Genomic DNA, 60,948 nt, shown 5'->3' on the forward strand with positions numbered 1-60,948 from the left:
AGCTGAGCTCCTCAGATCCTGCATTGCTGAGCTGCAGCCCAGTGACCCAGTCCATATTGTCACAATGACAGCAGCACCAAGTTCAAGAGCCCCATATCCTTTCCCTGTGTCCTGCACACACAAAAGTCACAAGCCCCTAAGGTCTTTCTACTGAGGTTTTTGATGTTTGGCTACTGCCCATGCCTAAAATACCTTCCTTGGTACATGGCTGTACATCTCCATGCTTATCTCACTACTGCACTTGGATTAGGAATCACAATCTCTTCAATTTAATCCCCATGAACCATGCATCCACTGCCTGGCAGAGCTAGCACAGATAACTGCTGCCCTGAGGGCAGGAGAAAATTTAGGCTGATTAAATTTCAAATCAGTAGCAGTTTTGCTTAGTGAAGAATGGGGAGGAATCATCCACATTTTCTAGAGATTGTAACAACAATTTTACTATTGTCAGTGCTTACAAAGAACAAGTCCACTGCCTGTTCTGAAAAGGATGGCTCAGATGTTAAATGTCCAAAGTGGGTGCTGAGCTTTGAATACCGGGTTTGCATTGAAATGCCTTTCAAGGGTGAAAATTAGATTTCTGTCACCCCTTCTCAGCATTTCTGTCTAGGAGGATTCTCCTCCTCAGCCCACTGTCTAGCAGGAATGCTGTTGGGAGGTGTTTCAGAGTCCCAGTGCACTGCAGCAGAGCCCATCTATGTAAAGCCAGCCAGATCTTGCATCCAGAGGATGGGGAAGATAGCAGCAAAAAACCATGTGGGAGCTCCCAACAGAATGCCTAAGGGCCAGCTGCCCTCACCCTGACACCAAGACAGGGCAAGAGGATAATCCTCTGTGCTTCATGAGGCTGCAAGGTGTATTTTCACCTGCTGGGCAGAAATAGCAGCCCCAGGTGTTTGCACAGCAGTGATGCTCTGGAGGAGAGGGCTCATGCTGCTGGGTCAGCTGCTCACCTCTGACCTGTCCTCTCAGCCAGTGAGCTGCCTGGTGGCTCTCAGACGCTGATCTAAAAGAAGGCAGATGAACCCCAAACTATTTCATGCTGCAGCACTCCCAGGCGCTGCCATCACAGCAGAGGCTCTGCAGCAATGTCAGTCTGTGTGGGAGGGAACAGGGGGCTGCTTTAACTCGATGTTAATGCTGTTGCTTAAGCATAATCCAGCTGAAGGTCTTTTCAGTACAGCAGAGTTCAGGGGAGGACTAGCTGAGTGTGCTGGTTCAGAGGGCACTAATGCAATTGTGTGATTAATTCAGGTCTGTGCTCAGTGGAGACGGGCAGCAGGCACAGCCACTCCTGCAGTGCTCCCTGTGTCTCACCAGGGCCACTGCTGGCCTCTGAGAGCCTCCAGAGCAGGCAGGAGCCACTGCCCAAGGGGAAACAGGGAATGCTGTGGTGACACTCACGTTTGAAAGACAGTCATGTGGAACAAACGAGGCAATTTCTTAATAAATATTTATTTCAAGGAAATGTATTTGGCTTAATCCTTTTCCCACTGATGCTAATAAAAGTAATGCATTGACAAAAGGCACTGCAGCATTTGTAACGGATTTTGACATCTGTGGATGAAAGGTTCTAAATAATAGCTAAGGATTATGTATTCCTCAGTGAGAACATGAGTTAGCCTGCTGGATAAATTAATAAACACATTGTTATGTAAGTATGGTAAAATGCTGCTGATGCTTCATGATTAAACTTGACATGCTGACAAAAGGAAGCTGAGGATTTGGTTCATTTTACTTTATTTTATTTTAAATTTTTAAAAAATATGAATTTTCAAGATATTGATACTTGTAAGGCTTGTTTGAAAAATCTTCAAGTAATTTCAGTTAAAAGGCATTAAATTTCCAAATGGGCACAACTATATTCAGCTCTGTTTCACAGGCAGAGAAATTGAGGCATGCAGGAGATCACTGAGACCTAAATGTCATGGGATCTGTGAGCTGCAGGCTGCGCCCCTGGTCATTACAAGGTACAGAAAGTGATATTTCATTGTTTTAATCATGCAAAAATCTCAAAATTATCTCACAAAAAGAAAGGGACCTACCTGGTGTAAAAATGTCAGAAAGCAGATATTCTTCAGGTTTTGATGTTTAATAATGGCCAAGATTTTCCATGCACTCATCGTGGTGTATCTTATATTTTACCCTAGGTATCACCATGAATGCTGCAAGCATGGGAGATCCCAGGGGGCTTTTTGGCTGTGTGGGTGGGACACAGGTCCCTGGCTCAGGGGGTTTCACCATTGATCCCAGCCAGCTGTGTTTGCCCTTGGACACACTGTGCAGCCTTGCTGGTATGTGCTAAAGCCTGTGCTTGCACTCCAGCCCCAGCACTGCAGCTCTGCTTGGTGCTGCTGTGATTAAGTCAAAGACCTTTCTTTCTCTCTTCTTTCACTGAGATCCCCGACCTGATCACAAGCATTTGTACACTGGTCCTCACACTGGCACTTGAGAATCATTTAAATACCCCATGTGATCCCCAAACTGAAATATGTAGCCCCTAAAAATGATAAATGGTGATAACACATTCACCAGCATTAGACTGATACATAAGAGATTGGTGTTTGCTACTGAATGCTGGAGAGTCTAGTATTGAGTAATTATGGTTTTTTTGCATTTGTAAATATTATTATATATTTATAAAAAATTAAAATTAGAAATTTTCATGGAAGTGGTTCTTTTACTGGGTGCAGCCTACACCATTTCAGCAAAGGAAGCCCATAGCAATGAGTAAGTGAAATTAGTTATCACCAACTTCCAGAGCTTTTATCTGAGCCTGTATTGTATTTTCTGCACTTTCAGCAACTCCAGAATTATTCTCCTGGACTTGGGGAAAGTAAAGATTAAAAGATCAGTTTTCAGTGAGTGATAGTTCCCTTCAGAGCTGAAGAGGATTTGGAGTTTGTGTTTTGTCTTTTTTTTCCTTCATTTTTCCTTCAGATTTAATGATCTGTAACTGAAAGAGTTTAGCACTCTCCCTTCTGTTCTGTCCTGCTCTTCAAACACTACTTTTGGTGTCCATGTGCAGTGAGCTGTCAGCCTTTTCAAAGGGTTTTTTTGTAATAGCTTTATACAATGTGAATGCACTTTTGTCTACAAGGTCACCTTGCAGAAGGTGACAAAAAACCAGTCACATTAGAAAAGAAAGTCCTTGGGAAATAAGGTCTGTCTAGGACTGGTGCTCAGGGATCTGCTTGTTCCCTGTCTTTCCGAACTGTTTTATCCACTTAGATGACTCATGAGGACAAGGGCTGTCTCATACCTGGCACAGGGAGTGCCAGTCTCAGCTGAGTCAGGGGCTCCTCCATACTGGAGGCAATAACGTGCTGTTGGAGCCTGCTGGCTATGAAACAGCTCTGAGATCAATCAGGTTGATAACTAATCTTCCTTTTCCTCTCTTCCATACAGATAATGCAGATTCTGCCTTCCATTGCTCCTCTGGTATTAGTAGGAAGATTTATTTAATACCACAGGAAATTAAGCCAAAGATGAGACTGAAACTCATTTCAACATAGTGAAGACTTTGATACTTCTGCAAGTCTCTTATACTTAAGGCTTAAGGCACAAAGAAAGGGAGATGTCAGTGTCATGGTCTGGCACTTCCAGTTCACACTGCACTTGCTTGGAGGTAAGGAAGTAAAAAACCGAGGGTAGAAGAAAACTGGGCATTTCTGTATTGTCTCTTTACAGGAGAGAGGGATGCCTTCCAAATGAATCTTGTCATCTCACCGTTGCAATCAGTGTTGTCAAGTGTGGAAAGAGCATCTGGCGCAGCTGGAGATGCCTCCTGGAGGTCACAGCCTGTGGGCAGCTGCAGGCAGCTGCCTGGCTTTGTATTGGCATTTAAATAGGTACTGCCTTTGGTGTGGGGTGTTTCTCTCTGGGCCCAAAATCAGCCAAGAGCAGTGATTCCCTTCTCATTGTACAGCAGCTACTGTGCACCTTGCTTCCCTGTGTCATACCCTCTTTATTCCTTTCCAAAATGACTGCAGACAGGAAGCAATTCCTTAAGAAAGACTGTCAGTAGGATAATCTCTGTGCTACTGACCTTCTCCCAGTCTTAGGAGACCTCTCAAGCCTCCTGCTCGGCCCTGCCAAGCACAACATCTGCCTGTGTGAGACCAGTCTCTTCTCCACCCAGCCCGTGATGCTCCCCTGCCATTATCACCGCTCTCCGTTCCCCACCTCCGGGTCCTCCCGTCTCCCACCCCCCGTTCCCCTGGAACCCCCGTCTGGGCTGGCCCCTTTCCCGCTCGGTTCCCGTCTCCCACCCCCCGTTCCCCTGGAACCCCCGTCTGGGCTGGCCGCTTTCCCGCTCCGTTCCCGGTGCCGGGCTCGGCCCGGCGGCTCCGCGGCCTCCGGAGCGCGGAGCGTGCCCGGGCCCCGGCTCCGCTCCACGTGTCAGCACAGCCACGGCCGCCCGTAAACTTTTGACCCTTGCTTAGCCCTGTGCCATCCCCGGCAGAGCCCAGGGCACGGGTACACGCCTGGCTTTAGTTACCGGAGACTGCCAGGGAACCGTGTTGCAGCTCTGATTACACTTGCATGGAAGAAAAATACTCTTAAGGCAACAGCTGCTATTTTCTATTTTCTATTTTCTTTTTCTTATTTTCCCTAGGCTGTTTCTCTCTCTCTCGCTCTTTTTTTTTTTTTATTATTATTATTATTATCATTTTTTAATTTGTCATTCGGCTGCTACTGAGGAGCCAGGTGTGAAAGGCTGTATACACCCCTCGAGTAATACAGCATGGTGCTTCCTGAGCTGTGTAAGATGTCCCTGTTGTGGGTAAAGGCAAGGAAGAGCACAGAAACAGAGAAAGGTGGTTGCAATCCTTTTAGAGGAGAGGATAAAAGGCAGAAGCAGCATGTCCACACATCTAACCTCGAGGTTTAATGACAGAAATTATGTCTTCCCTGAATCCAGCAAAAGAAAAAATCCTTCCCAGTCGAAAGCTGCACAGAACACTGTCCATTGCTTTGGTCCTATGACTAAATAGATAATAGATAAAAATTACTTTCTGATGACTTCCAGTGCAACGTTCAGTGCTTCAGTCGGTGCTTTGCTTTTCCTATTTCCAGCACTGCTGTTGTGCTGTAAACAATTTATAAGCTTCCAAGCCTTGCTTAGAAAATATTTTCTAAGCGTTATCCTTTCACACAATATATTTGTAACACAATAATTTTCTTAACAGCTCCTGTCGTATTATTACATCAACCTCAGTAAGTGACTCCTTTGAACAGCTTCTCACACCAATTTGAATAATCTCATGAATTTTGGCTGTGCTCCTGTATCCTCCTCTCCTTGTTCCTTTTCCCTGTTAAACCAGAGCATTAATGGGGAGGCTGAAGCCCAGGTAAGGAGTCTGTCTGCTTCAAAGTCTTTGACAGAGGATAGTGAGATACCCCTCCTGCACACAGCAGTTTGAATACGAGCCTCCCAGTAACAGAAACCTCTTTTAGCTGCTTCTTTCTTGGACTCTGGCACTGCTTCCCTTAAAAGCTGCAGCTCCGTAGCTATTGTGAGTGCTGCCAAGCAAAAGTCAAACATCCCTAGTGTGTGGATCATCCCATGGAGATGCAAACATCCCTAGTGTGTGGAGATACAAATAGCCCTTCTTGAGGGAGGCTAAACCATGAAGTGGCACCCATGCCTCTCCTCACCTGGATTTAAAGCCTAGGGGGCCACCAGTCGCTCCTGTGCTTGTGCCAGGAACAGCAGGCCACAGTTCCCTCCAACCCAATGGGATCCTGGTGCTCCCCAGGGGCTGCCACTTACCGTCAGCGAGAGAACAAGCTCAGATTTCATTGGAAACCAAATCTACAGGATGTTTCTTGCTGTTACAGAAGACAGAAATCTCCAGATTACCCAGAATATCACCGATCCAAACAGCTTTCTATTTACAGTTGCTTGTTTTTGGAGGCGAGGCTGACTCAGGACTTTGTGTGCTTGACTTGGCAAAGCCCACCAGCTTGCATCAGGCTCAGCCTCTGAATATTTGCCTGCTTCTCTTCAGACATGTATCCCTGCAATGCAGATTATAGAGAGGACACACTGTTACTTATTTCTTCTCTCCTGGAAAAATATTTTCCTTTAGTATAGTTGAATGGCATCTAAATAAACATTTAATGAGTTTTTGTGTCATTCTGAAACACAGGTTGATTCTGCAGAAAGAGCAGCACACAGCATTCAGTGTTTGAATTGTCTATTTTACTCCATCCGGACTCCATAGCCTTGAAGCAAATGTGCCACATGACAGCAAAAACTCACTGTGGAGAAATAAGACTAATTCTAGTTACTGGGTTGAACAAATGGTGTTTACAAAGTAATTGTTTGATTCTTTTAATTTCTTGTTATATCCTGTTCCATGTAAACTTGATATCCTATTTTTTAACAGCACAGGTGCCACAACTTTAATGACTGTGACACAGTATCTCATTACCCTGAAAAAAAAATAAACAAAAAAGTTTGAAGCTTATTGTCAGCTTTCATGAGAGAACTTGCAGATGGAGCAGGAAAGCACAGTCAGGTTCAGGAACCTGATGAGGAATACAGAGAAATGTTAAATAAATTATTACTTATGCATTATTAAAAATAAGTCACACTTCTATAGCTCCTCTCAGATAATGAACTCAAATCCATTTATTATTCATTTCACAACTCCATGTAGGTGAAGAAACTATGCCATGTTGGCTTTATGAGCAAAGAGCTGAGACTTTGAAATGTGATGTGTTCAAAAATGATGTAATACCTGGGAATTTTCCCCAGAGGACATTCCAACAGGTAAGTGAGGTAGGCAGGCTGGGTTGGTTTTCCAAGTTTTAGCTTCTGTAGCTGGGACCATGTGTCTGTCTGTCTGTCCTGGAGTTGGTTGGAGTCTGGTCCAGTGGGGTCTTCAGATTTACTCAGTGGGGTACTGACCCAGCACCTCTAATGCCATAGGACTCCATGGGCTGTTGAACTCATCATCCTGAAACATGGAGCTGCCAAAAAGACATTTCCCAGTGCAATGCTGTGACTGGATGCTGAGGATTCCCGCCACTGTTGTTGAAACCTGAAAAATCATAGTGCTGCACAGCAGGGGCAAAAAAATGCCATAACAGAAATGCTGATTTAACTCATGGATGGGGGAGCTGCAGCTGCTGAGACTGGAAGCTGTTATGCCGTGTGCTGATGGGAAGCAGAAGGATGGACTTGTCTGATCTGCTAACACGTGTCGAGGAAAGCATTCTGCTGCTTCTGAATCCAATGGAAAATTAAAATCCTACCCCAAATGATTTTCTGACATGGTATATTCCCAGAAAAAGCAATGACATTTACTGGCACACTGACAATAGCATGAGCGTTGCACATAACACAACCAAGTGTTCTATCAGAGCTGAAGTCAACTGTGCAGCCCAGATTACTTCCACTTTTGTAGGCTGCACTGCAGAGTGCTGTGGGAAGCAGTATTTTGGGAAGCATAATGAGAAGATAATCTGAGCCCCGTGAATGCAGGAGAACGTGACTTGCCCTCCTTTCCCCTGCGCTGCTTGGGTTTGCAAATGGCAGACATTTCCTCTTCCCAGCTTCCAGCCTTGTTTTATTTCTCATGGGCAATTGAATCAAGTTGCACTGTACCTGTGGTATCCTATGACTGTGCTCCTTATTGGGCAGTGGCAATCCTTCTGTGAAAAAACACATCTCAACCTTTGCTTGTATCACTGCCCTGGCCCACATGAAGGTATTCTGTACCTTCTGCATCTGCTAACTGCACCACACAGGGAGCAGCAGTGAGATCCTCAAGGCAGAGAATGCTATTTTTGGTTCTGCACTTTAACTGGGAGCTTTTCTTCCTTCTCCCAAAATTGTGTTTATTATCAGATCACGTTTCAAAGAGGCAATGAATTTCTGCATTTAAACACTTCCCCAAAAAGTAGTGGGCTTTCTTGATAAAGAGGCATGTAGGAGAACCTGTTCTATTTTAAATCCCCCTGTCAAATTATGTTGCTTCCTTCTCATGTTGCTGCTATTTAAGCTGTTCCAGAGCTTGTTCTGCCTGTATTCAGCAGGAGGTGCATGGAAATTGTCTCCAGCATTGGTCTGTGAGGGGCCAGGGAGTGTCAGGGAGAAGATGATCATGATGAATGCCCACCTTCTCCTGGGGCCAGCAGGCTTCCCCCAGGAGCTGAGATCCAGATGGTGACAACAGGTGATTTGCTATTCATATAGCACTAGAAAAGCTGTCAGGACTCCAGCTGCTGATGGATGACACTCCAGTACTCACAAGGGGTTTTCTGACCATAAGTTATAGCTGCATGAAATAAACAGTTCCCTTTCTCAAACCACTATCCTTTTCACAGGAAATATTTTGTTAGCTCTTGTTCTGCAGCCTTCTATTGACTTGAGGGTTATATATGCTGCAAAACCTGCCCATAAAATGGATTATATGAATCACAAAACCATCAAGGTTAGAAGATACCTTCAAGATATAATCTCACAATAACCTTGTAGTCCCCCTCAGGTTACCTGCCTCTCCTTCCAGAGGTGATACACTCTCTTTATCTCTCTGAGCTGCAGCCAAAGTTCTCTGAAGATTTAATGAATATTCTGATATTTTTCATAATCTGGTGAACAGCCAACTTTTTTCTCTGTGTGTTTGTGGAAGAGCATGAAGAGAAGTCTGTGCCAAGTAATGGCCATATGAATAATTTCTTTGACACAAAACTATTTTGTTTCTTTACAAAGTCTTGTATCTCTATGAAAGCAGAAGTTACCCAGGGAGCACATTTTCCCTCTGGGGCAGTATGCTCTTTTCCTATATTTGTTTCACAATCTTATTTACTTTATCAGGCATTTATAATCACTTAGAAGTTTTCTGATTCCACCAGCAACTATTTTGCCATCCTTCATTACATATTTTCAGAGTGAACAATAGCCTATATTTTCTGTATTTTGTAATAAAGATATTACAATAAAACATTTATGTTTTTTGAATAAATAGAATGGATGTAAGATCTGCACAACAGAATGAGGTATGGATTCGGGATTTGATAGTAGTTTGAGCAAGTGAAACATGACATTAAGATTAGAAGGGAAATATTTGCTGAAAGTAAGAAAAGGTTACCTCAACTTTTTGGAATTACGAAATGGTATTCAAAAGAGGTATTTTTATACCCACCAGGGAGCCATACAGGGTTTATGCAGATTTGACATTTTCCTTTTTCTTCTCTATTTGTATCTGAAGCCCAGGGTGAACAACCTCCTTTGTGTTTGCTCTTGTTAAATATCTTTGTCTGGGCAGCTGTTGATTCAGGCCCTGTGAATAAATAAAATGAAGAGGACCTCTTGCATGATTCAAAAAGAAATGCTATTTTCTGAAACCCGACTTGCTATTTGCACTGTTAGCATTATCTTATTAGGCAAATAAATGGCCTCATTTCCCTCCTCAGGAGCACATTAGTTTTGCACTTCCAGAAGCTGCAGCAAGTGAACTTTGCTGACATTAATGGGAGGTGACGGCAGGCGAGGGAAGATGTTGCCTTTGTCCAAGAGGAGGAGAAGCTCTGAGAGCTCAGTGTGCCTGCAGCACTCCAGCTCCATGCACAGATTTTGTTCTCAGTGCTTGTGAGTGTTACTGAGGGAAATCAAAGACAAAATCCTGTAAGAATTCTGTCCTGTCACCCCCCTGCACACTGCCTCTCACCATTGCTTAGGGAGGACTGTTCATGGGAAAACATCAGTGGTCACTGGGTGGAAGCATTGAAAAATGGGGTCAGCTGACAGAAAACGCATTCATTTATAATAATCATTTATTATAATAATTCATTTATTATAATAGCAGCAACAATTCCATTAGCCTTATTTTACATGTATGGAAATGGAGACATAGAAAAGCACAACATGCTGAAGCTGGGAGCCCTAGCTGGGCCTCAGATACCCATCCTCCCCTTTCTAGGTCTCTATTCTAATGACTAGACCAAATTCTGTGATCCCAACATGTGATTGTTCCCCAATATTCTTTATCAAATATGACTAAAACTTGTTAGGGGAGCCTCACAGAGCTCTGCAAGGTTCAGGAATCCCCACTGACCCTCAGCAGTACTTCTCCAGCCACCCCTGGAGAAGCGTCAGGCAGTTTGGATGAGCCTTCCTCCCCTGGCAGCTCAGTGGCTGTGATTGCATCACTCAGCTCACAGGAGCCCTGCTTCACATCCCATTAGCACGTTCAAAGGCTACTGCACTGAACTCCACCCTGTACCCATGTTTTAGCTCCTGTTCCTTTTGGACAGTCCAACGCTAGGGAGGAGGGTGACAAAAAGGATACAATCACAGAGACAATATGCCACAATGTAAGGAGGCATGAGAGCTGTCAACCAGAAAGTGGAATGGCGTGGAAGAAACCCTGTGTAATTCTTACATACCAATAATATGGAAATTATTGCCCCATGGCTGTAACTCTGAACTACAGCATGAAGCCCCAGTGTCTTGTGCAGGCTGTGGGGGTTCCTGGCTGGGCAGCTGCTCTGCTGCAGAGAACCTGCACTGTGGAGGAGATGGGGCTGGACGGTGCCCAGATAGCAGGTCTCATGCTTAGCAGGGGTGATTTGACAGGGCTGCTGTGAACTCAGGGAAGATTGCTCTAAGCAGTCTCTATCATTATACATTTTAGAAACTGCAGACATTTTCAGTGTTCTGGAGTTGCCAGTGTGTTAGAACAGGAGGCAGCTGAGACACATAGAAGTTAATGCTCCTCATGTTTACAGCTGTGGTCTTCTCAACCTCCAGAATACAGAAAAAGGGCATCAGATTAAATACAGGTTATCAGGCTGAAAAAAGACGAAATTCCCCTTAATCAGCATGATCAATTAAATGAAATTTAATTTGCTTTTCAAATGTATCCACAGGACAAACCCAAAGCCTCCAGATGACAAGCCCAGACAAAATGGATTGTTCTCATTTCTCTTCAAGTAAATGGCAAATCTGAACAACTTCCAGAGTTATTGGTAGCTGTGTTGCAAAGCTGGCCTTGGCATGGTGACAGCTTGAGTGGATGGAGGTGAAGCCTGTCTGAGAAGTGCATTTCTTTGGGAAGAGCCAGGCTTTCAGTAGCTGGAAGAGGAAGAGAATATTTTGGGGTAATATTGACCAAATTGCCTGAAAACAGAACATGAAGTCACAGAGAGTGCAAGTGCAGCAAGGCAGGATGAACACATCCCGAGAGAAAAAATGAAACTAGGTCATAAAATCTGAGAAAAGAGGAGAAACCTCACTTATCATTCATTAGTAATTCCCAGGTTACCTGGCATCTCAGATTGTGTCTGGTTCAAGGATGGATTTCACAGAGACCAGAATGGTTCCCATTTTCAGGTCAGTTTTAAAGAAAACTAAAATTAGTATTAAATTAGTTTTAAAGAAAACTCAAATGCAAGTATTACTGCAGAAACTGAAGGAATTTCTTACACTAGTTGCCACATAGCTGGGCTGTAACTCCCAGGAGAGGGGGACAGCTCTCTCCTTTCCTCAGTGGCAGCAGTGTGCCAGCCAAGGGAAGTGGCAGCCTCCAAGCCTTTCGGAGATATTCCCAATGTTGGGGCACCCACATCGCTTAACAACTTTATTTCAAGCGTAAGACCAGTCTTGAAACAAGGTCCTGGGCTGTCTGCTGAGGTTTATATCATGTGTACCTTTAGCTGCTTAAGGCTGAATCAAAATCTGCCTTGAAGATTATCCATGTAGGAGAGCAGATCTGACTGCAGCTGGGAGCACCACAGGGTGGTTGACTTCTTGCCTGGTGAGACGCACTCAGCCTGAGAGTGCTTGTGTTTCTCAGCAGCTATGAGGGGCTATTATAGCTATAGTTTCTCTGCTGGAAGCAGTTTTGTCATCTAAGTACAGATGAAAACATTGGTACAAACTCCTGAAATCAGGATTGATGAAAGAAAATTGTTCTACTATTCAGGTATAATCAAGTGATGGGAAGCACACCACTGACAACTGCTATGGGTATGCATGGAGAAAAAAGCATGAAAGAAGCCCTCATCTTTCTTGTATTTAGCTTCTTTGCGACTTTGTTATATTCACCACATCTGATGATATGAACTCCTGAAGGGACAGCAAAATGTTACGACCATGCCTAGCACGGACCTGCAAATATCCATGGTCATGAAGACAAGGATGGCACAGCTCCCAGGAGCATGGCACTCTGAGGAGCCATTAAAGACAAATAGACCTGTGGTACACCACAAACTATTTGAAGCCTGTCAAACTACCTGCCGTGCTTCTCTGAACCTGAACTAAAGTGGGACTTCCAGAGGAGAAAGGAGAATTTATTTATAGTTTGTACATCTTAGAATCCCACACAACAAGAGTGTTTGTTTTTCCTCAGGGTGCTGGAACAGACCTGCATGGGTAAAGTTTGTCTGTTTGCACATTGTTATAAATGATATTGAGTTGGAACAGAACCTAATCTTGACAAAGCTGGCTATGCTGCTATGGGATAAACTCCAAAAGGCCCAAAGGTGCCTTTTAGTATTACATGAAAATATTGTTTTCAATCTAAGTAACACTTTCCCAGCTTCCTCTTACTCTTTCTCATTTGAGAGATTTGTGCCTGAATTACCATGTTTTCCCAGAAATGACAGATATTTAGCCTGAAGGGATTTTGCTTACAGCTTCTGTTACTTTACAATGTGTCATTGGCTTATGTTGCAGCACAGTAGTGCTCACCAAGATAACATGATACGAAGTTACAGGTGATGATGTGACATGAGCCATAGGCTACCCCAAGGAACAACTCTCTTTTCCCTTCAGAATCACTTGTCTTTACTTGGACTTTTTTCCAAGAATTTTAAGTTTTTATCTAACTGGAAAGGTGTTTATTCTGGTAGTGATTTTTTTTTTCATTTTAAAGGCATTGGATCATCTGAAGCTTCAGCTTAATTAGAGTCACTTTCTGAGATGGCTGAGTATGTCTGATTTTTTCCCTTAAGAGGCTGTTGTATTCTGGTAGACTGTATGAGACTTGTCACATACGTAATGCCAGTGGTTTGAAAAATTGTGAATTTCGCTTGTAATTGCTTAAAAGTTCAAGTTTGATAAATACATACACATTGGCAAAAAAAAGATTATAAAGACTGTCAGGGGTGTGGCTGAAAAGTGTAAAGAATATCAGTCATTTATAAGTAGCCACATTTTATTTGCTATTATATTAATTATTTTTGCTAATAGACACATACCCCTGCAAAACAGGATCTCCCATTCCACCTACCCTTCCAAGTGTCCTGTTAGACTGGGGTCTAAGGTACTCTTGGAGAATTACTTCCTTCCCTGTCTACAGTAACTCCCTTACTTAAAGACACAGGCTATTTGTGGATGTCTTCCACATATGCAATAATGACAGCCATGTCTGTACTGCCGAGATTTTTGATAAATGTGGTTGTCTGCTTATTAACCAACCTTCCCAGGATTTATATCGAATTTCAAATCTCACATTCATTCAGGTAGCTACCATTGAATACCTTAATAAATCAAGGCTTAGTAGACAGCACATTAAGCCTATCCATCAGACATTGCAGGACTGCAGGCAGAAGTCAGGGGCTATCAATTTTTTTCTACTGTACCTCCCCCATCAGTATCTCTGGAAGAACTAACAATTGCATTCTTGAAAACTAGGAAAGGTATGTGCATCTGTTTTGATCTACCAATTAAAAAGACAGTCAGTGACCATACACTTTACAACACTGTGCTTTTATCTGAACCCTGAACTGTTGGTTTATGGCAATTCACAGGAATAAAAATAGTCCAGGGCTGCTTTTAAATTGGCTTTTGAGTGGTTTCTCACATACCATTAGTCCAGTCTCTTGATGGATGACCCTTGGTTACCATGATCTAATTTATTGCTGGAAAGGATAATTAGTCAATATATTTAATACCTTTAAAGGTGCTTGGTATTATAAAAGTATGTAGACTTAAAAAAATATGGAATTGATAGTAGTATAAAATTATACCAAAGCTGAAATGAAGAATCTTGGCAATTACTTTATGGTTATGTAAACTGAATAAGCTGAAAATGAGATGAAACTGTTGGGGTGGTCTACTTGCTGGAACCAAGCTTCCTGGCTCTTAATGACTTTGCCCTTTCCATAGTGCTGAGCAAGGTTTGCATCCTGCTGCTTCTTCTTGTGTCTCATTTCTAATGGCTTCAAGACTAATCTTTGTCACACTATAATTGGTTTCACTGGAAATACCTGTCAAAAAGCAAGCAGGATATGGGCGAAACTCCCACGTTTTTATGGGTTTATATATTCTTATACGCAATTAACAAAATGCACTATGTGTTGGGAAGATTTTTTTGCAATGAACTCATTGGCTTGATTTTTTTACATATTTTATTCAGATTTAGTATCTAAATAGGAAATCTTATTCAACTAAATATTTATGACCTTTTAGTAAACAAAACACAAGGAGAAGGCTGTGCACTAAGCAATTGCTGTAAGTAATCAACAGAATGAAAGTACATATAGTACCTGTATAGCTCCTTCAGTTACTCAGCGTAATTCAGGGGACGTGTACTTGATAATTTTGCAATAAAAATTGCTTTCGTGGCATATCTTCCAGATTTAACCTGTTTACAGATGCTTCTGAGTATATGCAGTTTCTGAGCACTGATTAACTCTAAAAACTCTGCTATTCAGGAAAACTAGTAACACCACCTTACCAGCACAGGAATTCAAATGCTACTGGAGAGTCACTGGAGATAGAAGTTTGTAAATGACTTGAATATCAAATTTTCTTAGCTTTTGCCTTATTCATCTTCTAAGGCACAAAGAGAAACTTAATTTTGTTCTCATTTGCAGAGAAAGGGGCATTTTGCATTCTACACTCACCACATGCTCTCTTGTCCCCCATGATGGTGGGATAGCAGTTCAGTACTAATCTGTGACCCACGCTGAGCACCCACTGATTGAGGGTGTGTTAAGCCTGGAAAGACATGAATGAGTTTGAAAGCATCCATCAGAAAGAAGACAAACATGTGGTAGGTAGTGAGAGATACTAAATACAAAATCTTTCACAAAACTTGATGCTGCTCCAGCAGGTAATAGCTACTCAAGTACAAAATAAGTTTATTAGAAGAAGCTCCTGGCTTAAAAACCTTGGCTTGTCATACCAGAGATAAGACTGAATGACCCAAAAAAATCTCTCCTTCTAGTCTTCAAAGACAGCAAGCAATCAAAGAAAAAAACCCAGCAGCATGAGCAGTAACAAAATTGGATAATTGTCCAGTCATACACTGACGAACTGGCACCTAATGGCAAACTGTCTCTGTACAACTTCTGAAGCTGCTTTTTGCAGCCAAAATCATCCACACCCCTTAAATGTGAATTGTCATTCATTTCAGCCACAGTTTTGTGGCTATAACAGCTGTGGCTATAACATCCAGCAGAAGAATCAAACTCCTTTAATAACCCAACCCTACATTATCACCTTTTAATTGGATTCATCCATTAGAAAGACCCAAGCAAGAAGGATGGTCATGAAGGATAAAACTGATGGCAACAGCCATAAACTGTACAGGGACACAGAAACTTCAAGATCTCCCACACATCTGCTTTGAGCTTTCCTCCAGGCAGCTTTGCTGTGGAACCATTAGCACTGCAGATTAAAAAATTGTGGGTTTTTAAAACTGTATTCTATTCTCTACTCTGAAGAGGCTTTGTAAATGCCGGTCAGAGATGGAGCTGTACTAGAGGTTGGAGAAAAAATGTTTTCTGTGTTCCAGAAGAGCTGTTTGCACTGCCAGGGTCACTGTGCTCACAGCGCGCTGCTGCCGCTGCCGCCCCCAGTGACCGCGGGCGCTTTGCCCCAGGCTGCGGGGCCGGCGTTGGCTGCGGCTCACTCCCAATTAACCACAATGAAACCCAAGGTTCTTCCAGCACCAACGGCCTGCCGATTCATCTGCTGTTGCACTGTGCTGTGCGCTCATCACCACGTTTGATTTCATTGGTACCGTGCTAATTGTGAAAAATATACTGTCAGACCCTTGCTTTGGGGCAAAAAGATCAACAAAGCAAATTGCTGCTGCCTTTTAGGGCAATCAAAATACACCACCGAAGATCAATTTGGAATGGCTTGCAGAAGCTGCAGAGTAGGGAGTTTAAAAGGTTTTAATCCTTGTTTAGACCTTTGTATATTTTTTGGGGGGGCGGGGGAGAAGGTGAAGTTTTTTAACATCTGATTTGCACAAGCCTATTGTGTGAAGGATTCCTTAACACACATAATCCTTTTCCCTTTGGATCTTCATGCATTTCCCAATAAGAACAATGAATTTGGATCCATGTTGTAAGGGGCACTGTTTGCTAGAAGAGAGTTACTCAGATCATCAACCTGAGCAGTGAACACAGTAAGTGACATCTTATAAGCACCTATGTGGAACTATCAAGCAGCCACAATGGATTAAAAACTGCAGTCACATTCCTCATTTCTGTTCCAGCTCATATAGAAATAGGCTTATTTACTAAGCAGTTTGAAAATTACTTCAAGTTGATAATATGACATTCAAAAATTCTCAACAGTTGTGTTTAAACTGCTCAGACAATTTTTTTTTCTGGTACCTCTCTAAGTTTAGTAATGAAAGCTGGAAAGACATAAATACCACAGATCAAAGGATGGAACTTTTCTCTAAATTCTTGCATTTTGGCAGCCAGCAAAAACTAATGAGAATTACTGGTAACTAAGATCCCCTTTTAAATAGATTGCGATGAATTTCCCATAATATAAAATGAAAATGGACAAAATAAAATTCCATAAAAGATGCTGCATCTATTCAGCCAATAATGCTTTTGCACTTCACACCATGTGACAGCAATTAATGAGTGTTTCTGCCACCTACAGAATGCTCTGTGGGGGAACCTGTGGGCACACTTCTCTAAGCTCCCCAGCATCCACCTTCACCAGCTACAACTGTCAAAGAAGAGGGTGGAGAAATAACAAATACTGAAAAAAAGAGACTCATAAGATTCATAAACATGTTTAGGGTTGCCCCTTAAGCTAAGACATTCACCTAATACATCAGAGAAACACAAAAAGATTTCAAAGGTCTGTTTCAGGGTGTCCCATTTCAGATTGCTTTAACATCCCACATTTCTTAAAGGTCTTTTAAAAAGGTCAGGTTTGGAATTCATGCAAATTTATTCCTTTTAGCTAAAACACAAAGTATGACAGAAAGTCCTCATTTATTTTTAGTAGTAGTGTTCCTATAGTTAGATTGATCCAAATATTTATTTAGCAATAGTGCTTATGTGGTAGCACATGTAATCACCCCATCAAAGCCTTGTTCTCAACTATTAGTTCTTAATTCTGCAAGCTTCTGAATGCCCTTCTCCCTCACTGAGACCCAGAATAAATCTACCTCCTGGGTAGAGAGGAACACATGAATTTATGTGATTTTGTACCAGTTCTGTGGAGTCTCTCAAAATGTTATGAATATCAACTCAGATTTTCATGGCAATAAGAATGTAATTTAACTTACATACACAAATGAGACAAACCATACAAACTGAATTTATTTAACTCATACAGTACAAGGAATATAAGAAATTTTGCTTTACATATGTATTTAAAATTCTTTTTAAGTATTTTAATTTTAAAACCTCACATTCATTTAGAAAGTATACTATCAAAAGCCAACTTGAAAACCAGTTAGGAAGTATTTTTATTCTGTTTCTTCAGAGATTGTCACATGGGAATGTTTAAAACCAACTTTTTTTCTGCATAAAAGTCAGAAAAAAAACCCTTTTCTGTAATCTCTTGTGTACATAGCTGCAAAGTTTTCTAGCTGCATTTGAATAAGTGTTATCTTTTAAGATGATAAGAAATTGAAACTCAATCTTTTCTTGCTACTCAAAGTAACACAAGCTTTGCCACAGGAATGCATAAAGTATAGTTCATCTACTTTGAGCTGGTGCTCTCAAAATGTATATGGGACATTTGCTCTGGCTAGCTTCTTACATAATAAAAAATTTGCTTATCAGAGCATAGCAAAGTGCTCCTTTAACTGTTTCATGAGCTGCTGTGTATCAACATGGCCTGGAAATGCTTCTTCAGACTTCTGAGCCGCTGTGTAACTTCTCTGAAGATCTCCAACCTGTAAAAAACACACAAGCTGATTTTGAAAATCCAAGCACCGCAGTGTTTGTACCCTTTGCATCCTGTGCAGTACATTTCTGGTGCTCACAAATTTTAAGCACAGCTGGTCGAAAGAGCAAACAGTCAGAGTAAGGACATTTGGAGGCTTACATCAAGGGATAAGAAAGACAGAAATGTCATTTTAATGGATGATTCAAGACATCAACTTAACATAGCCCATTTCACCCAACTTCTTGGAGAATGGACAAGGTACACACCATGCCCAGTGCTTGAAGTATGGAAGAAATAAAAAATAGAAGTTTTGCTTTTAAACTCCATAGAAGTGCTATTGTATAAACAAGCACAACACAACCCATCAGGCCTTTGTAAAAAAAAACAACTGTGATTTCCTGCTTCCTCACAGAGATGCACAACAATTTTGGAGAACTAAAGGTGCTCCTCTGTTGCTCTTAGAAGAAATTGTTTGCTACTTAGAGAACTTCAATTTTCCTAAATAGGCATAACTTTTTGGAAGGATTAAAAGGAAAGGATCTCAGAAACTGGGTTCAGCAAAAAAGAACCCAAACAATTGGGACAACATCTACTAAAAGTGATTACTCCTAAAGGGGAAAGGAAGAGCTATGGACAGCCAGGAGCCTTTTTTGCTTGTGCATCGCTCAACACAGAGCTTCAGCGTGGCAAGAATTCTCTGAAGGAGAAAAAGCCAAAGTCCTGCCCAGAGAAGTCATGTTCTGTAAACCATGGCCTTACATTGAATTTAAGGATTCCATTAACCCGCTGCACCAACACCTGGCTGATGTGGCTGGCTGTCTTCTCCCACAACCTGTGAGAGTTCTTTGTGCAAAATCTGTGTAACAAGACATCTGCAGACTAGGATTTACTCCCCAAACAGTAAGTAAGAAATGCAATTATTCAACACCCTCTTGTGTTTCACAATGAAGAGGATACATTTACAAATTAATGGGTTATTCCCTTCTTGATGTGAGTACTTCAGCATCTGTAGGAGTGGAGCTGCCCACACAACACAGATTCATAACAGAATCATGAAGGTGTAGGCACAAGCAAAGAAGCAATTTTTTTCTTGTGAAGAAACAAGAAAAAATTTGTACAAGTTGCTCTTATTAACAGGAATGCTGGACACTGTTAATACAGTGTCTTAGATACTCTGTATGAAATAGATTACTAACATAAAAAATCAGAGGTTGTAAAGCTGAATAACAGATTTTCCTTTTGAGATCAGTAAGATACTATTAGTAAAGGATATTCTTTCTATCGTTACTAGTAAATCATATGATATTATTACACTTCACATTCTGAAAAAGCTTCTGACTGCAAAGACTGTAGATGGAATTGTTAATCTTCCAGGCATTTGGACAATTATAAAGTTACTTCATAGCCAGTTGGCCTCATTTTTTTCTCAAAAGAAAACACTGGTATTAAAATGAAAATGTAATTTAGCATTTTCCTTCAGTTTATGCACTCTGTATTCTTTTGTCTTATCTATCTGGAATTCTTAGTAATAACAGTAAAAAAACAGCTGCCTCACCAAGGCTCAGTTTTTAGATTATAAGAACAGAATAATGCATTACCTTCTCTGAGAGTATGGCAACATTGAAATGGGGCTCATACATGTGAGGTGCTAATGATGAAGCAGTCTGCAGCAAAGCTCTTGCCTATACAGAGAAATGAAAAAAATAATATAGTGACATCTGGGAGAGAGAGTAACAAGAATCTAATGCAATATTCATAATCCTTCAAAGAAATCATCCTATGTTTACTAAGTCATTACTAAGAAAGCCATTTTCAAAATGGTTACATCAATAGTGTAGGCATAACAGAATCAAATAACATTGAAATGAATAAAGACTTTTGGTTAAGTCAGGAAAAAAAATTATTGGGACATACTGTATTAAGCAATTCAATTTTAAACCCTGAGGACAATACATCACATAAATGAAATAAAACTCAAAAAGAACACCCCACTGTATTTATCTGTTGTCTCTGACAGCTCTGTCTTAAGCATCCCTGAAACCATAAATTTTATCATATAAATGACAACTTTCACACTCAAACATTTAAATAAAATTAGGGTTTTTTTCCTCACTAGCAAAATAGAGGCATTAAAAGGTAAAACAAACTAAGTTCTCAGAGAACTATATACTCTGATACTCTAAGTATCAGAGTGTATAGCTTCATGCTGTAAATCCAATGCAGAATTGAGGTCCACTTGTAAAAGATTTTACTAAAAAAATGCAGAACTTAATGGGGAAAATTCCAAAACCTTTAAAAATAAAAGTTTCTATACTATAAACTGTGTAAGTAACTATAAACTGTGGTGAGACCGAGCTAGGAACTTATTAAAACTTCCTACATCTGAAAAATCTGAGTACATGCAACAGTACTTATGAAAGATCATTGTGAAATAAAATCCAAAATAAGCAAAATATCATCCCTTTTTATTCTTCTGTGCATATTTTTATTGCTAAAATTATCTCAATTTTTAATTATACATGTGATACAAGAAAAGACCTGAAAATTTTAAGCTAAAAACTAAAGTAGGCAGGAAGATATTCTAATGGAAAGGCTCTGCAGTGCTAGTTATGAGCAACCAGAACTTCCACAATTGAGGGTATGCTCCACTAGGGAATCAAATGTCTAAAAATTTAGTGATTATGAAACTGAAACTAAACCCAAAGTTTATCTGTCACTGGAAACATCCAGTTCTAGGTTGATTTCAGTGTTTCCATGGTAATTGCTAGGTTATCTGAAAAAAGTTAACTTCTGTCTAAGACAATCTGCTCTTAAAAAAGGTATTTATAATTTATTTTAGCTCTATGATGTATACATGAATCCATCAAATTAGCTTGTTCTCATGAGGTCTAAAACAAGCCCACATTAGTTCTGTCCAAAACTGCCCAAACAACACATTTCCCTGCATGTATATAAAAATGGTTACATTTATTCCACCATGCATGTCAATTATATATCTAAGCACAATACACTCAGTATACTCACATTGGGCAAGATGAACCACCAAGATTATTGATGCAAAGGTGGTTATCAAGAACGTGTTGCTTTCTGACAAAATTCTAATGTGATCTCCTTGCTAAAAAAGGCCCAACTTTCAAGAGAAAATCTCATTGGTCTTTTCTGCCACCCAACAAAAGTATGTTATCTACATTTATAAACTGAATATACAGTCAAAGTTGTCTTTTAAGTGAAGATTTCAAAGTCATGTGGTTTGCTTTGGGTATCAATTAAAAACAAACAAACAAACATCTCAACAACTGCAAAGTTATTGGAAACCCGGCTTGTTTTGATGATTCATTTGGATATGCCAAAGGATAAGCAATTTAATGGGAGATGGCATGACAATACACCAAAACATGTATAATAGTCATCCATGTTCTCTGCCTGTAACAGTAAGTTAGACATTCACATGATGCCTCCACCTCAGAGAAACGACATGTTTGTTAAATACAAAATGCCTAAATGAGCATTCTCCCTAGGCTGGGATCCAGCACTGACCTGTTCAGTGTGACCTTTTCTCATTTCCAGCACAGCCAGGTTGTTGTAAGCTTCTGCGTAGTCGTTATTGTTGACTAAGGTCAGCTTGAAACACTGGTAAGCCAAATTCAGGTCTCCTATGCCCTAAAAGAAAGACTGTGTTTTCATTTGTGAAAAGATTGGAAACCACATGCATCTGTTTTTGTTTTTGGAGTATCTTTTCACCCATAGTGGAATGCAAATTACAATAAAAACATGCTGACCAGAAGCATATGTGCTTTCTTCCCAGATCCTCTCGTTTTTTCCTTATTCTTTCTCTAGACAGAATCATTTCTCTCCAGCAGAAACTTCCATGCTTCAAGAGATAGTCACTTCATCTAATTTAACTTTTGGATTATTAAAGTGGCATCTAAAGACTATGCTATCTGCTACTGTCTTAGCAGGGTAAGAAAAACTGAGATGTCTCCAGGGGAAGTCATCTTGCTTCTCTGTCTCTACACATATTTAAGTTAAGGAAGATTCACTCTTGAATGATGGAGCAGCTGACTAATACTACTGTAGTGTTAAGACTGACACTGACACAGCATCAGGTTAAACATCAAAAGTGACAAATGCTGAAAAATACAGGCACATCAGTTCAAATTTCAATCTTTAAGGCAGTATAAATTACTGTGTTTATCCTAGCTGCAGTTGTGTGTCTGACTCAAATCATTATCAGGAAATGAAAACAACTCATGTTAGAAAACTCATGTCAAAAACTTCATTCAGCAAACTTATTCTGGGCATGTAGCTAAAGAAAAATCCAACACAACTTCTTGCAGAACATCTGCAAAAATGGGCAAGACTGTAAGAAAATTTGTGTAGAAATGTAACAAAGTTTATCATACAACTACACAATATTTCTATAGCTGCCTTTAAGACAGAGGAAAATACCTTCTCAACAATGACCTACTTAGTGCTTTAGTATTGGCTACTTGGGGCTGAATGTGTATTTTTATGACAAAAGAATCAGTCTAATTCTCCATGTAAAACAAATAACAGTTCCTAGAAAAATATCTTGAATTTTTTTTTTTGTCAGATTAGCTTATTTTGCAGCCAAGGCCTTCAAGGAATGTTGTAATTTTTTTAGAAAGATGGGAAGGTTAAAGGTAGCGGGGAGTGAGCATCTTTAAGCAGGAGAAAGCCACATTCTGTAAAGTACAGAGTTTTTTCTCATGCTGCTTCTTCCCCACTGAAGTGCAAATAAACATTCCATCTGTACTGGACTTTATCCTGTACATTATCAAGTTTTGTATTTCCAAGAAGGGAAATTACTTCTTCTTAGTTATTTTTTTACATTTTTAATAAATTTTACTTATTCAGAAAGATGGTTATTATTTTTCATACCACAGCCACGTGTCCCAAGTTGTACCACACATCTGCTGTCTCCTCTTCATTTTCAGCCAAAAACAGTGCCCGTTCAAATGAAGATAGTGTCATATCATATTGCTGGGCATAGAAGCAACACAGGCCCAGATTGTTAAAGAGCTGGCAGTTATAAACACCCATCTGCAGGAGCCGTCTAGATTGAAAGAAAACATTTGTTTTATATTTTTTTAACTAATTTCAAAGAGTTCTACTCTAAAAGACAAAATTATCTCCTCCTTTCTCCTTATTCTGAGAGGGTATAAAAACCAAGTGTTACAATCCTACGCTTGTTAGTTTCGTGAAGGACACTGCAAGGTATTTTTTATTAGAATCACAACCGTGCACAAGTCTGCATAAATTAGTAACTTCTGTCTTCTTGACTGGGTGACATGATCTGACTTTACTGTAAGACAGATGTAGCAGACTTTCTGTTTCCTCTTTCCAATCCCTCAACATCAATCAAGCTGTAGTTTGCTGCAGTTACTTTATATAATTCTTAAGACTTCAATTTTTTGCTTCACTCCCATCCTTCAGTACTGCTCTATTAGTAATAGTATATTTAGAGGTGAATGTATATTAATCTTACACATCAAGCATAACTCAGATTTTGATTCACATTGATATTGTTTAATGTGTCTTTTAAAATGGAGATGTATTATAAAAATTCTGTTTATTCATATTTAAAGCACCAAGGAGCTCAAGTCCAACAGAAATGTGATGATAGTGCTCTTGCTGACTTAATCTGCTCTTAGGGAGGGAACATCAGGCTCCTTTGCACTCTGACTGTATTGAAATAAAAATCAAGCAGCAGTGTTAACACTATCTTTTCACTGCTTTCAGTAAAACACACAGGAAGCCCAGCATTCCAAGTCAGGGATTTTGTGGTCACAACACCTGGTCACTTCAGGTGGAGTAAGGGCTACAGAGGAAGTCCTTGTGCCTTCTGTATGCAATTGAATTTGAGGGCAAGATCCACTGTTCTCAAACTGCCTCATGCTGTGAAAGAACTTTCCTTGCTTATTGGTTGAATGATAATCTATGTTGATACTTCTACATGCTCCCCATCTAACAATTTCAAGTTTGTAGTGATGTACTTATCATTGTACAAAAACATACAGATGTTGTTACACGGATTTTATGGTAACATTTGTCCAAATGCTCATTCCTACTCCTATGCCAATCTCCTAATTAATTTTTTTCCTCCATTAAAATGATCAAACATGTATATTACCTTCTCACATATTCTGTTCCCCCTCCCTCCCTGTCCCTAAGCACAGATACCTGTAAAACCGCAGAGCTATCTCAGGTTGGTCTGAATAAAAATGGTTACTGCCAATGCATGCAATGGCTTCCACGTGTGTATTGTCTTGTTTCAACACGTCCTTATAGTACTCTGCAGCCGAGGAGATATTGTTCATTTCCTACACAATTGAACAAAAATTCCAATTACTTCTACTGTTTATCACCTATTTTTAATGTGGAACTCATTAAAATGTTAATCTACAGAGTGCTTTATCTATGCCCGGTAGAGTACCCAACTGAGATTAATTATATATACTCTTAAAGTTCTCTGTTTGTACCATTCAACACCACTGTCTGGCATCTTCACAAACAACACACATATCCATGAGAGGAATGCATATTGATTTATTAGTAGTATCTTTACCTGAAATTAACTCTATGCCACAGCCACAACAAGAAATTTATTTGGTTTTTATTTTTTAGAAAAAGAGACAGCCTGTTGTATTGAGTTTGGAAGCTGAAGGGGGACTACAGAGGTGGCTTCTGTGAGAAGCTTCCAGATCTTCCTCCACATCCAACAGAGCCAATGCCAGCTGGCTCTGGAATGAACCCACTGCTGGCCTCAAGACTGAGCTCATCAGAGAAGATAGTTAAAACTCTGTGATAACATATAACAGATTTAAAAAGGAAAAGAAGTTTTTTGCACAGATGTAAGAGTGAGAATATGTGAGAGGAACAACTCTGCAGACACCAAGGTCAGTGCAGAAGGAGGGGCAGGAGCTGCTCCAGGCACCAGAGCCAAGATTCCCCTGCAGCCCGTGGTGAAGACCATGGAGGCAGCTGTGCCCCCGAATCCTGTGGAGGTCAGCAGGGGAGCAGAGATCCACCTGCAGCCTGTGGAGAAGCTCCATGCTGGAGCAGATGACCCTGCTGAGGGCTGTGACCCTGTGGCAAATCTGTGCTGGAACAGGCTCCTGGCAGGACCTGTGGCCCCATGAGGAGCGGAGCCCACACTGGATCAGGTTCACTGACAGGATTTGTGACCCTGTGACCTGGGGACCCTGCTGGAGCAGCACCACGTGCAAGAGACATTGCCCCTTCTTGCACAATGTCTTGTGACACCCAGAACTGTGCAGTCAGTTTCCAGCATGGTAACACAGAACAGACGGACTTCACCAGACAAGGTCTCAACTATTTTCAGTGTTTTTTAAATCAAGTCATTAATTGCTCTGAACAGAAACGAGAATATAATTACATATGAAAAACTATTATGTGCCTTTGAAAACCAGAATTATGAATTTACCAAAACTTGTACTACCTAGGATATGACAGTTAAGAGAACTGTACTGCATATAAATGTATGCTTGGATGTGTGCTACTTGGAAGATGAATTAGGGTAAACTCACTGCTAGAAATGACACTGCACTGTTTCTGAGGAGTACAAGTCCCTGAGAACCTATCCCCACAAGAAAAAAAATATTAAAAGATTAAACTTGCTTCTTATATATATGTTTATATAAGAATAATTTCTACCTGTGTGCTGTAGATACAATGTGCTCCCAACACAACTAAAGAATAAGCTTTTATATAACCCCAACAGTGTATTTAGCTGCAAAAAAAGAGGATTTATTGTGGTTCAAGGAAATAGTAATTAAGCAGTCGCTTTAAAAATTACGCAGTTTTTTTAAACCAAAAACTTTCTATAACTCTTTGTACTGTCAAAAGTTAGTGACTGAGAAGAAAAGCTCTGATTAAGATGTCTGATACAAATATTCCACTTGTGAGTCTATATAATAAAAGCAACCCTATGCTGCAGTGCAAATCTTTGCTAATGAAGCTATAATCCTTCATTCAAGTGTCAGTGCAAAACTAGATCCTGTCAAATATATTCTGCTCTTTAATAATTCCTTAAAGAGTTATGCAATGTTTTGTATGGTTCTGGAAAATAACATCTATATTAAAAACTATTCAACAATTCAGAAAGAAAAGGTTCCAAAAATTATGCAGCTGTTTTTTTCTTGCTGAAGGACAAAAAGGATTTAATATGAAAATGGATTAAGGCTTAGGGGTTAGATGAGAATGATGAGAACAGGATAGAATGCCAAGCATGAATACAGACACAAACATAAAAAAAATTCATTACTTTGTTTTGAACATTTGTTCTAGAATAGCACTTGACCAACTTTCAGCGCAGAAACAATATGAAATCCACCGTTTGACATGAAAATACACAATTTTAAAATATAAAATACATGGTTATCATGCTAAGTTGAAAGTACTTTATAACTAATCCTACTTCATACAACATTTACTTCCTAACTAAGAACATTCACATTCTAATTGCTCTCAGAGCATTAAAGACAAATGACAACACATAGTACTAATAAAAACAACACAGACAAATTAATTATTTTGCTGTTTAATTTTGCTGGTTGGTGACTTGAGCAGTTTTAGTATGATGAAATACATATAAACTAGCAAGGACAACATCTGGACAACTTGACTTAATATGGACTTGCTTCTGCATGCCAAGGGCAAATGGGATCTCACTGGTGTGATTAATTGCTGAAACAAATAAGCCTGCAGGGCTCCCCTGACACTACCTTGCTACCTTTGTGGAAAGTTACCTGTTTGCATTAGTGACACTGAAAATCAGCACAGTTGGGTTTTGATGACCTTAGTTATATTCAACTACTGCCTCTTTTCTTTGCTACATTTGGCCCCTATAAGGATTGCAGAGTGGGTGCATACCTCATAGATTCTGGCAATTCCACAAATAAGAGTCACTTCTCCAGGAAATCGCTCTAACCCTTGCTTGAAAAGGTTCAAAGCTGTTACAGGCTGATCCAAGCGCAAATACACCTAAGCAAATAAAAAGTGTATATAGATGTCAAATGTCTGACTTTCATACATGTTCAGCTGTTTAACAAGGGAGATAAATAAAAGGAATGACACCTCCATTTATACAGGAAACCATTAGCTGAGATGATGAATAATACAGGGAAAATAATGGAGTGAATACTGAATAAATCTGTGTAATGAAGATAAAATATGCTACTTAAAAGAATTAAATTTACCTATACATGATTAATTTGAATATTACTAATTTAAAATATCTTTTTATTTATTATCATACAGTTTGACACTGAGGTGAAGGTATCACCTTGAATTAAAAAAAAATCACCTTGTTTAATGTATTTTCAAAAACTTGTGTTTAGGCTTGAAAGAACAGGATCTTCAGGCTGATAATGCTGGAATATCAAAATGTTTTACTTAGTTGAATAAGGCTGCACTGCACAGAGCAGTGACACTTTCAAGTCTCCTTACTGCTCAATCAACGTCCTCTGTCACAAACAACAAAATCCTATGGAAAGAGGACAGTTTTGCCTCTGTGAGTTTGGCTTCTGTGTTGGTTATGAAAATGTGCAGTGTGGATAATAATTGTGTGAGAACTGGACATTCAATATGTCCAGTGTTGATAGGGACCTCCTCAGCAGCTGTCTGAGAGTACAGCTGTAAAGCCCTCCTGCTGTGGGGTATGGTAGTCACAGCAAAGGGACAAACCCTGCACTCATGCTTTGGGAAACTAGATGGCTACAATGATTTCTCTATCTCCCACTGAGTGGAAAAGGATTTTGTTGGAGAAATAGTATATTAATCAGTGCTAATATATGGTACTACTAAAGAAGAGAAAGAATCTGTGATTGCTATCCTGATACAACCTTTTTGTGATGAAACATAAAACAAATATCAGTGTTAACTGAACAGCTGAGAAACCTCCAATTTGTACTTTTGCTCTTAAACTTCATGGACTTCTGACTGCCAACAATTACAACTGTACATTGGTTTTTTGCAATCCCACAGATATATACTGCTGTAGACACTCGCAAAGAATTCTTTCCTATGACCACTCAATGACATTCTTAATTATCAAAGAGCTGACAACTGTGAGTGTCTTCCACAAAAGGGACTGCCTTTCCAAGTTGGTCATTGGCAAAATGTTAAAATACAGGCATTTTTTACTCTCATTCTGCTAATGTCATTCACATTTCCTGTATTAAGCTAGAAAGTGAATGCCTTCTTGTGAAAATCTATAAAAGAGCAATGGTTTTGGAGGGCATGGTATTTAGTAGATTAGAACCGCATTAATTACATCATTAACCATGAATGATGCATCCAATTTAAAAAATGGATAGTGTGAAACTCCCCTAGATCTGCCCCTTTTTTATATTTTTATCTTTGTTTATGAAGTATGCTTTCTGAGGATTAATGACTTAAATCTGCTCTATTGCTTTATCTAGAGGCTGACTCCAAAGATGCTAAAACTCACATGAAAGATGCTCACTTCAGATGCTAAAACCACACAGCCACAGTACTCTACTATGTAATTCCCATATTCAGTGTGATATCACACTATCCAACATCTCTGTATACATGTTGAGCTGCTCTCTAGATAAATGGCAAAGAAATTAAAAAACAGGTGGGGCAATTTCCATCTACTCACAGTTGCTTTGGGGAGACCTGCTCTTTAAAAGTACTACAGCTAATTATGGTCTATATGATAAAAGGAGAATTGCTCCATTCTCTCTTTGGTCTCTCTCTTATCTCTTGTAAAAATATCCCATTTCTAGCTCTTCTAGGTCATGAAATACTTTGTAACTTCACAGCAGGTCCTGACTGCTGTCACCGACATCTTTTCATAAAAATCCTTTCTTTAAGATTTTCCCTTCTGGGAAGCTGAGGCCCCAGAAAAAAGAATGTAAACAATGGTTATCTGCTGCTGTGGGATGTAACAGGTGCACCTGTGATTGGCCCATGTTAGATATGTATAGTTAGTGGCCAATCCAAAACCGAGCTCTCTCTAAGACAAAATCAGAGACAGCTCCTTTGTTATTCATTCCTTTTCTATTCTTAGCTTAGCTAGCTTCTGAGAACTTTCCTCTCTATTCCTTTTAGTATAGTTATAATGTAATATATATCATAAAATAATAAATCATGTCTTCTGAACATGAAGTCAATATTCTTGCCTCTCTATTCACCCTGAAGACCCTTGCAAGTCCTGTAACAGACTGCTTTAAAGATTCTTACTTTTTTTTTTTTTTCCTTCTTTTGGTCTTTTATATTTTGTAAACTACATTTCAAGGGAGAGATCATTTTCAAGAAAATATTATTAAAAACCCAGATAGCTATTGCAATAATGAATATAAACAAAACGAACAAGTATTGTAGTACCAGTATATTTCCTCAGAACTTTATGCAATCTTATTAATTTTTAATGGCTACTTAACTTAAGCCTGATTTTTTCAGTTCTGTTAAATTGAGCCATATCTCTGTGCCTTACTGTATTGCCTGTCCACTGACACTGAATTATGCTGTGCAATGTTTTATATTTGAGCAAGCTGGTCTATAAAATGGGAGGTGGAACTTCAAATGCAGCTCCTGCCTGAGCTAGTACTGATGTAGGGGGATGCAAATCTCCTCTAATGAATCACTGTTTGTTAATCCAATTACTCTGCCAATTGAATAATTCTGTGCAGTTCATGGAACGAGTCCAAAGAAGGGCCAGCAAGATGATTAGAGGGATGGAACACCTCTCCTGGGAGGAAAGGCTGAGAGAGTTCAGTCAGCCTGGAGAACAGAAGGATGTGGGGTCACCTAATTGCAGCCTTCCAGCACTTGGCAGGACCCTACAAGAAAGCTGAAGAGGGACTTTTTACAGGCACATGTAGTGACAGGACAAGGGGAATGGCTTTGACCTGAAAGATGGTATGTTTATATTAGATACTAAGAAGACATTCTCCACTCTGAGGGCAGTGAGGCATTGGAACAGGTTGCCCAAAGAAGCTGTGGATGCCCCATCCCTGACAGGGTTCAAAGCCAGGTTGGATGGGGTTCTGAGAAACCTGGTCTAGTGGAAGGCACCCCTGTCCATGGGGGAGGGAGGGGGGATTGGAACTGGATGATCACTGGCATCCCTTCCAACCCAAACAATTTGTGATCCTATGTATTTTGTAGAATGACTTGTGATAGAGACAGGAAAATTAATAAGCTTCAGTGAACTTCAAACACAGTACTGAAGACATGTCTCTAGACAGCAATGATGATCATTTAAATACAAAACATAAATTGCTCAGGAAATGTAAAGCACATATGAACATCTGAATTATCCACTAGCAGTGATGACTTTTGGACAGGCCGGCGGCAATGAGCTTAAGGGGAACTGATAAAGAGCAACTGGTTTCATCTCCTTCTTGGACACACAGAAGAAAAATGCAGTTTTAGTTACTCACAGGCTACCTTTACTTGAATGTCTTAGAAAACGTTTAGAATCTAATGTGTATCCTGGTAAACAAGTAGTTCTGAGACTCAGCTGTGCCACTTGTTCTTTTAAAGCTTTTAATACCTTTATTTTGACAGAACATTCCCTGTTTCAAGGTCTCTGATTGCTTCCTTTAAACTCACTTTGTTTTGATTTTGCTTGTGAAACTAGGATTTTGAGCTTTGCTCTTTATTTACAGATTTATTGCATTTGTTTCCTAGGAGACAATATATAGCCACATTGGTCTTCATACTGGAACTTCAATAATTCTTTTAGCTACATAATCCTCATTGGAATTTAGAACAAAGAATCCAGTAACATAGAACATTTTTTTAAACCTTGTTTGTGAAATCTGGGAGCTCTAAAATAATTTTGTAAACTATCGACTCCCACTGCAACTGTTAGCATGTATTGCCTCAGGCATGGAGATCACACACTTTTAAACAATATGTATCTGTGACTTACTTTTGCCAAGTACAAGATAGTATCAACCATGTCCTGCTGTTTAAGGGCTGACTGAAATTGCTTTTCAGCTTCACGATACAATCCCAACCTAAAGAGACAACAAATACATATAGAAGGTACTTGTTTACTGTTTTTTTTAAGATTTCTTATAAGCTTATTAAATAATGAAGCAGTTCAAACTAAACCAAACATAAACTGCCTGAAAGCACACTTTATGACCACATATTTGTGTGCACATTAACAAAAAACATGTCATTATTTAAAGATAACAAAATAACCATTCAAAATTATAAAAAAGACAAATCCATTAATTTTGGCCCCCTCTTATTCATGCAGCCTTCTGGAATGGCTGAATGGTGAATAATGACGTACTCGTATTCACAGGAATTCCTCCTGCTCTTAAAACAGACAGTAGAAAATGAGCAATTAATGCCTCAACTCTACCCAAACTGTTTCAGACCAGAACTTCCTCGCCCATGGCAAAGATCACACAGATAATCTCCACTGTGAATGAACATCACAGGAGTCTATTTTATCTCAAAAGCATTTATTTTGCATAATTACAGTCAAATGTTTTGCACTAATCTATAAAAGCTATGTAACTACAAATTAAGAGGACCATGCAATTTTAACAACAGAAAATGTTCTACTTTCTCATATATAAATTGCTTTTTGTTTCCGTCAGCCAAAGAGCACATGCTTGCTTAAGAAACAAAACAAAAACAGAACAAGCCAGCTAAAACAAAGAAGCACAGCCAATGGGGACATAAGGTAGTTTGGGACCCTGGAAATCCATGTACCTGCTTGGGTGCATTAGTCTCTATAACACAATCCATAAAATTCCTGAAAGTCATGAATGATCTCTAAGCTCATGTATTGGGTTTGCATGAGAAGGTTTTGGTAGCTGGGGGATTCAGGAATAGCTTCTATGAGAAGCTGACATGTCTCTGATGTGCAACAGAGACAATGTCAGAGGGCTCCAAGATGGAATCACGGCTGGCCAAGGCTGAGCCCACTCATGAGAGTGGTGGTGCCTCCATAATCAGCATAGGAATAATGTAACATGCAGGGAGAATACATTTAAGAAGGAGGAAAAAACAGTACAAGGGCAGGCAGAGAGAGGAGTAAGAATTTGTGGGAAGATCTCTACATACACCAAGGTCAGTGCAGAAGGAGCAGGAGGAGGTGCTCCAAAAGTTCCTCTGCAACCTTTGGTGAAGACAATGGTGAGGCAGCTGTGCCCTGCCCTGCAGCCCATGGAGGACTAAGAGGATGCAGAGATCCACCTGCAGCCTCGGAAGGAACCCATGCTGGAGCACGTAGGTGCCCAAAGAGGGCTGTGACCCCACGGGATGCCCATGCTGGAACATACTCCTGGCAAGACCTGTGGCCCCATGGAGAGATGAGTCCACACTGGAGAAGGTACAGCAGGACTTGTGACCCCGGGGAGGACTCATGCTGGAGAAGGGAAGAGTGTGAGGAGTCCTCCACCTGAGGGAAGCAGCAGAGACAAACTGACTGCAACCTCCATTCCCTGTCCCCCCTGTGTTGCTGGGAAGGGAGAAGGTAGAGAAAACAGGGAATGGAGTTGAGCCCAGGAAGAAGGAAAGGGTGGGTAGTTGCTTTAAGAATTGCTAATATTTCTCATTATCCTGTTCTGATTTGATGCTTGTGTATGGGGTGCCAGCCTTAAGCCTCATCATATTTTTAACTGGTACTTCTTGGGCAATGTAATTCTGGCAGAAAGTGTCTAACATGAATATGTTAGACATTCTGTATTACTTCATGAATTCAAGACATTCTGTATTATTTCATGAATCTGAAGCCCTCATTGACAGATTATTTCTCAAACTAATACTGCAACATTTATTTTATGTGATCTGTTTTAACAATAGTTCTTTGCATTTATTGACTGACTTTTCAAATAATTATTTTAAAATCCATTAACAAAGGCAAAATTGCAACTAATTCAGTTATTCACTATGGATGCCTTTATCTCAAGCAGTGGTCTCCTTGTGCATCAAAGGAGATTTAACTGTAAGCACAGCACTCTCCAACAGAACACTTTCTGAGCTATTTCTCAGTGTTCAGCATTGCCCAACACACTCAGCAGTACAGGTTCTGCACTCACAATCGCTCACCACAAAAGAAATGAACAATGGCTTACCTATAGTAGCACTTTCCAATTTGGACCTTCCACCACCAGTCCTTGAACTGTGCGTACTCAGTGGCAAGGGCTGCCAAATCTAGAGCCTTCCAAAATAAACCCATCATCTTAAAATTAATGTTTACACAAAGAAAACACAGTAAAGATGTTTGTAAAGAGAAAATGTTGAGCAAAAGTCCAGTTAACTTGAGGTGGAGGCACTGCTTTTTGTTTATTACTTTTACAGTTCAGTGCACAAAATAGCTGAAAGCATTGTCCCTATAAAAATAAGCAATCCAAACAGTTTCTTCTACATCAAAGAGAAAAGAGAAAATTGTTTTGATCAGACTCCTGCAGTGCCACTTCAGAATACACTATTTGTTTAAGTACAAACACTTTTTCCAAGCTTCCCATCCTTTTTCAGTAAAAGTTGCTAAAACCAAGATAAAGTAAAGAAATAAAAGAAGAAATAAGTGAGTTTGAAATACTGCAGAAATTTTCATCTCATGGCTAATATCAGGTTGCCATCACTTCCAGAAACTCTCAAACATGTACAATAATAAATATTTTTTCCTTTAAAAAGTCTATAATGTAGACTTTTTATAATGTAAACAATTATTTTATTACAGGAAAACAGAGAAATATTCTAAGAAACAGATATCTTTTGAAGATGGTGGAGGTCTAAAATCTCTTTCATCTAGAATATTGGAAAAGCAGCTAAGTTAATCAATGCTTTCTGATCAGCCACCACAGTCAGAATCTATGGCCTTTCATGTTTTAGCTATAATTTCAACACTTCTGGTAAACAAATATATGTCTTTTCTGTACCACAACCTACCACAGAAATGCTTATGTTTCTTTTTATTTCAAATTTAATTTAATCTCAGAACATATCAAAGCCATGTTATGTTTGTTATATTTTCAGGATATCATTAGAAGTAGGGTAAAAAGCTTTAGCTCAGAGTTTTTATAACAAAGAAGCAATCTTTCTTGCCTGCTTTTTTTTGGTAAACATTTTGCACACCACAGAACTCAGGAACAAGTTATCTATTAGGAATAATATGTAAAAGTTCTGTGCACCAGTCACTCAGTAGCAGAGAAACTAATAATTACAGGAAAAATCAATCTGAATATTGAAATGCTGTAAAAGCCCAGTTTAGTGACATCTATGCCTACACTGGGTTCCTGTTTCTTCTGCTAGCAAAACGAAGCAAGCAGTCAATGGGTTTAGATCTGACATAATGAAGAAAAGTCAGTGGAGATATGACAATTTAGACACATTCCTCTCCTTTGGCTTCGTGAGAATGAAAGAATAATTTGTTTTCTGTAGCAATTCAAGATAAGTAGTTGCATCAGTGCTGTCCCTAAGATAAAGAGACAGCTGTCATTATTCCCTGCCTCTGTGACAGGAGAGAGAAAACTCAGGTAAACCTACAACTCTGAATTCATTGTTTCTTCAAGTTAGGGGGAATCCTTGAAGGCCTTAGATGGCAGCTCTTATCTTGGTTGCCCATTGTCTCTCAATGTCTTTGCAAATTGCCCAAAGGGCCTTTGGATGCTACAACATAATGGGGAATAAGCTTGCTTCAAGACAGAAATGGACTGGATACCCTTCTGGACAGATTTGTCCTTTCATGAAAAGGTACATAAGCAATTTTGTCCCAGTACTGGAAAATCTGTGAAAGTAATTGATGGTAAAACATTGGTTACTTCTGTTGCACTTACAGATGTGTAAACAACGTGGGTGACTGTCAATACCACACCTGCTTCTAATGCAGCAGGAGCAGCCACTTCAGAGGGGTAAGGATCATACTGCCAATACCATGTTCCATAGAGCTTTCCTCAGAGCTCTCTGATGGCAAGGGCTCAAGAAGGAGGACTGAGTTTCAGAAAATGATCCCTTCTGCAACTACACATTCAGGTTTCTTTCTGGTACCCTAATTGCTTCTGATAACTGTTTTATGCAAGGCTAACAATTTTGGCTGTGATTGGAAAATGGGAACTAAGACCGCTTTAGGCTTAATAGACAGTAACATCAGCAGTTTATTTGTCAGTGCAGATCCTGAACTCTTCCTGGGGTCTTCTACTAGCATCAAGAAACACAGCATTACTTCATTTTGAAGTTAGCTTTTGAAATTTAATCCTGTTTTTATATTTTCCAATTAATGAAAAAGGAAAGGAAGATCCTGTTTCTGATACTTTACAAATGATTACAATAACTTCAGTAAAAAAAATCCTATCAAAGTTACAAATACTTCTTAGAAGTGTTTCCCTGAGAAAGCTTTGTGTGTGCTAATAGTTAAAAACTTTTGCTGGTATTACAAAAAAAAAATCTTTTGACAATGTGGCCCTAGAAATATTAGTAAATAGACTAAAATAGTCTTTTAAAAGTAAAACCTTTCAACTTGCCATGTCAATACGAACTGCTAGCATATTTAAATTTCAGTTTGCTGCAAAATTTGAGTTTTTAATTGTACAGTTTGACTACAAATCAGTGTTCAGTCAGCACAATATGTTAATTTAAAATCAGTCTGTAAGAGCAGTAGTGATATGTCTGTCCTGCACTCCTGTGTGTTGCTGGACATTGGTGTAGTCATATTAATAACTGAAAGGGAAAAACAGAATAGACTTGGTATTGGCAGATACTGATATGTCTTTTAAGGATTTCTGATTGCAATATGTATATCAGTTCAAAACCTACACTGCTTGTCCTGAAAGTTTTAATGAACTTTAGGTTATAACTCATCATCTAGACATACTGATGAGCTGAAGCTGTCACTGTCTAGAGCACTTAGCATACTTAAGAATGCAGAGCCCATTTCAACAACAATCTTAACCCTGAGAAGCTTTTCAGAACAAATTTATTTTACTCCCAGTTCTTATCTTTGTGAAAATAAAAATGTCTAAAAACCCTGATACCTGGTGGGTTTTTTGTTTCTTTTTTAAAAAAAGGCTTTTTAAAGAATGAAAATTAGTGTAGGTTCTTTAATTGTATTTAGCATGATTCTGAGTTTCTTTTTTTTACCATTACTTCCCTTAGCTAAACTGTATTATAACTAAGACTTCCAAATTATCTACCAGCTGTAAGGCAGCATAAAACAGCCTGTAGGCTTGTGGCAATTTACTATTATATTACAAAATTAAATTGGTAAATGTACAGTTGTTCGAAACAGTAATTTCATCCAGAGTATTGTGTGCACCTAGAAATTAGATAGATGGAAACAATAGTGAGCATCTGCTGCTTCTTTCATGTGCTGTTGAATGGCAGTAATTTTCCCAGCAACAATCATTGACTTACGTCTTATTTATAGACAAATCAACACCAGATAGTCTATAAAATAGCTGAGGAAATGACACAGGCCATGGTCAATTTAGCACAATTTATTTTGGTGAGTGTAGTCTGGATTTCTATATTTTGTAGATCTGACATAATTCCATTTTAAATAGATTTCTATCAGAGAGAATAAATACAAAGTATTGAGAAGAAATAAGGAGAAATGAGAGGTTGTGACTTCTGGTCACAAGTATATAGTGTACAATCTTTGTGCTTCCTCAGGACAAAGTGTTTTGCCATCATTACCCACCTGTGAAAAATGGCAAAATACAATGTCATGGTCTACTGAAAAAAGTAGCAGCTGAACTATTTCTGGACAAGTCTTTGAAACTGCCCGGCTCTTACAGCATTTAGCCCATAAAATGGCTTTTAGAAATAGCTCAAGGAGTACAGAAAGTCAGTTATTAAGTACATGTGTTCAAAAGGAAATAAGTCAAGAACAGTAATGGATACAGAAATAGTATTTTCTTCAGACAAGTGTTTAATTTTTCATTACATAAGACAAAAGACTTTTGAATATATTTTCAAGTGCTGAAAAGCTCACTGCTTCTCTGTTCTTGCATCCCTACGTTTCTGATAATTGATAGATTACAGATATATTTAGTTTTAATTTGAACCAATTTCCTCGCACTATTTATCCAGTTGAATGCACACTGATTAATGGCATTTCTCAACTGAAATTGCTGAGTCTTTTTTTTTTTCTTTCTATATACTGGTTGAATATGAAACAGAAGATAAATAATAAAACTGCCTTTGTTTCTCAAATAATGCAAATGAGAACAGTACAGACTGTTCCAGCTCAGCACATTGACAAGGAAAGGATATTGTCACTACTGCTTTGTGTTTTATTTTCAAAACTGCAGGAAGTAGTATTCTATCCACACAGAAAGCCCAAAGTAAAGACTTTTCAAACTTAAGTCAATTTCCCAGGGTTCCAAGCCTTTCAAGTTCTTTCATCTCATCTCAGGCAGAAAAGTGTTGGGTTTTAAGAAAGTCCATTATCACACAGCAGCAGGAAATACAAAGATGTGAGAGATGTCAGTGAATGTTCTAACAAGTGATCAAGCAAGAGCCAGATAAACTTTAAAAAGTTAACATATGTGCTGTTTCTCTGATAAACCCTAAGTGACCAAATTATTTTCAGGGAGATGTAAAATATTGAAATTGTGAAATGCCACTGCTAGGAGAGGTGAATAAACAGTGATGCAGCCACATTTCAGCAAACATTAAAGTGTTTCTTTCTTTTAAAGAAAAATTAATGCAGATGAGGTTCAACAGGAAGGGAGAAACAGTTTGGAGAATGGAGTTATATTGCAAATGGTGTAGAAAGCACATAAGAAAAGAGGCAGTGAAAGCAAATGAGAGAAAGCAAACTGAACAGCTAAAACAAATCACTTCAGAGATATACATTACATTATAAAGACACCTCATTCTGTGATGTGGGAATTCAATTCCCAGCAATAGTTTCTTCCAATAAGATGAAATCATTAACCAAACACTGATCTCTCTTTCATTACACAGTAATGGTGGTGATTAAGCTGACACCTCTTTGCTTGCAAGTATTTATTCAAATGGCTCAGGTGGGTAAAAAATATACAGAACTCTTCCTGCAAGACAGTGATTTGGGATTCTCATCAAGGATTTCAAAATACATGCAGTACAGTGCAGAAACATCTTCCAATTTTTTCTGGAGTTCTTTTAAAAATTACTTGCATTATATGAATGTATGTGTAGCCTACAGAGGCTGCATGTCGTTAAAGTGTAGACACATGTAGCATCATATCAAATGTCCCTTTTGTTCTTAGTGAACTGGATTTTCAGCAACAAACATAAACTCTTAGTTACTAGTGGGCTAAAACCCAGGTACCTCCTTCATATTCAGTATTGGATTATGTAAATGCTAATTTCCATTTCTCTCTGATATTTCTGACACTTGCACTTACTGTTTCAATGATATTTTGTATTAATAGTGCATTACAAGTGAATCCTCTTGAAAGAATGCTATGCAATAAATTAACAGTGTACAGCTTTATAATTTGGTACTAGATTAAAAAGCTTTGTATAGCAGTACATTTGGAAATCATTAGGAGCTATGTCAACAACAGCAAAATATTTTTGGTGTGTGTTATTGATTAACTGGAGAGTTTAACTCCAGATCTAACTGCACACCAGCTAGTAGTGTTGCAGAAAGTTCAATAACTGTTTAGTCAACTATGCATTATTGACATAAACTTCTTTCAAAAAAACTTGAACATTTTGATTCCATTTCAACTGGGTGCACATAGATAGCAATGAAATATACTGACATTTTATTAATTCCATAAAGAGATCTTTTCCTTGTGTGAACTACCAAAAAACCTCTGCAACCTCTGCAAAGTTCTCTCTTTCTGAAAGCTTAAACAATATGTACCCAAACTTGATCTTTCCCATTCAGTGCAGTAACATATGAACCACAGAAGAAAATTTTTGGATGGGTTAAGAGGGAAACTATAATTAGGAAAATATTGGAAGAATAAATGTTACAGACAATCGTATGGGACAATATAATCTTTCTCTTGATTTCACAAAACACCTCAGCATTACAGATTTACATTTCTAGAACAAGTATCCAAAATCCTATTGATATTTTATTTTTATGTAGTTTCACCAAATACACTTTCCTTTTATTCACCCAAATGCATAAGCGATCATTCCAGGAGTAAAAAATGTCAAGTGATGTTCAACAATACCTGTTTGTCAGGTATTTTCACCTTCCTTAATTAATGGACAGTCTTTTGTAACTTAGACTCAAGCCTCAGGACTCTGAATTTCCAGGCAGTTCAGCTACCACTCAGGCTCCAATAAATTCCATTAATATGAATTCATTAGATTCAGAGACCTTGTTATTGATAGCTAGGAGACCCACTTTTAAGAATTAGAATGTTTCGCTTCTCAAAAAAGATACCAATCCATATCTTGATATTTGTCAATTTTCATTCCTGACTATCTCCCCTGTAAGAAAGGATTTCTCCTTCTTAAACAACTATTAATGCTTCACTTCCATACTTGTGATGTTCTACCTGGATCCTTAGTTTGGCAGAATACAGACAGAAATAATTCAATCATACATAATAAAATCTGAAAAAGGAACATGAGTTACTTACATTTTTTACGTCATTTTCATGGTGAAAGATATATTCAAACAATGCCTGCCAGAAGAATATTTAAAACATTGTCATATTTGAAGAGAAAAAATTGATAATATTCCTTCAGAGGAGTATAGAATCTTGATTATGCTAAGCAGAAATTAATTCTTTAGGAAAACAATTACATTCACACATAACAAATGCTGAGATTTACATTTAAGACTCCAATAGACAAAAACTATAGATGTGCTATATTGTCATCACAGGAAAGCATCCTAATTCCTAATCTGTTGCAAAAGATTAGCAGAATTGCTGCTTATCTTTGGTGCTTAACTTTACTTTAAAACACAAAAGGCAGCTGTAACTTGAAAGTGAATATATATTTGAGAATCTGGTACAATTTTCATGACTTCTTAACTCTAAAACCAACCAGTGATCTAAAAAAAAGCTTTTTGCAATGGACACTCAGGTGCTTATATAGTGGTAAACCTACTTAAATTAAACACAGGTTTATTAAGAATGCAAGCTAAAAAACTTTGCCTTTGGAGAAAAAATATTTTAAGCTCTGCAATATTTTGGGATCTGTAAAGGCAAAAAATATTTTAAAAGTTGTTTGTAAATGATAAATAAATGCTAATAGTACTGTGCTTCTGAAAAAAACATCATAATAACAAAGCTTAAAGAAGTCACATTCATCAGCTGTGCTGTGGTTAACTGCTTATAAGGCCACAGCAATTACACAGCAAAATAACTGCAGCTTTGTTTCCTGCTGTATAAAGCTAATTAAGTCATACCACCTTGTAGTTGATCTGCACTAGAATATTAGATGAGTCTATATCAGGCAATGGGGGTGGCATTTTCAGTGAATAAAATGACATTGAAAGATACTGGATAACTAAATGGAGACGGGAAGCCTCTGTTTCCAAAAATGTATCATGGGTGCTAGCAACTCAAGGTTCAATTGAGTTGAACCTTGACCTTCTGCATCCAAATCCCAGGTCTTAATTGCTTCAAAAGAACAGAACATTTTTCTAAATTTGTTTAATTCATTCTAAAACACCAGGAGAAAATATTGCCCCATGAGGAAAGAAATACAGAACAAGACCTCAGCCTCCTAAGGGCTTCCATGACCCTTCTGCCAGATTTCTTAGACAAAATTCTTAAAATATTTACCTTCAGGAAACTAGAGAATTATAATGAATTGTCGTATCATGTGAGGAAAATAAACCACAACCTACTTTTCTTCTAGTTTCAGTCAGAAAAGACTCCAAACAGATAATTCAAAGACATTAAAGGATTATAAATAGTAACACATTTATAAGGAGCTTAGAATAGGTAGATAAGAAAAGAATAGACAAAAAAGAAGTAGTGGAACATTTTCTCCTCTAGTTCAATAACAGAGAAGTATTCGGTAAAAGTGTGTAAATCTGAAGTGACAAGAAAGATGTTTTCTTGCACGGCTGGCATGAGGAATTTACTGCTGTTATGCACAGACTCTGACCTTCAAAGGGATTTAAGTGGCTGAACATTCACTTGGATAAAAATATCTAGAGTTATCTTAGTAAGTCTATTAAAAATCCACAAGCTAAAAAAGATAAAACTTTCTGCTTCATACCCGAGAACAGTTGCTAACTGGGATTTACCAGGGGCTTTTTCTCGTGACAGGTGATACCTTATACATCTACTATGGTGTTTCCTGGGATAGTCTTCAACATGATTAATGTTAGTCAAAGAGAAGCCACATTTCCATATACTTCAAAATACTGGAAAACCTCAGACAGATAATCTAACTTTAAAAAAGTTACAGTCAGGCTACTCTTCAAACACATAAGAAGGAAGTATGTAGGAGGTATTAATATACAAACATGAATAGACTGGCTAATCATGTGAATTCAATAGCTGCAAGGTTTATCACCTTTATGCACTGGGAGAAGTGACTGCTCAAAAGTTTTGAAACTTTAATCAATTATTCTTAACAGAGAGTGCAGTCTGCATTCTCACCTCCTGCTTTGGCTTTAGCCTTACTGCTCTTTCTTTAAAAAAAAAGTTATAAATCCATGTAGCTCCAAATTTAAACTTAGATCTTACATTCTGTGTGAAATGTTAATGTCATAATGAATTAGCTTCATAATACTGACAAGTACACTTGCTGCCTATGGATGTTTCTATGACTGTTGATTTACATTTTTGGCTTAAGCTTCTTTTCATATGAAATTGAAGGAAGACAAATCTGCCACAAAAATGCTAATTAAACCCCAAAATTGTTAAAAATATGTATGTTTCTCATTCCTGAGAGCTGTTGTTGAGAATATTTCCTCTGAAAGCTAACCTACCTACTTAAATATCATATAGTTAGCAAGCACAATTAAAAGCTAGCTGTCTTCAAGCAGAAGAACTAAGCCTAGTTTTTATGGATGTGTCTTGTGCTTCTTAATCCTTCCCAGGTTTCTTACATTCCCTCTGTTTTCCAGATTGTAATGGATGTATAAAAATGTGTCTGCTGGCTGATTGCCGGCAAGGACATAATTGGACAAAAAGCATGCAGTATTTTTTCAGCACTGATAATGAAATGATTTGTAACTGCCCTCAGATGTTAGTCTGGAAGTCTTTGATTACCTCACCAGACTAGAACTTACTATATTTGATACCTATTCCTCTACCTAGTTTGGTTAAGGGGCCAAAGGACAATGATGCAAGCAGTGGGGGAAGGACACAGTGCAATTACACAGGATTTATTTCCTTTGAAAACCACACTGAAATGCAATGCCCTACACCAGTCTAGATCAGGCTTTAATAAGCAATGAAATTTCCTGGTTGCTTCTGAAAAACTTTTAACCAAAGTTTTGGACTGGAAGAGCTATTTCCACCAGCACATTATCAGATACTGCCAGTTTTCTTAACAGTGTTCACAATTATGCTTCTCAAAATAGACTAAATTCATAGCGGTTTGTTCACCGTTAGGCTGAGAGCCAAATATAACTCCCTAGAGTGTGTTTGATACCTTGTGCTCCCTAGAAATAATTCCTTGATACCTTGTGCAAAATGAGCTGTTGGCCTCAGTCCAACAGCTGTTTTTTTATGAACACACTATACACAGAAAACATGTTCAACCATACAGCTAACTGGTTGTGTTGGGGAAAGATTCAACTGAAAAGCAAGATAAATCTCACAACTTTCAACTCCCTGCCACTCGGAGCTGAAACCTCTGAGTTGGGTGGATAACCTGCAAAAACCTCTTCTATTGTCAGATAGTTTCATTGGCTGTCAATCAGATGATCTTAACTGAAAACGAAGAAGTATTCTGAACAAAAAATGGTACCTTTTACATAAAAAGTTTTAACTCATTCCACAAAAGCAAAGAAAAAAATCCAAACACTGTGAACTTTTTTAGGCCAGGATTGCCATCTATTTGTACACAGAACCACATTGCCAGGCATTAAGGAAGGTTCTGCTGTATTTTTTTGCTCCTGGCTTCTTTTTTATTTTTTTATTTGCCCTTCATCATTCCTAGATGCACAGCTCAAAATTATTTACCAGTGGAACATTTTTTCCCATACAAATGTTTTCCTAGATTATACTTTCACCATAACCTCTTTAGACATAGCTTCAATTTCAAGTCTGGTAAACACTGTCAAAAGATGTGTAACGCACTATTTTTCTGGAGTTAATATCTAAACCACTGTTCATCATTGTTTTTATCTCAAATCCCATGCACAGTTACATCAAAATGACACCAGAAAACAAGAAAAAGATATCACAACACTAACTAAAATTGTTACATACCTTTGCCAGTTTGGGTTTCTGAGCATATTTAGTTAAATTCAGTCGAGACAGATTTATGAAAGGGCCATCTGGATTTGTTATCATTGAAGCCTGAGGGGGAAAAAGAAACTTTTTAAGTGGGAAGATCCCCTACACTTTTCCTGAAGATTTTCAAAATATTATTAGTATACAAAAAACCACCAAAATTCCAAACAAAACATTTGTAGATTCACTGCTCTACTGTGCAGTACCAACTCTTCCTTTTTATTCTCTGTCTATCCCCACTATTTCCATACACTGTCTAAGCATGTAGCTTGGAAGTTGGAATACATAACCAAAAAAATCTTCAAGAAATACTTAGGAAGATTAGTTCTTACCTGCAGAAGTGAGAAGATGCCACACTTTGCCATTAATGTGATTTTAATATCATAGGGGGAAGGCTAGGGCCAAGTTTATAGATAGTTGGATGGTTGGGGTGAATGTGTAGTAACCCTAGAAGGTTGATGAGTAGGAGGAAGATTATGAGGGATGTTAAAATTAGGGCTCATTCGTGTCCTTTTCTTGTCTAGGGGCATTATTAGTTGTTTTGTAACTAGGTTGATAAACCATTACATACTCATGCTGGTTGTAGTTTATTAATTTTGCCAATAGAATGGGATACATTAGTATAGACTAGTCTCCTTATCTTTTGAAGTTACAGACACTGAATGCTTATCAATTGTTTTGTAGTAGACACTTACAGTGAAATTGTGTCACAGTTTTTACATGGTCTTCCATTAATAAAAACTTGTCTCGAGGAGCCTGTGAATTTGGAATTTGTTGGAATCCAGGAAAGTCCTCTGCCCTGGAGGACTCGAGACCCTGACGGGGGGCTCAGAGACCTTGGCACGGAGTCAAAAACACCTGTGCCTTTGATTTTAGCCCAGGATAAAAAAACCAAACACCAACTTTGTATGAATATGTACAAGCCACAAGAGTTTGAATAGAATGATAGTGAATTTACCACTGGGTGAAAATGTAGAATTTTGGAGTTTTTCGAATGGGGGTTCAGGAGGCAAGATGGAGGAATCTGGGCATGTCCAGTCTTTCTCCTTCTTCTTCTTAGCCTCCATCATCTGCCGTGACAGTGGCACTTCTGGATTGGTTTAGAGTAGAGACAAACTGTCTAACATAGGTGATAGGTACTGGAAAATTATTGTAAATAAAGTAAATGCAGTTTTTACTATAAAAAGATAACACCGCCCCAAGGCAGTCAGTGTGCCTCAACGCAACCTGCCAGACAGACCTTGGCAGGTCAGAGAAAAAATGCTTTAGATAAGAAAAAATAAACAACCTTGAGAATGAGAGCCAAGGAATTCTGTCTTCTTCTTCAGTCTCAGGGTTGGGAAAAGAGATTTTCTAACAGCTTGGGGTCATCTCGACACCAGAGACCCCATCAGGAATTTATATGAATCCTGGTGAACTTGTGAATTTATGCACATTTCTTTACATAACCAGACTATCAAATGCACAAAAAGTTGTATTTTCAAACTCTATTTTGAAAAAAAATTTAAAAAATTAAAACCACTTGCCTCCTTCAAACTTGAGTTCAGAGGCAGCTTTAAATTAAACTACAGTGTCAGTGTGCCAGATACTGTGACAAGAAATGTTCCACTCAGGGAAGAGAGGCAAGCGACTCACCGTGCCCGGCCTGACGTAGCCCCCGGAGGCGCTGGTGATGGGCCGAGCTGTGAGAGCTGTTCGGGGCGTTCGTATCGCCTGCTCCATGGTGCTGGGCCGCCCGCTCTGCGTGCTGGGTCTCACAAACCCTGTGATGGGCCTTCCTGACTGAGTTACGGGCCTGAAGGTGACAAGTACATTATCCCAATGTTAGGTGGTATTTATTGACAGAGAATTTAAACAGTTATACCCAAAGCATTTCATTTTCAGAGTGATTTGTTCATTTTGAACTCAATGCATTTTAAAAAATAAACTATCACATACCTAACAGCTGGGCTGGGGCCTCCACCTTGGCCAGTTCCAGGAAGTTTCAAAGATGTTCCTGGTCCTACAAAATAAGAGCATTTCTCACTTCACTTTGAGATATTACTCTCTTGTACAGAGGACTTCAAACATGATTGTGTTTTACAATAAACAGTAAGCCAGAAATTTCTTTATTCAAACTAAGGGGATAAAGAAGACAAACCCCAAATATTGCATTCTACTACTGATAATTTGAAAGACTCTTGCAAGAAACCTGCCAAACAATGAATGCTGTGAAGGTTTTCTTTCTTTCACCCTCTCCATTCTCTGTCCCACCTGGGGGGAGCAAACAAGTGCCTACTTGTGGATGCCTACTGGGATTGACAAATTGTCAAGAAGATCTTAGAAACATCACACAGTGCTAAAGGTAAAAGGTTACTGAAACAATGAGACCAGGCTAACTTGAAATGGTATATTTTCTATCTCGCACCCAGACTTGAGTAAGTAAATCTAAACCTTCACCTACAGACCAGATGGAGAGTGTTATCTCATGAGATTAGACCCTGGTAAGATCCCCATCTACAATTTAGAACACTGTAGAGTGTGAACTCGTCTATACCCAAAGGTCATCAATGAAAACCAACCTGAACCAACCTGAGCCCAGGCGAACTGATGAAGGGTTCCCCTTTTCACATATTTCTGTTTTGACAGTGGATCATTAAGAATTACTAGTTCCTGCAGGTAGATTTTCATTCACTGGCATTTGATAGGGCAGTTCTAATCTGCTAAGTGAATGTCTATGAGATGGTTTTAAATAGGTGGTTAAAAGAAACATCTGACATCTATACCTTGCAGTCTCTTTACTTCTTGTTAATATGTAGAGAAAGAAATGAGATTTAAGTTGACACAGACAATTACTGACAAATCATTGTTAGTCATCTACGCATTTTCTATATACTTATGAACTGCTTTTATTGCAAATATTTACAAGAACTGAAGATAAACTGATAGATAGACTTTCTTCTTTTTTCCCCAAAACAAACTGTAAGCAGCCACCTGACTACAGCTGTATTTAAAGTTAAATAATACAAAAGAAGTTATTAACCATGATCTTCTTGGCAAAACCAACTAAATATGCAATTGGTGCTGAAATAAATTAAAATCTCTCTTTTCGCTGGACACCCTCAGGATTTCTATTGCTTACTTGCCTTCTTTAGTCCTATGAATCTTGAAGTTTTTACTCCATAACAGAAAGGGTGGACAGTTCACTCAGCAGAGTTTCTAACATGGTAACTAGGCACTCTTCAGTGAAATGAGGAAAGTGGCTTTCAACTTTTTAGACTAGCAGACAAATGTATTACTCTTTCACTTTCTGAACTATTTTTAAAACTATTGCTGTAATATAAAAGAGGCAAGACATAAAAATTCCTTTTTTCAGACATGTTTTTTAATAACTACAATTGTTTTGAGTTTTTGGTGCACTGGGAGAATGCCTACAGTTCCTTTGACCTCACTCCAGGCAACTCAGCCCTTACTTGGAGAATTCCCAAGCCAAGTAGCTATGAATAGATGTAAAAGGCCACAGCAGTGCATATTGCCATTACAAGTGTCAGAATTTAAGAGTGAAATTTCAGTAGTTAGTGATGACTGCAGATGACTCCTTTAACTCCCCAGTTAATGAAATAGCTGTGATTATCCATAATGCCAATTAGTACAATTTTCTGAAAAATATGCTGTCAAGGTAACACATTTAAACAAGATTAGAATATTACCTGAGAAAATGAATGGTGTTAATAGTCCAAAAGCAACATAATGGATTTTTCTGCAAAACAGTGCTCATTAATAAACAAGATTGATGGAAAATTAACACAGCAAAATTATAAGAAGAAAGATATCATTACATATGTGTGAAGAGGAACCACAGAAAAGTAGTTTTTTCCCATGGATCCTATATACTTTAGTAATTATTTAATAACTCATGACTGACAGCAAAATCATAATTAAGAGAGTTTAATCTGGAAACTAAGATAAGGGCAGATGTAAAACTGAAATGGACGTGTAACTGATGCAGAAAGACTTAAACTGCTTAATAGGCAAAGTATAGATTTGAAAGTATAGATTTCAAAGTATAGAAATACCAATTGTAATATGAGAGGTGTGGCTACACAGTTTAATGGTTGGGAACTATGACTTTAGTGGAGGAGGATATCCTGAAACATCTGCCACAATGAAGACCTGAGTCAAGACCAACTATGGCTAACACACTTTAACAGCAAAAGAAAAAGCCCACAAACAGACAGCGCCCATTTTTATTAAGTCAAGTGTACAAGTGGAGTAATCACAGAACCAAAGGATGGTGGAGGTCTGAAGGAATCTCTGGAGGTCATATGGTCCAGCGATGCTCAAGCAGGGACACCTGAAGCCAGCTGCCCAGGACCCTATTTAGATGGTTTCTGGATAGCTCTAAGGAGGCAGATTCCACATTCTCCACGGGGAGCCTGTGCCAGTTCTCAGTCACCCTCTTAGTTAAAAATAAATGCTTCCTTATGTTCAGAAGAAACCTCCTGAGCGTAAGTTTGTGCCCACTGCCTCTGGTCTTGTCCCTAGACACCACTGACTCTGTTGTCCTTGCACTCTGTTCACTGATTTCTGTGCTTACCTTTTATGCAAAAGTGTAACATTCGAACACCTCAGAAGTATAAAGAAAGTAAAATCAAGGTGTAGAAGAAAAACATGTTTTCTGCATGTGAGTGGATCATTGTTTGGTTTGGTGACTACAAAAGACAAGTGGATAAATAGAAAGGTTTAAGAAAAGACTTTCAAGACTCAACTCAAAAATTAAAATATATAGCTCAGAATGAGAAGAATGTTCAGCTTTTCAAAGAAAAGATCACTGAATGATTTAATGACAGATTTACCAACTTACTTGGGAAATATACCTTTGAAAATAACTTTGTATCAGGCATAAAATGTTCACAAAGAAGCAACAGGTGGAGTTATAGTTAATAGTTCCCACTAAAGATATGGCACACTGATAAAATCAATTAAATTTAATAATTTACAAAAGACTGCAGGGAGTTCTCTATCTTTGGAAAGTTCTTATACTTTCTGAAAAATTATATACTAGTTCAGGCACATCTAGCAGATTTGAAGCACAAATAGCAAAGTCTTATCTCAATGATACAGAAGTGGAGGCTACACTATTGTAATAATTTTCTTTGGTTTTGAAATCTGTGACACACTATCCAGAAGGTCACCTTTTTTTCAGCTTCAACATAGCATGAATATATTTTTCCAGAATGCCTTATTTCTAAATAATATTCATCAAATTATTTTTCTTGGAAGATAATCTCTACCACAGGGGACACAAAATCAAATTAAACTCCAGATTTTATTACTATGGAATTTTAAGACAGATATCCATAATTAGTTGACCAAAATGTATAAACACATCTCCCGTACTGTGTGACTGTGACCGAGCATGTAATGAAAATTTTAAAAACTGTAACAAGATAGATATGCAATTACCTACATCCATAGAAAAGCTTTTAACACTTCAAGTGTCAGTTTGGTCTATGTTCAGTTCTTCCCTTGAATTTCTTTACATGGCACATGGTTGAGAGCTACGCTTAATAAGTTACATAAAAACTTCCATGTGAACTGTACTAAAGAAACAAAGAAAAATATAAATACTGCCAAAAAAGTAGTGGAAGACAACTAATTATTGTCCACTTGAAAGCCAATTGACAAAGCTGAAAAATAATTGCATAGAAGAAACAATGTCAGAGCTGAAGAACTGCTTGGCAAAGGAAGAGAAAAATTAAGTAGAGAAAAGCAGAAGAAAGAAAATCAGTTCAGATAATGTTTGCAGGACATGATGCCAAAAGGTGGTATCTGACTCTTGACTACACTACAGGCATATGGATAAAATTCACAGTACACCGAGAGCAGATTTTTTCTCTAGTTTCCCACAATGCCTAAAGAAGCCAGAAAGGAGTAAAAGAAATCAACATATTGGTGGAAAAATCAAGTAACCACTTGTATCCTCACTACATTTCCTCAAATGCAGAGGAAAAGCTGACAAAACACAATTGAGCATGGTCTGAACTCTGGTCTGACAAGCCTAAGTACTACATCAAGAACACACAGTGAATCTCAACATTGCCATAAAACAATCTAAAATGCTTTTTTTACCAATACTAAATGCTGTATCAGGTCACCTCAGTTTGTTCAATTCTAGATGGCAAAAGAGATGGCCCAAAGAGCTCCTGTTGAATCAATGTATTGAAGTGAAAGCCAATCTTACGTGCAACTTGAGCAATGGCATTTTCATCCAGGATGATCTCTGCGATTCCTTCTTGATCCATATCAATTTCATCCACATACACCATTTCTGTCAAAGCCCGTGTTTTCAGGTTCCAGGCAGCCTGAATAAGGATAAGTAAAATGTCTTCAAGACTCTAAGTAAATAATCTAATCAGCAGTTTTATCATTTCTTTATTATTCACTTCACAGCTTTATTAGGCCTGAATAAGGTATTGACTTAAAACAGCTGAGTATATCCATCTGTCTGATGGAGGTATAAAAGGAGACTAAGTCTTTTGTTCAAAGCATCAGCTGTAAAACACTGTATAAATATACACCCCAGGCATTTCAGATTATGAGAGCATTGAAATCCATTTTAGTGACCTGAACTGACAAATTACTACACTGTATGTCTTGGAGGATAATCTGAGCAGCGTGGAAAGGCAAGCATAACTCCAGCCTATGTGACAAGCTTTGTGTAGACTGTGAAGACACCAAATCAGTGGGGAGAAAAAAGAAAACAAGAAAAATCAATAGCAGCCATATAGAAATACCAACAAAGGTATTGTGCAGGTATAAGTGCAGGTCCAACCACTTTGATAATTTGATATGCTTGTAATGTACTCATAGAACTGGCATGATACAGGAAGTCACAAGACCAATCCCTGATCTTCCATCAGATATTGAACAGATGTTTTTTCCCAGAGTAAAAATCACTGCCAAAATAATTAGATTTGCTTCCTTTCTAACACGGACTACAGCAATCTGGTGGAAAAGCATATTAATATTGGCTAAGGAGACCTTTCAAAATAGAAACAGACTATCTTAATAGAAATAAAGGTCAAACACATGGAAATGTTTGTTCCTTAAGTAAGAGGTATGAGAAGATCTGAAACTCGCGTTTATTTAATAATTTAAGTAATCATTTAATGAGACACTTCTCATTCACCCTGTCATTTCCTCTAAACTTTCCTTATACTTTTATGCAAAGTTGTGTCAATCAAAAAGAAAGTGTATCTAAAGATGCTGCAATATTTAACTATTCTTTTAAAAAGTGCTTTCTTCCAAGCAGAAGGAGGACGTCAGCCAGCTGATTCAACCACAATTGGAAATTTTTGTTTAAGAATGAAGAAAAAGGAATTCAGCAGGATGATCTGAATCTAGGCCAGACAGTCATAATCCAGATTTGCTTTATTTTCTCTTAGTTTATTCTTATGTAGTAGGATGACAGCCTTTAATTAATTTTGAGATTTCTGTTAGATGTTCAACACCTTTAACAGCTTTTCATTATTCTATGAAGTATTTAGTTTGTTGAATTTTTAATACCTTGATGCTACTCTGTTCTTTTCAAAGACACGTATATCCGCAGTCAACATGACCATGTCTCCACAGGTAATATTCTCCAATTAGAGCTCTTGCATAGCCAAGCACAGGCTAATTTCTTACTAGAAATAAGAAAATCTGCCCATAGTAATGATCTGTTCCTGGAAATCGGAAGTAGTAACTCCTCTACACTAATTGGTAAAACTGAGGTCAGTTCTTTACATAGGTGTATTATTGTAATTTTTCCACTAACTACCATGTGAAAATGTGTTTTTAAAATCAACATGTCTCTTTGTCATTACTGGGCAAATATCTGTCATAAAAAATATGACAGATATTAGGCATCTCTTCCAGTGTAAAGCTCCTAGTCCAAGGCCTCACAGCCAATAAAAAATTCAAATATCACACAATATTCCTTAATTAAACATCTGTTTGTAGATTACAGATTATCTGCTTTCTCTTTGTGGGACTGATAATTTTGTATTTGTGATAAGCACCATGCCTGGAGCTTATGAAGATAAACTGCATTTTTATGAAAAGGCATTTATATGATAGGAAAAGGAAAGGGGAGCTAATTTCTGATGACCCACATATTCACAACATAACAAATTTAGTTTGCTTAACTCATAATCAGAACAAAATTTACAATACCTAATAGCAATTAAAGAGGTACAGAAATGTGATGCAGTATATAAGTATACAGTATACAGCATGTAAGTCTAAACTCCAGAAAGAGAAGTTTTTCACTCAGTTTTTGTGAAGTTTGTAACTGAATCAAGTATTTTCTTCTTGATCCTGAAAAGTACAAAAACCAAATTAAAAATACAGACTTTGTTTTCTCTGAACATGGTAACATACTTTTTCAAGAGCTTGTATTCCCTAATAATCCTTTCTATTATAATAAATTTTGTTCCATACACAATGAAAACCCCAGAACACAACTACATTGTGAAGGGTAATAATTACACTCAAGAAGATATCCAGCAGTGTTTCAGTGAAACCATTCTCCATGTAAACAACTTGCATGAATTCATGGCGTAAAGACCTGTAAAATATGTTACGGAGCTGTATTTAAAAATGCCATTTCACTGACTGTAGGCTGGAGCCAAAAGATGCCATCACCTGCCCAATACTATTCTTGCCATTGCAATAATCTAGAGCTAATGTGGGCAGAGGGAAAATTAATTAATTACTCTCAGTCTTCCATCACTTATGCAAATCATCATCATGCACCTACAAGGCTACTGGACTGCACAAGGTAAGCAGTGAGCCTGAGCTGCAGGAGCAGGAAGAGCATGGGTAGGGCCCCACCATTCCATGCATTAAATAAAACACGAAAGTGAGTCCTAAGAGCACAAACATTGTTCTGTCTGTGAATACACATTGTTTTCTTCCTAATCTCATCTGCAGATGAAGGTCATTCAGTTCAAGGTAGATTCAATTTAGCTTTTAGAAAGCACTGAACTGCTGAAAAAAGATATAGGAAAAATAAGAGAGAAATAAAATTCTATCAAATATAAAAGCTGCCTGTTCAAAATATCAAAAATCTTCTCTTTATCAAAAGTAATGCCTTACCAATAACAACAACAAAAAAATTATGCTATTGAGGACATAACTACAAAACAAGTATTATTCAGAGTATTAGAAATTCTTCCCAATGATTGCATCTAATGATTGAATTCATGGAAAGAACTTTACCTGAAACACAGTGTATTCAGAATCAAGCTCCTGTAAAGAGAGAAAATAGAAACTAAGGAATGGAAATGCCAAACAATAAAAACAACAATACAAGTGTATTCATACTCCGTGACAACCTCATTCTGCACAAACATTTTCTCTCTGACACATATATCTAAATTTTCATTTTATTACATTATCTCAACTTACACACATTATGAAGCTAATCAATGTTTTGCACAATGAAAGTAAATTTGCAGTAAGTGTATCTTTCTGATACCTTTGCTTTCTTGCTTCTGCTGAATCTAGCCAAATCTTAGATTAACATGAAAGCATTATGACGCTGAAAAATGATAGATTAAAAGAAAATGAACTTGGAAGATGTATGCACATGTCCTAAAAATTAACCAGATTATTACACCATCATCTTTAGAATGCCTACTTAATAAAATCCATTTTTGCACACTTTTTTCAGCTGCTGCTGGTGATCACAATGATACCACTCAAGAAAACAAAAGAAAATTCCATGGCTTTTTCATGGTACTTTTATGATTAAAATGATGTATTCATTGCACTTAGACAGTAATACTGTAAGTGGAATAAGTGTCAAACTAACAGCCTATTGCACAACTCAAAAAAACCAAAAGAAAAGCTACCAGATGAAGTTTACTGTAAGCAAAAAAGCTGGAACTTGCATCTACTTGAAAACTTCTGGTAAAATTGAGTAAATACTGACGGGAAAAAAATATAGGTTTATCACCAATTAATGTGTAATTATCATGTTTACATAATATTTAAACAACCCTTCACTTCCAGGGACTGGGGATTAGTTTTTCCTAATGTATTACTTTAGCTTTGGACAAGGAAGGTGGGAGATGAATGTTACTTTCTCTAAATCACTATTGGTCTTTTGTTGTGTCAGATCACTTCTGCTCCTAGAGGTAGTGAAAATTTTCTTGCATATCTGGCATTCTATAAATATATCACAGTTAAACCAACTGTATCAGACTGAATACACAATCTTCAAGTAATTCAGACTATAAAGGGACTTCTGAAGGTCTCTAGTCCAAAGCCCTCAAGGCAAGATCAGCTATGAGGTGAGCTGATATTGCTCAAGTCTTGTCCAATTGGATCTTGAAAACCTTCAAGGATGGAGGCTGCACAGTGCCACTGGGCAACCTGTTCACTGCTGACTATCCTTATAGAGAAATGTTTTCCTCCATACCAAGCCAAAGCCTCCTTCACTTCCCTGCACCATTGCAAGTGGTCCCTGGCTCCATTTTCTTGATAACCTCCTTGTATGCATCAGTATCAGAGACTGCTATTAGATCACACCGATGTCTTCCCCCAGCTCAAGCACTGCCCTGCTGCTGTCTGCCTTGCAGCCAAGACACAGAGCTGGCTTCTGTCCCGCCAGGAGAATGGCAATGTCAAAATCACCCCTCTGTAGTATGAGGCATGGTCTACTTCTTCCAATTTGAACATTGTGACTCAGTACATTCTATGACAGCAGGGACCCAGAATACTGGTGAAGGACATCTTCCTTCTGTACTGTACTGGAATTTGTGGCCTTTAAAGGATTGTATTTGGAACCAAAAAGTTGTTCACTGCTGTTAGAATGCATAACACATCTTGCACATTGAGTATTCTATTGAACTGAACATTATTCAGGGATTAATCTCAGTTTACTGTGATGTGCCTGGGCCTGACTAAGGCACTGAAACTGGCTTTGCATTTCAGTTGAATGATTAAATGAACTACTACAATTCTTTTATGTATAGCATTTTTTTTCTAAAAAAACCAAATTATTCAGCTTTCTAAGTAATAAAGGCTATTGGGATACTTCAGCTTACATTTTGTTCACCCCACTGTGTCTGAGCATTACAGCCCATATGAAGATGGTTCTAAGAACAGTAGGATGTCTTCCATACCATATGTGCTACAGTAACTAATGAGGACAAGTTTGGAATATTATGTCAACACTGATACAAAAATGCCTTGATGTTACAGATGTGTATCTTACTTTAGGCATTGTTCATTACTTTCAAAAATAATTTAAAAATCAAATGAATTTGCTTATGTAGGAGCACTTATATTACTATAAAATTCAGAAATTACATCCCTCATGATTTTGGTAAAAAAGTAGAGTTGATCAATAATACTAAAACCATTGCATTCACATAACTGTAGGTGAGAATTGTTTTGTATTGTATGTATTGCATTGTTCATACATACTAGCACATTGTTTCAGTTTTTGACAAGAAATAACTTTAGATTTTAAATAACTCTCAAGCAGGTAAGAGGATCCTCAAATTAAGCAAAAGTATGGAATAACAAAAATTACATTAGAATATAACATATTTTAACATGGGTGGATCCAGCAGCTGCTACACATGCAAGTAATCCACAGGAACTGGATTTTGAGAGGATTAACAAATAGCATTGTCCTGTAAGCTTGTCTCTCAAAACAAAACCTCAAATTTATTATTCATTTACACATATAAAGCTCCCTTGAAAGTCAAAAGATTGTAAAACTAATGAAGGAACTATTTAATCCAGATCCCTAAATCCACTGAGGGCACTTTAATATTAAAATGCAAAGTCAGTTTATCTGAATACCAAAAATACTTAGAATAATGAAGTTTTTTGACGCTTACAGCCTGAAAAAGGGAATATATTACATACCTTATATTATAATAAGGCTTCACTCTACAATTAGTTTTAGGTGAGTACAATTAATACATGCAAAATATTAAAATCATTATATTCTGAAAATGCTCTTCAAATTATTAAGAGCAGAAACACAGAAAAAAACCCCAAACCTTTATCCAAGAACAGTGACTTCACTCTGAGTGTTACTATTTTCATGCACAAACTTACAGTCTTTTGCTCCAGCAAGTGATTTCAGTTGAAGATGCTTTTTGAAATCAAGTTCAATGCCCATAAACATAACCATGATAACTTTATTATGACCTTACAAAAACAAGTATGCAAATTATAGCAGCTGAAAATTAAACATGGGAGAAGAAAGGATGAATGAACAAAAGCAAATCCTCACAGAAGACCATTAATTAAGTTAAAGGAAGAACATCTACTATATATCTATTAATTGTATCAGGCAATTTTTTTCTATTGTTAAACTAGAGCAGGCCTCATACAAGGGTTCTGTTTATTGCCTTGAATCCTACATATGGAACACAAAGAGTAATCAGATTAGGTGACTAATCAGGATGATCAACAGAGACAGTCCTGGATTGTATTTCCTCTAGGTCATGCTATTACTATAAACACAGAAGGCAAGGCCTGTTTGCTTACAATAGGAAATAATTAGACTGAACACCAGTATTTAACATGTTTCTATGACCAAATACCAGTCACACGAAATACAGTTTTTATTTATCCTGAGACAATACAGAAGTGAATTCCACAAATACAATTTATATTTCTAATTCTTAAATGAAGACACGCACAGGATATTTTATAGAAAAAAAATTAATCTTCCATAAGATGTAACCCAGTAGCAGCTAATTATTCTTCTATCACAATGTTATTTTCTAAGTACTCTTCATGAAAACTTCATTGATTTTGTTGTTGTGCCCTTTAAGAATTCAAGATTTATAATGGCACAGCATTTGATACTGCTACGTAAGAAAATTTCTGATTCATGCCTAGTTAGCTAAAAGGTCAACAAAGTACTTTAAAAACCTCCTAGGGCTTACTGCATCTGGTGACAGGGTTCAAAGAGAGTTCTGCACCAATTAAGACAGCCTCTAAATGTATGCACATATGACTATTGACTGGATCATCAGCAAACTTATTTTTAAGATCTTTTCATCATCATTTGCCATGTTCTTAAAGGAGAACTTCTCGTCATTATACTTGTGATCCAAACATATCCTGAATACTAAGCCATATGTACAGGGAGTGGTAAATCAAGACATAGGTCAAGATATACTGGTCAAGAAAATTCCTTACTACATTTTTAAGAGTGGTGGCAAAAATGCAACTACTTCTAAAGCTATTGTAAAAAGCTGGTTTCAGCAGCCCATAGCTCTAGGACTCTGCTGCAGATGCAATGGAGCAGGAGTGGTGCTACCACTCAGCAGAAAAGAAGGGGGAAAAGTGCAGGCTTTCACACAGGAAAGGCCATCTCTTTCAGGCATGAAAACCCTTTCCAGTTGGGCAATGTTGGTCTCTTCCTTTACTCACTTGCTGTTACATTCCATGTCTGAGAAGGGAGAAGGCCAGGTGTCCGAGCATGAAAAAGCCCTGACCTGTAAGAGTCACTGTTTAACTCCACCTGGGCATGTCTTTAAAGGACCCCAGCTCCTGTAGCTGAAATTATATCCTAATGCATGCTGTTCAAAGAAGTGAGTCCCTGAACAGTGACAGAGGCTACTGGTCCTCCAAGATCCCTCTTTGCCTGGTTGCAGAGGTTGGGAAGCACATGCTTAGCAGAATATGGGACAAGAGGATAAGAACAGATGGCACAGTGATTAAAGCTGTTGAGTATTCCTCATGCTGCACAGCAGCTCACTTAATCCAAACTTTCTGCAAGTGTTGTCATTTGTCTGTCTGCTTTCCTAGTGCCCAACATGACATAAAATACCATTTTATACTTGAGCTTAAGCACAGAGTAGAAATGCACTTGTCTTGACATTCCCATGTTGGGATCACAGATTGAAAAATGTTTTACTCATTAAAAACTTTATAAATTAAGAGTAACAGAAGCATCATGTTATTTACAACTTTTATTTACTGTTATTTGTGCTATTTTAAGAGTTTCTTTCACAAATCAAGTGTTGTCCTTCCATATGCAAAAGTTACATATATAAAGACCCAATAATATATATAGATATAAATAATACAGCACTAGCATGGAATAATGCTAGTCCCATACTAGCAATACTGAGTCCCATTTAGGGGTCAGGAATAATGTTCTTGGAATACTTTCTCCACTAAAAATGTCAATTGCTCTGCCGATGGCTCCTTGGTGGTGCCTTACAGTGTAAAACATGAAAAAAGAATCTTTTCAATATCTATCCTAAATCAGTTCAAACAATTACTGTGCTTTATATTTATACTATTGTGTGACCATGCAGCTTTCTTTAAAGGCTTGTCCTTTGTGATAAAAAGAACTCCATTCAAGATTCTTTAAATATCTGTCTACAGGATGCTTTGAGACTAAGTTTACTGTAAAGTGTTCAAGATGAAGAGTGTTCAATTACTGTTTTTAAAATATGGCAAAGAAAATGTTTACATGCTTGTAAATATTAATCCAGAAACAACTTTCCCAAATCCTTTACTCTTACAGAAGGGTGTGAAAATATGTAGGTATTGAAAAACATGTCCTACGTTTCCAGAGACTCTGCAGCTGGAAAAAGAGCAGAGAGAGGTAAGCAAATGCCTCCTGTCCCAAGGTAGGGCTCGTAGGTGAGCTGAGCTAAAATGGTATCTCTTAATCTTATGTGATTTGGTCCACACAGCAACGATGATATCTAAACATCAGTATAAAATCAACAGGAACATCCCTAGCAGACCTGATTTTTAATCTCAATTTTTCTCTCTTTAACTCCCCAAAATGCTGAGTGCGTTAAAGTTCTCAGCATTTGGAAGAGCCTGGCCCCCGGCAGTCACGGCAGCTCTCCGGCAGTCCCGGCAGCACCGCTCCCCCTCCCAGCGCTGGGGCCGGGCCGGGCCGGGCCGGGGGGGCTCCCCGGGGCGTGTCTGAGGCGGAGCCGTAGCGCCGGCTCCGGGAGAGGGAGAGCGCAGGGGCGGCGCTGCCCGGCCTCTGCCCCGGGAGCTCGGCGCGGCCCAGCGCTCCTGCCTCGCTGCGGGGCTGCACCCGGCCCCGCCGGCGGCTGCAGCAGGCGCAGCGGCTCCCGGGGCGCCGAGGCAGCCGGGACGCGGCCGCTCCGCCCCTCACCGCCGCTCCCGCCGCGACCCGGCCCCGCTACCTGCTCGCCGGGCGGCCTCTCCAGCAGCTGCGAGCAGACATCTGCGCACTCCCGGAACTTCCTCCGCCTGAAGTAGCTCCAGGCCTGGAACAGCGGCTCCAGCCCCATCTCGCCGGCGGGAGAACCGCGGGAGCTCCGGCCGGGCGCCGGCGCCGAGCGGGGCCGCGTTGGCGCCGAGCGGGGCCGCGTTGGTGCCTCCGCGGAGCCGCCGGGCCCCGCCTCGGCCGGCTGGGGCGGAGCGCCGGGGCCGCGGGGGAGGCGGCTCTGGGCGGCCAGCGGGGCCCTGCCGGTCCCGGCCGGCTGCCCGCGGTAGGGAACGGAGCTCTCCCGGGAATGGAGCTGCGGCCCCGCTCTTGCCGGCCAACAAGGCCCTGCCAGTCCCGGCCGTCTGCCCGGCGGTAGGGAACGGAGCTCTCCCGGGCATGGAGCTGCGGCCCCGCTCTTGCCGGCCAACGAGGCCCTGCCGGTCCCGGCCGGCTGCCCGGCGGTAGGGAACGGAGCTCTTGGCCGAACCCCTCCCTGCCAGCGCCTCTCGTGCGCTTGTTACATTGGTGACTGAAAGCAGAGTTTGATCTGTGATAGTGGCATCAGTAGACTTCCAATAACCAACTATTCTTGACTGTTGTCATTTTCTGTCCTGTCGTCTAGAGGAGTTAGAATAAATGCCTAAGCAATAATAATACAGTCCAATAATCCATATTTGGGTAAAATGTCCTTTAGAGCCATGGTTGAGTAACGTACAGATAGCTGTGAACAACAGTTTTCAGTCTTGCAGACTATCAGTTCCTTTAGTTCATTAGTTTTTGCAAGGATATTATCAGACTGAGATATTTAGAGGTTTGAAAGTTAGAATACAATTGCTCCTAGGTTATATGTACTATAAAATGCTTATTGCAACCATCAACTGAAGTAAAATTAAAAATGCCTAGGTATGCTTGGACCGGTAGCGGCATTTGTGGTGTGAAAATCTTTGAGGGATGAACACTAACAAGATTGATAAAATCATATTGTTGCCATTTAAAGAGATCATTCTAGTTTTATTGCTTTTGTCTCACCTAAACTACCAATTTGTCCAAGATGCATGAAATTAATACCTAGGCTAGCAAGATCAATGTCAGGTATAAAGAGAAGCAGAAGTGGCAGAAGTCCTAGGACTATCACTTATTCAAATATGGGACTGAGTGGCTTGAATTGAAGTAGCAGTTACAGACAGCTTTGCTTTGGTCGTCCTGTGAACAGTGCACAGGTCTACTGGGTCTGCATGGCAAGGCTTTGCGTGAGAGCCCATACGAGTGGCTTCTGTGACAAGCTGCTAGAAGATTCCCCTATGCCCAGTTGGCCAAGCCAAATGATGGTAGCACCTCTGGGATAACAATTTAAAAAGGGGAGAAAAGCCTGCACAACTGCAGCTCAAGTCAGGACTGGGAATATGGGAAACAGCTATGAAGGCATCAAGGTCAGTGAAGAAGAAGGGGAAGCAGTGCTGCAGACACCAGAGCAGGGATCCTGCAGCCTGTCGTGAAGACCCTGGTGAGGCAGCTGTGTCCCTGCAGCCCATGGGGGACCATGGGGAGCAGAGGATGCTTGAAGGAAGCAGGTGGCTGCTTAAAGGTAGCTGTGAGCCCGTGGAAAGGTCACACTCTTCCAAAGTCAGATGGGTAGATACTGCTGTGTATCTTCTCAGCAAAAGGAAGGGGAAGATGGTTCTGCAGCAATTTTTGTTTGTTATGCTGCTGGGCAGGGTGTTCATTGCACTTAGTGATCCAGCTGAACTAGTGTTGTCCTGTGGTAGCAATTAGATCAAGATGCATCTTCAGCTTTTGTACAATGAGATTTTTGCAGTGTTGCAAATGACGAGAAAATCAATGTTCCTCCTTTCCAACCACCCCCTGCAAAGGGTTTTTGTTCTCTGTTTGGTTGCAGATAAGGAGGGTTTTTTCAGTTTCTACATGATATATGGAGCCAGAAAAGGTATTGGCGCACAGGTCATCCTTTGCATATAATCTCTGAAGTCTTTTTCACTGGTAATACTGCTTTTCCCTTCCTGTGTGGTGGGATATTCTGAGCTTTCTAATATGGGGATTCTCATTTATATTGATCATTGAAAATCCCAAATTTGAACTTCTAACCAGTATTTTCTCCAAATATTAATCTCTGTGGGTGGCCACATTCCGCTTCTCTAACTTACTAAAATGCTGGAATATAACACAGGGAGTCCCTGTGGCTGTCTTTGTGTTCTTTGTAGATCCCTGTATGTCAGTCCCCCTCCAGTGTAACTGCATGGCAGCTAAAC

General features: G+C 38.8%; 1 protein-coding gene across 2 annotated transcripts; it reads right to left on the bottom strand.

Annotated features, from left to right (window-relative positions):
* Positions 1-17,516: 17,516 nt before the first annotated feature.
* Positions 17,517-58,812, bottom strand: TTC8 (tetratricopeptide repeat domain 8). Of its 2 annotated transcripts, XM_063160141.1 has the most exons (15): positions 58,656-58,810; positions 52,720-52,749; positions 49,700-49,820; positions 45,415-45,478; positions 45,112-45,271; positions 43,453-43,542; positions 39,688-39,732; positions 33,232-33,317; positions 31,065-31,152; positions 27,032-27,142; positions 24,320-24,459; positions 23,018-23,192; positions 21,653-21,775; positions 19,714-19,797; positions 17,517-18,122 (listed from the first exon to the last, which is right to left on the bottom strand). In XM_063160141.1, the coding sequence occupies exons 1-15, from the start codon at positions 58,761-58,763 to the stop codon at positions 18,006-18,008; spliced, it is 1,542 nt and encodes a 513-aa protein (XP_063016211.1). In that variant the 5' UTR covers positions 58,764-58,810; the 3' UTR covers positions 17,517-18,005. The 2 variants fall into 2 exon arrangements, with proteins under 2 accessions (XP_063016211.1, XP_063016212.1); XM_063160142.1 differs by lacking the exon at positions 27,032-27,142 and having other exon boundaries at positions 58,656-58,812.
* Between the last annotated feature and the right edge of the window lie 2,136 nt (positions 58,813-60,948).

The sequence above is a fragment of the Melospiza melodia genome, chromosome 6 (assembly GCF_035770615.1).
Source record: "Melospiza melodia melodia isolate bMelMel2 chromosome 6, bMelMel2.pri, whole genome shotgun sequence".
Lineage (NCBI taxonomy): Eukaryota > Metazoa > Chordata > Aves > Passeriformes > Passerellidae > Melospiza > Melospiza melodia.

What these genes read in the sequence shown, in the direction of transcription:
- TTC8 (XM_063160141.1), bottom strand. Translation starts at nt 58,763, where the DNA reads ATGGGGCTGGAGCCGCTGTTCCAGGCCTGGAGCTACTTCAGGCGGAGG. An exon ending in AGAAACCCAAACTGGCAAAG is followed by an intron (nt 39,733 to 43,452) that starts GTATGTAACAAT and finishes TTCTTCTGGCAG; the next exon opens with GCATTGTTTGAATATATCTT. An exon ending in TTGCCATACTCTCAGAGAAG is followed by an intron (nt 18,123 to 19,713) that starts GTAATGCATTAT and finishes TGTTTTTTACAG; the next exon opens with GTTGGAGATCTTCAGAGAAG.